We start from the raw sequence: 72,089 nt of genomic DNA, 5'->3' as shown, positions 1-72,089 counted from the left end.
TCCGTTACCCCTGATTTCTGATCTATTTTCCAGAGTTAAAGGTGCTTGCTGGTTTACCAAGCTTGACCTCAGGGGGGCGTATAATCTTATTCACATTAAGCATGGGGATGAATGGAAGACGGCGTTTAATACTCCGGAGGGACATTTTGAGTACCTGGTGATGCCTTTTGGGCTCACTAATGCCCCTTCTGTCTTCCAGTGCTTCATGAACGATATTTTCCGAGATTTTGTCGATAAATTTTTGATTATCTATCTGGATGATATTTTGATCTTCTCCAAGGATTGGGATTCTCATGTGGAACATATTCGGACTGTGTTCCGGATCTTGAGGGAGAATTCCCTGTATGTCAAAGGATCTAAATGCCTTTTTGGAGTACAGAGGATTTCTTTTTTGGGATTTATTTTGTCCCCGTCAACTATTGAAATGGACCCGGCCAAGGTACAGGCCATTTACGATTGGGTTCAGCCCACTTCTTTGAAGGCCCTCCAGAAGTTTTTGGGTTTTGCTAATTTTTATCGGAAATTTATAGCAAAATTTTCTAGTATTGCCAAGCCATTGACTGATTTGACTAAGAAGGGTGCTGATGTGTTAAATTGGTCTCCGGAGGCTGTTTCTTCCTTTCAGGAGCTGAAGCGAAGATTCACCTCCGCCCCGGTTTTGCGGCAACCTGATGTCTCACTTCTGTTCCAGGTAGAGGTGGATGCTTCTGAGATTGGTGCAGGAGCTGTTTTGTCCCAAAAGGATCCTGTAACATCTAAAATGAATCCCTGTGCTTTCTTTTCCCGAAAGTTCTCTCCATCTGAACGTAACTATGATGTGGGGAATCGGGAACTGTTGGCCATGAAATGGGCATTTGAGGAGTGGAGACATTGGTTGGAGGGAGCTAAGCATCAAGTCGTGGTCCTCACTGACCACAAGAATTTGATTTACCTAGAGTCGGCTAAGCGCTTGAACCCTAGACAGGCTAGGTGGGCCTTGTTTTTTACACGTTTTGATTTTGTGGTTTCTTTTCTTCCTGGAACTAAGAATGTCAAGGCAGACGCCCTCTCTAGGAGCTTCTTTGCTGATTCTCCTGTGGTGACCAAGCCTGCTACCATCTTAGGCGAAGGGGTAGTTCTTTCTGCCATCTCGCCCGATTTGAGAGATGCTCTGGAAGAGTTCCAGGAGGACAAACCTGAGCGTTGTCCCAATGGAAAGTTGTATGTTCCTGACCAGTGGAAGAAGAGAGTGATGTCTGAAGTTCATTGCTCTGCTTTGGCTGGTCATCCAGGTATTTTTGGTACTAGAGATCTGGTGAGTCGCTCTTTTTGGTGGCCCTCCTTATCTCGTGATGTCAGGAATTTTGTGCAGTCCTGTGGGACGTGCTCCCGGTCTAAATCGTGTTCTCACTCTAGTGGGTTGTTGATGCCTTTGCCTGTCCCCAAGAGGCCATGGACCCATATTTCAATGGATTTCATCTCTGATATGCCTGTCTCTCAAAGGATGACTGTTATTTGGGTGATTTGTGATAGGTTCTCTAAGATGGTTCATCTTGTACCACTCCCTAAGTTGCCATCTTCCTCTGAGTTGGTGCCCCTGTTTTTGCAACAGGTGGTTCGCTTGCACGGGATTCCTGAGAACATTGTATCTGACAGAGGAGTTCAGTTTGTGTCTAGATTTTGGAGAACTTTCTGTTCCAAGCTGGGAATTCAGTTGTCCTTCTCCTCTGCTTTTCACCCTCAGACCAATGGGCAGACAGAGAGAACAAACCAGACCTTGGAGTCATATTTGAGATGTTTTATTTCTGCTGATCAGGATGATTGGGTTTCATTTTTGCCCTTGGCCGAATTTGCTTTAAATAATAGAGCTAGTTCTGCCACTTTGATGTCACCTTTTTTTTGTAACTTTGGGTTTCATCCTCGATTTTCTTCAGGGCAAGTGGAGCCCTCTGCCTGCCCAGGTGTTGACACTGTGGTGGAGAGAATACTCCAGATCTGGGACCAAGTGGTGGATAAGTTATCTCTCTCCCAGGAAAAGGCCCAGCGGTTTTCCAACCGACATAGGACCATTGGTCCCCAGTTTAAGGTTGGTGATATGGTGTGGTTATCATCAAAAAATATTGCTATGAAGGTGGCTTCTCCTAAGTTTAAGCCTAGATTTATTGGACCTTACAAGATTTTGGAGATTATTAATCCGGTCTCTTTTCGTTTGGCTCTTCTTGTCACATTTAAAATCCATAATGTGTTGCATAAATCTTTGCTGAAGAGGTTTGTTGAACCTGTTCTTCCGGGGGTGGCACCTCCAGACCCTGTATTGGTTGAAGGTAACATGGAATATGAGGTAGAGAAAGTACTGGATTCCCGTCTGGCTAGACGGAGACTCCAGTATTTGGTTAAATGGAAGGGTTATGGTCAGGAGGATAATTCCTGGGTCTCTGCCTCTGATATTCATGCCAAAAGATTGGTGCGTGCCTTTCCTCGGGCTCACCCGGATCGCCCTGGTGGCATGGATGAGGGTTCGGTGACCCCTCCTCAAGGGGGAGGTACTGTTGTGAGTTCATTTTCCCCTTCACTACTGAGGCCCGATGAACTCCCTCTTCTGGTAAAGAAAGGTAGTGAGCCTGATTATCAAACACCTGAGCCTAATGATGATGACTGGCTGAGTGGAGTTACTGACTGGATATAAGGCTGCCGACGCCCTTCTGCCCTGCGGGTGATTTCTCTGTGGGATCCTTGGAGACCAGTCTGAATTCCTGCTCTTCTAAAGCTAAGTTTTCTGCTCGGCTTTTTGCATTTGTGCTTTGACTTTGTTTTGCTTTGTTTTTCTGGATTTCTGCCATTCCCTGCTGGGGTGAGCTGAATTCCTTTAGCTCTGTCTTCTGAAAATACCTGAGTGCTGATTTAGTTTTTGAAGCCTAGCTGCTTCAGGGTCTTTTTCCATATCAGCTTGTTGGCTTATGTTTTTGATAGGGTTTTGGCAGATTGCAGACAGCATCCTTCCTTTCCTGTTCTGTTTAGTTAGCTTGGGCCCCATTGTTTGCTCAGCCTATCTTTCTATCTGTGTGAGTGTTTTTTCATCTTGCTTCACCGTCATTATATGTTGGGGGCTGTCTTTTACTTTAGGGTCTGCTCTGGGGCAGTTTAGATTTCCTTTTCTGTCTTTAGGCTATTTAGCTCTCCGGCTGTGATCGAGAGGTCTAGGGCACCGTAGGAACCCCCCACGGCTACTGCTAGTTGTGTTGATAGGTTCAGGGGTCTGCAATCTGATAGTTGCCAACTTCTCTGGTTTTCTGGACGTAGCTTCTATTTTTGTGTCTGCCTCCTACGGTGACTCAATCATAACACCTAACTCTCTCGAGGACGCCATGACCCAGGCCTTCCGGATGGACCGCAGGCTGCAGGCCAGAGGGGTGATGCAGGTGGAGACTCCATTGTTCCCCAGTGGAAAAGAGACTGCCCCTGAGCTCATGGATGTAGGCGCCCTCTCCCTGAAGGATACGGAGAGGAAACGCCGGAAGGACAAGCAGTTATGCTTTTACTGCGGTAAAACGGGACATTGGAAAAGGGAGTGTCCTGATTGCCCGTCTTCAACCCGGTCGGCGGGAAACGACTAGGTCTGGGTAGTCAACGGGGAGACTACTCAGACCCTCAGGTACCCTTTTCCTCTTTTACTAAAGTGTTACTGCCTGTGGAACTGCTTGTGGACGGTAGTTCTTTTTCCTCTACAGCCTTTGTGGACTGCGGGTCATCGATTAATCTCATTGACTCCCAATTGGTCACCCACTACAAGATAAGGACAGTTAGACTCAAGGTTCCGATCAAGGTGATGGCCATTGACTCCTCTCCCCTCACTAAGGAGGGAATTCTCTTTATGTCTGACTTGTTTTCGCTCAGAGTGGGCGCTACTCATGAGGAAAACCTAAGTTGTTTTGTGCTGGACAATCTACCTGCAGGGTTGGTGTTGGGCATGCCCTGGTTACAATGCCATAACCCAGTTATTAACTGGAAAATGGGGGAGATTGTTCAATGGGGGTTTAATGATTTTAAGTTATGTGATAAATCCGCACTGCTGGTTGAACCTGTTAAATCTGTGTCTGTATCATCTGTCGAGCTGGAAGGTATTCCGGAATGCCTGAAGGACTTCGAAGATGTATTCTCTGAAAGCGAGGCCGAGACGTTACCGCCACATACACCCTTTGACTGCGCTATTGAGCTGGTCCCGGGGGCTAAATTACCAAAAGACCGTCTGTTTAATTTGTCCGGTCCTGAGTGCTTGGCTATGAAGGAGTACATTGCTGAAAGTCTGCGCAAAGGACACATACGTCCTTCAGTCTCACCTGTGGCGGCAGGTTTCTTTTTTGTAAAGAAAAAAGATGGCGGGTTACGTCCCTGTCTCGGCTTCCGGAAGCTTAATCAGATTACTGTACGGAATACGTACCCCCTTCCGTTGATTCCCGATTTATGTAACCAATAGTGTTGAGCATTCCGATACCGCAAGTATCGGGTATCGGCCGATACTTGCTGTATCGGAATTCCGATACCGACTTCCGATATTTTTTCAATATCGGAAGTCGGCATCGGAATCGGAAGTTCAAAGTTGATTGACAGCCTGACGTCATCATGATGCGCGGTGTGTGCGCATCATGATGCGCCGTCATTTCGGGCCTTCCGGGGGTCTCTGCCGGCCTGCCGGGGGGCTGTGTGGACTGCCCGGGGTCTGTACCGGCCTGCCGGGGGGCTGTGCCGGCCTGCCGGTGGTCTGTGCACCCTGTGGGGGTCTGTACCGGCCTGCCGGGGGCTGTGCCGGCCTGCCGGTGGTCTGTGCACCCTGTGGGGGTCTGTACCGGCCTGCCGGGGGGCTGTGCCGGCCTGCCGGGGGGCTGTGCTGATGTCCGGGGGTCTGTGCAAGCATCGTCCGATGGGACTACAAGTCCCATCTGGCGATGCCTGCTACCATGACAGTGATTGACACATTAGCCAATGATGGGACAGTAGTAGTCCCATCATCCGGCTAATGTGTTAAATGTTAAAAAAAAAAAATAAAAAAATACTACATACATACTACATGCATGCTACATACATACTACATGCTACATACATACTACATACATACCACATACATACTACATACATACTACATACATACTACATACATACCACATACATACCACATATATACATACATACTACATACATAACACATATATACTACATGCATGCTACATACATACTACATGCTACATATATACTACATACATACTACATACATACTACATATATACTACATGCATGCTACATACATACTACATGCTACATACATACTACATATATACTACATGCATACTACATACATACTACATGCATGCTACATACATACTACATGCTACATACATACCACATACATACTACATACATACTACATACATACTACATGCATGCTACATACATACTACATGCTACATACATACTACATATATACTACATGCATGCTACATACATACTACATATATACTACATGCATGCTACATACATACTACATGCTACATACATACTACATATATACTACATGCATGCTACATACATACTACATGCTACATACATACTACATATATACTACATGCATGCTACATACATACTACATGCTACATACATACTACATATATACTACATACATACTACATACATACTACATGCATGCTACATACATACTACATGCTACATACATACCACATACATACATACTACATGCTACATACATACTACATATATACTACATGCATGCTACATACATACTACATGCTACATACATACTACATATATACTACATACATGCTACATACATACTACATGCATGCTACATACATACTACATGCTACATACATACCACATATATACTACATACATACTACATACAATACATTCATACAATACATACATAGACATACAGTACATATAACATAGAGTAACATACTTACCAATACTTGTCACATTGTTCCCCGAAGCCATTGTCTTTTACGGAATAAATATTAACATAACAAACCACAAAAATACTCACCCACGATCCGAAGCAGTCCACGAGTGTGTCCCACGACGATCTTGGCTAGAGAACTGCAGCATCAGCTGTTGCTGCCGTTCTCTACGGGCTGCAGGAATCCAATGACGGAAGGTAGGTATCCTTCCGCACTGTATTCCTCCGCCACTTAAAAAAAAAAAGTCCCTAGTCTCACTTTATGCCATTGCTGTGTGGGAATTTCCCACGCAGCAATGGCATAAAGTGAGACTAGGGACTTTTTTTTTTTTAAGTGGCGGAGGAATACAGTGCGGAAGGATACCTACCTTCCGTCATTGGATTCTTGCAGCCCGTATAGAACGGCAGCAACAGCTGATGCTGCAGTTCTCTACCCAAGATCGTCGTGGGACACACTCGTGGACTGCTTCGGATCGTGGGTGAGTATTTTTGTGGTTTGTTATGTTAATATTTATTCCGTAAAAGACAATGGCTTCGGGGAACAATGTGACAAGTATTGGTAAGTATGTTACTCTATGTTATATGTACTGTATGTCTATGTATGTATTGTATGAATGTATTGTATGTAGTATGTATGTAGTATATATGTGGTATGTATGTAGCATGTAGTATGTATGTAGTATGTATTTAGCATGCATGTAGCATGCAGTATGTATGTAGCATGCATGTAGTATATATGTAGTATGTATGTAGCATGTAGTATGTATGTAGTATGTATGTGGTATGTATGTAGCATGTAGCATGTATGTAGCATGCATGTAGTATGTATGTAGTATGCATGTAGTATATATGTAGTATGTATGTAGCATGTAGTATGTATGTAGTATGTATGTAGCATATATGTAGTATGTATGTAGCATGTAGTATATATGTAGTATATATGTAGCATGTAGTATGTATGTAGTATGTATGTGGTATGTATGTAGCATGTAGTATGTATGTAGCATGCAGTATGTATGTAGTATATATGTAGTATGTATGTAGCATGTAGTATATATGTAGTATGCATGTTGCATGCATGTAGTATATATGTAGTATGTATGTTGCATGTAGTATATATGTAGTATGTATGTTGCATGTAGTATATATGTAGTATGCATGTTGCATGCATGTAGTATATATGTAGTATGTATGTTACATGTAGTATATATGTAGTATGAATGTAGCATGTATGTAGTATGTAGTATGAATGTAGCATGTATGTAGTATGCATGTTGTATGTATGTAGCATGTATGTAGCATGTAATTTTTTTTTTTTTTTTTTTTTTACATTCAACACATTAGCCGGATGATGGGACTACTACTGTCCCATCATTGGCTAATGTGTCAATCACTGTCATGGTAGCAGGCATCGCCCGATGGGACTTGTAGTCCCATCGGACGATGCCTGCACAGACCCCCGAAGCCTGCACAGCCCCCCGGCAGGCCGGCACAGCCCCCCGGCAGGCCGGCACAGCCCCCCGGAGCCTGCACAGCCCCCCGGCAGGCCGGCACAGCCCCCCGGCAGGCCGGCACAGCCCACCGGAGCCTGCAAAGCCCCCCGGCAGGCCGGCACAGACCACCGGAGCCTGCACAGACCCCCTGGCAGGCCGGCACAGCCCCCCGAAAGGCCCGTACAGACCCCAGAGAGGCTGTACAAGGGAAAAACAGGATTTTTCTTATTCCGATACCAGAAGTCCCATAGACTTGAATGGGACTTCCGGTATCGGAATCGGCGATACCGATACTTTTTTTTAAGATCGGCCGATCCATTCCGATCCGATACTTTGAAGTATCGGACGGTATCGCTCAACTCTAGTAACCAACTATCAGGGGCAAAGTGGTTTTCTAAACTGGATCTTCGGGGGGCATACAGTTTGATAAGGGTCCGAGAGGGGGATGAATGGACAACCACGTTCCTCGCGACCGAGGGACTATTTGAAAATTTTAATGAAAAACTAACTTTAAACTCCAGCAGACAAAATCCAGGATGCAAAATTTTAAAAAGTTTTTCCTTGCATTAGCAAAGATTTTTATTATTAAAGTCCATCATAAAATAAATCCACACTTCTGGACAGTAGAAAAATAGCCTCTCAGACTACGCGTCACAGACCATGTAGAAGGCGTTAATTCGCCGAAACGCGTAGTCTGAGAGGCTAACCCCCCTTCCCCTAATCTATTTTTCTACTGTCCAGAAGTGTGGATTTATTTTATGATGGACTTTAATAATAAAAATCTTGGCTAATGCAAGGAAAAACTTTTTAAAATTTTGCATCCTGGATTTTGTCCGCTGGAGTTTAAAGTTAGTTTTTCATTTGAATTTTTCGTGTCTGACTCCTGCTCTGGTCTCCGTGCAGACTTTCTCCTGGATTGATATTGGTTCTCACACACTGGGGTGTACGGGTAAGCTGGCTTTGAAAATCTGGAGTTTTTTTGTATTTGAAAATTTTGTCATGCCGTTTGGTCTTACCAACGCCCCCGCCATATTTCAGAATTTCATCAACGTGGTATTCTCGGATCTCATTGGTCGTTTTGTCGTTATCTACTTAGATGATATTTTGATATACTCCTCCGACAAGCATACTCATTTGGAACATGTACGAACTGTTCTCCAAAGACTGAGAGAAAATCATCTGTATGCCAAATTGGAGAAATGTGTATTCTGTGTGCAAGAATTGTCTTTTTTGGGATTAATTGTATCCGGTGAGGGTTTTCGCATGGACCCCAAGAAGGTGCAGGCCATTGCGGATTGGGTGCAACCCCGAGATCTTAAGGGTCTTCAGCGCTTCTTGGGGTTCGCCAATTATTACCGCAAATTTATCCGGGGGTTTTCGCAAGTGGTCAAACCTCTCACGGATCTAACATGCAAAGGTGTGGATGTGACGCCTCTGAGGTGGGGGTGGGGGCGGTGTTGTCTCAAGGGCCTGCCACTCTAACCATACTCAGGCCATGTGCCTTCTTTTCCAGGAAGTTCTCTGCTGCTGAAAGAAATTATGATGTAGGCAATAGAGAGCTTTTTGCGGTCAAGTTGGCGTTTGAGGAATGGAGGCACTTTTTGGAGGGGGCCAGTCACCCGGTTACTGTGATCACTGATCACAAAAATTTGTCTTACATCGAGTCTGCTAAAAGATTAACGCCCAGACAGGCCCGTTGGTCACTTTTTTTTTCTCGTTTCCAGTTTACTATTACATTCCGTCCAGGCTCAAAGAATGTCAAGGCTGACGCCTTATCTCGTAGTTTTCACCCGTGTCTGTCCCTGAGCCACCGTCCTCCATTCTGCACCCTGGGGTGGTGCTAGCAGGGATCTCGTCTGAATTGGAACGGGAAATTGAGGGGGCCCAGTCGCTGGCTCCTGCGGCCAAGCCAGGGGGCAAGTTGTTTGTCCCAGAGCAACTTCGCCTTAAACACTTGCAAGAGTTCCACGAATCCAAGTTGTGTGCTCACCCTGGTATATCAGCCACGCGACTGGCGGTGGCTAGGATCTTCTGTGGCCTACTCTGGGTTCTGATATAAAGAAATTCATTTCTGGTTGTGGGGTCTGCGCTCGTTCTTAAAGCTCCCATAGCCGGCCGGCAGGGGAGCTGATGCCCTTGGAAGTTCCCGAAAGACCGTGGACCCATCTGTCCATGGATTTTATTACCAATCTTCCCTCTTCCAGGGGTAATACGGTGGTATGGGTAGTGGTGTACAGATTTTCAAAGCAGGCTCATTTTGTACCCCTGTCCGCATTACCTTCTGCTGAGACCTTATCCAGATTGTTTGTGCAGCATGTGGTCCGCTTGCATGGGGTACCCCTGAATGTGGTGTCTGATCGTGGTGTGCAGTTTGTGGCTAAGTTTTGGCGTGCTTTCTGCAAAAAATTAGGGATATCGCTGTCCTTTTCGTCTGCATACCATCCTGAGAATAATGGTCAGACGGAATGCACTAATCAGTCTCTGGAACAGATCCTCAGATGTCTGACTTCTGCTAGACAGAATGACTGGTGTGATATACTGCCGTTGGCTGAATTTGACTTCAATAGTCGGGTGAGTCAATCCACTGGTATGTCCCCTTTCTTGATCAACTATGGGTTCAGTCCTCATTTTGGTGAGTTTTCTCGTCTGGATTCGGGGTGCCCCGGGGCTGAGGACTCTGTTCAGCGGTTAAAAGATACATGGGCAGAAGTCCAGCGGCGTATATCTAGGTCTCAAGGCAGGTATAAGTTTTTCGCAGACAGGAAACGAACACCTGGTCCCATGTTTCAGGTGGGAGAGAAAGTTTGGCTCTCCACGCGAAACATTAAGTTAAAGATTCCATCAGCCAAGTTAGGCCCCAAATTCATTGGCCCGTACAAGATTGTGGAAAAAATCAACCCAGTAGCGTACAGGCTTTGCCTTCCACCCTCTTTCAAGATCCCTAATGTCTTCCATAGATCTCTACTGAAGCCGTTTCAAGCAGTCCGGGGAGAATCCGAGTCCGCTGCTCCTCCGGTTTCGGTTGAGGGACATGTGGAATATGAGATTGGTCACATCGTAGATTCTAGGTTGGTACGGCAGTCAGTACAGTACCTAGTTCATTGGAAAGGGTATGGGCCAGAGGACAGGTCCTGGGTGCCGGCCCGGTTGATGCATGCGGATCGTCTGGTTCGGGCTTTCCATGCTAGGTACCCGGGCAAGCCTGGGGGTCCAGAGGCCCCCCGTTGAGAGGGGGTACTGTCATGATACCAGTGCTGGGTGACCGGCACTTCTGGGGTTAATGTTCTGATCTCAGTGCAGACTCTCACCTGCACACCTGGGACCTATTATGGTGGCCTCTCATTGGTTCTGGGGAGGCTTCTTATAGCCTCAGGAAGCTCCCATCCCCCATCAGTTATACTTTCGCCCTTGGTATTGTGTGGTGACCCCTGAGTGTGTTTGTGCTGTGTTCTGGTTGCTTGATTCTCTGTGTATGACTTGGTCTGTTCTCTGGATATTGCTTTGGATTCTGCCTGGTACCTTCTACGTCTGTTTGGTTTTGATCTCTGCTTGGCCCTGACTATCCATTCTGTCTCATCCCTGGTACTGTACTGATATCTTGTGTATGACCTTTGGCTTTGTCTGACCTTCCATCTGTTTATCCCTCCTGTACCTCGCTTGCCTGTACTGTGCATGACCCCCGCTTTGCCTGACTCTGAGTTTTCTACCTTCTCTGAAAGCAGGACGCTAAGCCCTGCCCCCTTGCAGTCACATGACTGTTCACATGACCATAGGTCCTATGCCGGCTTGCTAAACTTCTACATTCAGGTCCTGTGCATATTTATTTTCCAGCTGTTCTTGTCCCCAGGGGTCCCTACGGTGCGGGTGAGTCCCTGCTTAGCGGAGGCTGTACGCCGGCGCTGTCAGGACCCTGACATAGGGGAGGAGGATGCTTCTCAGGGGGCAAGAAAAAATATTGGCGTGGCAAGGTCAGGTACAGGGTTTGTGCGTGACTGGAGGGATGTGGATTTGCCAGAAAGTGCTCCTCCACCCAGCACTCGCAGTGCATCATTGACACCTGGAACATTGGCCCACATGTCTAATTATGCCTTGCAGATCCTAAAAAGGGACCCCCACATTGCCAAAATGATGAACGATGATGACTACTGGTTGGCCAGCATCCTGCATCCATGCTATAAAGGCAAATTCCAAAACATCATGCCACAGGAGAACCTAGAGCTAATATCGGCTAACAAACAAGCAACTCTGGTAAACCGTTTGTTTGAGGCATTCCAAGCACACAGCGGCGGTGATGTTTTTCCAGTGAGCCGTAGGGGGCAACATGGAAGTGGTGTTCGTGGTGCACACAGCCGAAGTGGCGTTGGACACAGGGGTTTCATGACCATGTTGTGGACTGATTTTTCAAGTACCGCTAACACGACTGGTAATACTGCATCGATCGAAAGTGACAGGAGACAGCAGTTGTCAAGTATGGTAACAAACTACTTCTCCTCCCATATCGATGTTCTCCCTCACCGGTCATTTCCCTTTGACTATTGGGCCAGTAAACTTGACACCTGGCCTGAATTGACACAATATGCCTTACAGGAGCTCGCTTGCCCTGCTGCTAGTGTGTTATCTGAACGAGTCTTCAGTGCTGCTGGATCAATCCTGACAAAAAAAAGGACCCGTCTGTCGACCCAAAATGTTGATGATCTTACCTTCATTAAAATGAACCATGCATGGGTTTCAAAGGATTTTATCCCACCCTCCCCTGCTGACATGTAGGTTGCCAGAAAAATGGCTTGCTTTTGTCCTCCTCTTCCTCGGACTTCTCCAATTACTCCATTTGCCGCTGCGGAATGTCCAACATCAACATATGCCAATTTTTCCACCTCCCTAACTGGGCTGCCTCCCCACACAGGGCCGGGGTCACCACCTTGCGCACGCACCCGTGCGAGTGCCAATGCCCTGGACAGGTGGGTGGGCACACTGTTTGGCAAACGGCACTGGCACAAGGTCCCTCATAGTGCAATCAAGTGTCTCTGACGGTGGGGGTGCACACCCGCCATCAGACACACCGGCGTACTATGAGGGGCCCTGTGCCAGTACTGCCGCTGATGAGTGGGCACCCCCTGCTTGCTCAGGGCACCAGCACTTGCAATACTTACCTCTCCCTGCTCCACCACTGTGTAGTCTGGCCTGTTAAATACTTCACTGGGACTGCCAATACAAATTTGGTGAAATGCCAGATGATGGTTAAGACATAGCTATGCCCTGTCCTGCTGGGCTCTATCTTCAGATGATCAATGGCTTCCATTTGTTATGGACGTCGACTCACAATGAGATGCAGTGGTGGTTTATCATCAGCTTTCACGGTTTTCCGACTCACAGACGTGTGACATTCCTGCCAACATTTTTAAATGTGTCCTCTCATGCCAATCCAATAGAATCACCTACGGCCTGTGGCTTGTGTCTTTTGCACTCCAAAGTTACCTGACAGATCATGATAGGCAGTGAGGACAATGTCTACATCTGTCCCTGTGATCACAATTGGATGGAGATGAGTAACGGTGATGGGTTCCACGGTACTGCGATACAGCAAACCTTTCTTCACAAGAACTGTTTTCACTGTCTCTACAGACAAAGTAATTGAGGGTCAGCATCGCCTCTGAGAATTCTCCCAGGAGTTTTTACTGTGATTAGTAATTCCAAAATTTCTGCAATCACTCGACTTTCCGTCTGTACTTGTATCCATCTCGTTTCATCTTGCGGAGAGTCTGGACTGTCTTACTGAGACTGAAATATATATGAAGATTGAAAAATACCCCAACAGTGTATACTGGTGTACGCTTCGAATACATAACCCTTTTTCTACTTTTTAGATTCTTGTCTAATCCATACTGAGGCTGTGAGTGTCTTTGTCGGACTCCGGAAATATACACGCAGATTTTTAATGTTTAAACTATGGTATATATACCTGCTTTCCAGTGATACTATACCCTTTCTCAACTTTCTACAATCACGTCGAATTCAAACTGGGCCTGAGACCATCTGAGTCTGCCTCCTGATATATAGACAAAGCTTTTTAATGTTTAAACTATGCTATATATACCTGGTATCTGGTGATACTGTACCCTTTCTGCCAGGAAGACCTCCTCCACCCACCACTCCAAGTGTATCATTGACACCTGGAACATTGTCCCACATGTGTGATTATTTCTTGCGGATCTTCTTGTTATATTGTGGTGTGATCCATCCTGAGCGTGTGAGAATCTGTGGGTTACTCATGCAATTTATATGTAGATTTTAAAATTACCCCAACACTAGAGTATACAGCTCTATGCTTGTGATACATTACCCATTTACTGCTTTTTATATTCTGGTCTAATCCAAACTGACCAAGTGAGAGTTATTTTCTGACTGTGGAAATAAATACTGAGATTGACAACAATGACCCCTACACTGTGTACAGCTGTACTCTTTCAGATCCATTACCGTTTTACGGCTTTTTATATTGTGTTGTAATCCATACTGAGCCTGAGAGCATTTGTGTCTGCCTCCTGAAATATCTGCAGAGATTTAGAATGTTTAAACTATGCTATATATACCTGCTATCTGATGATACTGTACACTTTTTCTACTTTTTATATTCTTGTCTAATCCATACTGAGCCTGTGAGCATCTTTGTGTGACTGATGGTATATATAGGGAGATTGACAATCATCCTTTGACTGTATAGAGCTGTACGCTTCTGATACAGTACCATATATCTGATGTTATTTTGGGTTGATTTTCTGCAACATTTTGAAGTTTGGTGGAAGAGGCCTCGGAAGTGGGCGTGGGGGGGCCAGCTGGTGCTGATGGTGGTAGTGCATCTGCTGGTAGTGGCAAAAGCACAATAGCAGCTAAGGCAGGAGGTGTTGAGCCTGTGTCATGGTCTGGCTCCGGAAAGCCTGGAAGGCTACCTTTTCTGGGAGTAGGTTAACCGCTTTTAAAGCCGGAGCATCAGGAACTGGTTTTGGCTTACATTGCCAAAACAGACTCCAGCAAACATGCCCTCCTCTTCTGAAGTTTCAAAAAATGCAAGCACAGAGTCATCAAGTGCTGGCTCCTGGTCAGGAAGAACCCCTTTCCTTGTGTCCTTCACCCCCACCAAAAGTGAATGATGCAGCAGGCCACACTTCACATTAGTCCATGTAGCTCTTTCTATCATACCATGCCTGGGTTATCAAGTCAAATCGTGAATTCCCCAGTCCAAGATGAATCTGACATGGAGTGTGGGTGGCCAGCCAGGGCAGTGGGGTTAATCGGTACCGGGCCGGAGTCTCACAGGGATGTGTCACGTTCGTGGTGATGACCCGTTCCGTGGCCCTGGGCATCCATGCAAAGGGGTGAATAACGTTTATAGGTGAATGATATGTGATGCCACCTGTGGTTTCTGATCAGAATGACCCGCGCTGCAGTGTCGCTTCTCTGGGACAGATGTTGTGGTGCAGCTAAGATGTAGAAGCCCTGCACAGGTAGGGCCGTAGTCACAGGGCAGATGAAATAGTTGGTAGATGGTGTGCAGTGCAGGATGTAGCAGAGCCGTGCGCCAGGGGCAGGTGAAAGATGACAGACACAGTCGTGCAGTTCCTTTACCTGTACTTGGTAAGTGCCGTCCAGGACCCAGAGTACAGATGGAGAAGGAGTTGGTCAGCCTGGAAGCAAATTTGGAATTTTCTCTCTGCAGATAGGTAGTGTGGCCTCCGTTCTAGCGCTTATCTGAGGTACTCGCAGTACTGAGTTCACTGAAGTTCCCCCTGTTAACTCTCTTTTGGAACTTTCTCGTATGGCAGGCAGTCATAGCCTTTTCCTTCTGGCTCACACACGTCGCTGCTGGGGCCTCCGAGCCTTAGTTGGGAACAGAGCATTTACAGCTGCTACTTCCTCCGGTTTCTGCTGCAGGACCGTCAGTGTCCCTACAAACTCGGAGACCGGAATCCCGACCATGCCCTCCAGCTAGGAGTGAGCCTTAACTCTGCTCATCCTCCAGCTCCCCTTCTCACGTCCACACACTTCCCCTTCCCTTCACAGACTGCCCTAACTTCCTTCCTCCCGACCACAGAGAGCAGCTCCTCAGCAGTCAGGTTCAGAGGTCTCCCTGCTGGCCTGGAGAGGGAACTGTGTTGTGTGTTGGTTTAAGTGCTAGAGAGATCCTTCGTTGCTCCCAAGCATGACATCACACTCCCTAGGAGGAAGGTAATGCCACTGTGGCGACCGTACTCCTGGGGGCGCCACAAGTGCACTAATACCCAGCCACTGCTAGATGATTCTGCTGGTACATTGACCCAGACCACTACATTCCCCTCGCACTCTACACAGCCAGAATCTGACTCTGATGAAACTCAGGTTCCCCTTCCCGCATACTATACCACCTTACACGGTGACAAAGAGGAAGGTGCAGATGAAAGTGCAGGTTCCTTGAGCAGGTGGGGGGGCATACTCATGGGCGACGCACTGGCATAGGGCCCCTCATAGTACGCAAAAGTATCTCTGTCGGTGGGAGGACCCACCCGCTTGCTCAGGATCACAGCACTTGCAAAGTTGAAATACTTACCTCTCCCTGCTCCACCACCGTGACGTCTTCCGCGTTTCCTGACAGTGATATTCTGGTCACAGAGCGTGATGACATCACGTCTGTACGCCCTCTGCCTAAACTGTCCAAGTGCAGTGAGATGGAAGATGGAGATGACGAGGAGTCCAGACTAGTACAGGGATTCCCTAGTGTGGAGACTTATTTAATTGTTTTCAATGTTGGGACAGCTATTTTTGGGGAGCACTTTACTCTGGAGAATGATATATGAGGCCCACCATACACTGGAGCATTCCAAAGGTGGACATCAGACACTGCAGCAGCATTTACAGGGGCCATTATGCACTGGAGCATTAGAAATGGGGCCCATTATATATGGAGCATTATTTGGGCCCATAAGACATTGGAGCTTCATCCATGGGGACCAACGTATACTGTAGCATTATGTGGAGCTCATCATATACTGTTTCAAACATTATATGGGACCAATGATTCTGTATGGAGAAATATATGGGCCTCATTACTCTGTATAGCGCACTATGCGGTGGCCATAATTCTGTATGGAGTAATATACTGTCCGTTTTTGGAGCTATTGGAGAATTTAAAATGGATATCTGTCAAGAGATGTAAGAAGTGAAGCATTTTTCATTTTACTATACCGCTATTTCTCTGCCGTATCAGAGGATCATGAATTGTGGCATGTGTTAAAGGAGCCCATTGACACTCTTTGGCCCTGGGCCCACGAAAATCTGGAGCCAGCCCTACCCCCCCCACAACTTTAGCCAAATAACCCCCAGTTTTCAATGCCTAACTATTATTATAAAGTAAATTAAGGTTTACAAGCTTTAGTAATAAGAATTGATGTTTTTGGCATTAAAATGGGCACTGTAGGTGTGTTTCCTGTCCTCCACTCACTGCCGACTTTTCTTCCCCATTGAATTGCATTGGGTTTCTTGTTTCAGTCGGCCTTCGACTTTTCACGATAATTGGCCGATTTCGTTCGACCCGACGACCCGACTTTGAGAAAGTCGGGTTTCATGAAACCCGACTCAACCCGAAAAAGGGAAAGTCGCTCATCTCTACTCGACACTGATGAGGGGCAACACCCCGAAACAGCTGTCTGTGGATGGATACCTGGCCTTAGTACTTCCCTTGTCATATCTGTAAACTCGCAAAGAGCTGGATATTGACTTAAAGAGCCACTTAATATGGTGGTTTCTGAAAGGAGCCACTCCTTGGCTGGGTCCTTCTCTGGAGGAAGATATGGCTAGTCCCATGTTTGAGACTCTTAAATGAGGCTCCACGGACTTTATTTGCATATTCGTATTTCCCGGGGAGCAATGCACCTAGGATTTCACTGTGATTGAGCGTCTTTGCCGGCTGCCGCAGTATTTTCTTTGACTGGTCTCCCTGAGGTCAGTGATTGTTTTGTGATGTTGGTCTACTAGGCATTGCTCCCAACTAGCCAGTATCCTACTCCACACTGATGAGGGGCAACACTCCGAAACAGTTGTCTGTGGATGGATACCTGGCCTTGGTATTTCCCTTGTCATATCTGTAAACTCGTAAAGAGCTGGATATTGACTTAAAGGGCCACTTAATATGGTGGTAATGGTGGTTTCCGGAAGGAGCCACTCCTTGGCTGGGTCTTTCTCTGGAGGAAGATCTGGCTAGTCCCGTGTTTGAGACTCTTAAATGAGGCTCCACGGACATTATTTGTAAAATACTTAATAACATTTCACACATGTTTACATCAGCACAATTTTGGAAATAAAATTTTTCTTTGTTAGGAACTTATAAGGGTAAAAAGTTTACCAGTGAATTCTCATTTATACAACAAAATTTACAAAACCATTTTTTTAGGGACCACATCACATTTGAAGTCACTTTGAGTTGTCAATATGCCAGAAAATACCCAAAAGTGACACCATTCTAAAACTGCACCCCTCAAGGTGCTCAAAACCACATTCAAGAAGTTTATTAACCCTTTACGTGCTTCACAGAGACTGAAGCAATGTGGAAGGAAAAAATTAACATTTAACTTTTTTTTTACAAACATTTTAATTCAGAATCAATTTTTTTATTTTCACAAGTGTAAAAAGGGAAAATGAACCACAAAATTTGCTGTGCAAATTCTCCTGAATACGCCGATACCCCATATGTGGGGGTAGACCACTGTTTGGGAGCATGGCAGGGCTTGGAACGGAAGGAGCGCCGTTTGACTTTTTCAATGCAGAATTGGCTGGAATTGAGATCGGACGCCATGTAGCATTTTAGAAACTAGATCCCTTAAGGAACTTATCTAGATGTGTGGTGAGCACTTTAAACCCCCAAGCGCTTCACTGAAGTTTATAAGGTAGAGTCGTGAAAATAAAAAATCATATTTTTTCCACAAGAATGATTTTTTTGCCCACAAATTTTTATTTTCACAAGGGTAACAGGAGAAATTGGACCCACAAAGTTGTTGTGCAATTTGTCCTGAGTACACCGATACCCTATATGTGGGCGTAAACCACTGCTTGTTCGCATGGCAGAGCTCATAAGGGAGGGAGCGCCGTTTGATTTTTTCAATGCAGAATTGGTTGGAATTGAGATTGGACACCATGTCGCATTTGTAGAGCCCCTGATGTGCCTAAACAGTGGAATCCCTCCACAAGTTACCCCATTTTGGAAACTAGACCCTCCAAAGAGCTTATCTACTTTAGATGTGTGGTGAGCATTTTGAACCCCCAAGTACTTCACAGAAGTTTATAACGCAGAATTGAGATCTGACGCCATGTAGCATTTTAGAAACTAGATCCCTTAAGGAACTTATCTAGATGTGTGGTGAGCACTTTGAACCTCCAAGTGCTTCACTGAAGTTTATAAGGTAGAGCTGTGAAAATAAAAAATCATTTTTTTCCTCAAAAATGATCTCTTTAGCCCACTATTTTTTATTTTCACAAGGGTAACAGGAGAAATTGGACCCACAAAGTTGTGCAATTTGTCCTGAGTATGCTGTTACCCCATATGTGGGGGGAACTACTGTTTGGGCGAATGGCAGAGCTCGGAAGGAAAGGAGTGCCATTTTGGAATGCAGACTTTGATGGAATGGTCTGCGGGCATCAAGTTGCGTTTGCAGACCCCTGATGTACTAGACAGTAAAAAAAAAACCCACAAGTGACTTTGATGGAATGGTCTGCGGGCATCATGTTGCTTTTGCAGAGCCCCTGTGTTAGGCGTTGGGTTCTTGCCTCTGCACAGGAGGAATCCCGAGCCTTGCCTTCTGCGGTCTCCCATTCAGTCCCAACCACAGAAGAGGCTGCTCAGCAAAGGTGTCGATCCCAGCGTCTTGCTCAAGCTAGTGCTGTCAGGTTGGTTGCCCTGCCACCTCTGGTTCAGCTTTAGCAATCCGCAATAGTCAGGAGTGAGCAGCTCCAGAGGCCAAGTCCTTTTTGCAGCCTAGTGAGTATGCCCGTGTAATGACCTCTCATTGGAGATCGGAGGTCACATGCTCAGGTCCTCAAGCAGCTCGGATTGGACCATCAGGAAGGTCCCTGAAGGACGCTGCTATAAATGGTTTGCGTGGCCACTCGGCCATGCACTAGTATAGACTCTAATTGTATTTTGCGTGAGTTATGATGGATGCATGAAACTGGTGACTGACTCATTATGATTCCCTTCCCTTGGATACGCATGTTATAGGGCTATTAGAGTAAAAGTCAGCGCCTACTAGTGGCTTCGTCTGCGCCACTGTGCTTCCACGTCTCAGCACCTCACTCAGCGCCATATGGTGCCGTCCATCTCTGGGCACCTTCAGTACTGCATTAAGCAGCTGCATCCACCAGTGCGCCGCCGTGTGTAAGTCTAGAGCTTTCCTCCCTTGTCCTGGTGGTTAGTGGCATCCGTCAGAGTGGTGCAGTTCGCACGTAGTGCGCTTTATCTATTCTTTTGTTCCTTCCTGGCACCACAGTTGCGGTGCTGAGCACTCGTGTGTCTAGAGGGACTCTAACCCAGTGTCTCAGGGGTAGAGTCCTGTGACTGTACACTTGCGCTTCTATTGCCGACCTCTGTGAGAATAAACAGGCAGCATTTGTGTTTGGCGGTCAGGCGGCTCTGTGAGGTAACAGAGTCCACCTCTGTTCACATTAGGTGGAGTCAACACTGTGTGTTCCTCTATTGTACCGCCATATAACGTCCGCCATACCCGAGCAGCAGTTACCATCTCTGCACGGTGGACCCCGGACTGTGAACGCACCTAAATACCTTCTATATTATTTGGTGCGTTCCACCAGCCCGTAACACCCTGATGTGCTAAACAATAGAAACCCCCCACAGGTGACCCCATTTTGGAAACTATATGCCCAAGGAGCTTATCTAGATGTGTGGTGACTCGTGAGCACTTCACAGAAGCTTATAACGCAGAGCCGTGAAAATGAAAAATCATTTCTTTTTCCCCAAAAATTATTTTTAGCCCCCAATTTTTTTATTTTTTTAAGGGTAACAGGAGAAATTAGACCCCCAAAGTTGGTGTGCAGTTTGTCCTGATTACGCTGATGCCCCATTTGTTGGGGTAAACCACTGTTTGGGCACATGGGGCTCGGAAGGGAAGGAGCACTGTTTGACTTTTTGAACGCAAAATTGGCTGGAATCAATGGTGCCTAAATAGTGGAAATCCCTCAATTTTAACTCCAACCCTAACCCCAACACACCCTTAACCCTAATCCAAACCCTAAACATAACCCTAACCACAACCCTAACCCCAACACACCCCTAGCCCTAATCCCAACCCTAACCATAACCCTAACTACAACCCTAATCCCCACCCTAACCACAACCCTAACCTTAACCACAAACCTAACCCCAACACACTCCTAACCTTAATACCAGCCTTAACTCTAATCCCCACCCTAATCCTAATCCCAACCTAACCCTAGTCCTAATCCTTAACCGCAATCCTAACCCTAATTCAAACCCCAATTCCAACCCTAACCCTAATTCTACCCCTAACTGTAATCCTAATCCTAACCCTAATGGAAAAATGAAAATAAATATTTTCTTTATTTCATTATTTTTCTCTACCTATGGGGTGATAAAGGGAGGGTTTATTTATTTCTTTGTTATTTTGATCACTGTGATAGGGTCTATCACGGTGACCAATATGAACCAATAGTAAAAATCTTCCTATTGGGTGCCGGCTGGAAGATCTCGGCGGGTGCAATCTGCATGCGCCCGCCATTTTCTTCCCAGAAGAAGATGGCGGTGCCCAAGGAGAGGAATCATGTGGGCCGAGGACCACCGGGAGGTACCGGGGGGCATCGGGGACCCTATTTTTCTCTCCTCTCATGTGCAATCACATAAGAAGAGAGAGAAATTAAATGGCACATCAGACTTTTTTTATTTTTTTGCGGTCACCGTTATATGGCTAATAACGGCAATCGCAAAATCAGGGTCAGTAAAAACTGACCCGAGTCATGTTCTCTGGGGTCTCGGCTACCCCCGACAGCCGAGACCCAAGAGAAAATCTGACTCTGGGGGGGCTATACACTTTTTCCACAGCGCCGTGAATTCACGGTGCTGTGGTTTAAGTACCCTTAACTACCGCCGTTAAAAGGCGTATCGGCAGTCGTTAAATGGTTAATGAAGAAGTGTAATAAAATACTACAATAAAGCCAAGTTAAGAAGTCCATATATCTGAGCTAAAGTACTGACTGCAGTTTCAGAACTGACAATGGGTCCATTGACCTGGACACAAAATCACTATGAGGCTGTTGAAGTTTAGTCAGTAAACCAGCAATCTGTCTGTAAATCATGATTCATACTCGGACCATATTTCATGGATTTCTGAATTTGGCATAAGGGTAACAATATCTGGCTCATCTCTACACCGATGACGCGCATATCTACCTATCTGGACCTGACCTCACCTCCTTACTGACCAAAATCCCACAATGTCTGTCTAATATTTCAGCCTTCTTTTATGCTCGCTTTCTCAAACTGAACATGAACAAAACAGAATTCATCATCTTTCCCCCATCTCATGCTTCCCCTCCACCAGACCTATCCATCAATGTCAATGGCTGCTCGCTTTCCCCAGTCCCGCACGCTCGGTGCCTTGGGGTGATCCTCGACTCTGCCCTCTCCTTCAAACCACATATCCAAGCCCTTGCCTCCTCTTGCCGCCTCAAATTGAAAAATATTTCCCGGATCAGAACATTCCTCAACCATGAAACCACAAAAACACTAGTGCACGCTCTTATCATCTCCCGCCTTGACTACTGCAACTCCTACTCTCTGGCTTCCCCTTTAGCACTCTGGCACCACTCCAGTCTATCCTACACTCTGCTTCCCGACTAATCCACCTGTCTCCCCGCTATTCCCCAGCCTTCCCCCTCTGGCAGGCGCTCCACTGGCTTCCTATTGCCCAGTGGCTCCAGTTCAAAACCCTAACCATGACATACAAAGCCATCCACAACCTGTCTCCTCCATATATCTGTGACATGGTCTGCAGTACCTACCCGCATGCAACCTTCGATCCTCTCAAGATCTCCTTCTCTACTCCCCCCTTATCTCTTCTTCCCACAACCGCATACAAGACTTCTCCCATGCTTCCCCCATACTTTGGAGCTCTCTGCCGCAACACATCAGACTCTCACCAACAACGGAAACCTTCCAGAAGAGCCTGAAGACCCACCTGTTCCGACAAGCCTATAACCTGCAATGATCCTCAGTCTACTGAACCACCGCACGACCCGCTCTACCTTCTCCTAGTGTATCCTCACCCATCCCTGTAGACTGTGAACCCTTGCGAGCAGGGTTCTCTCTCCTTCTGTACTTTTGTGTCCCTTGTCTTACACATGTTTATTGTACTTGTCTATATTTTCCCCCTTTTCACATGTAAAGCGCCATGGAATAAATGGCGCTATATGAATGCTTACTAATAATAATAATCTACAAACTGGAGCCTTTAAGCTGATAGCTAGTCTCTAGTATGGGTGCCTCTGTATTATCATAAAAGGTCAGTTAGTATGATAGGATACCTAAAAAAACAAAGAATTTTGATCTAAAAGTGAATATTGAAAAATATAAAATATGTTTTTAAGAGTCTGATATAGAGATAATAGATCATGTTTCATGCATTGATGTTTACGATAACAAGTACACTACTCATCGGTTTCTAAAAATGTTTACTTCAGTGTTTATATCTAAGCTTGAGAAAATTTCTCTGTAGTCTTTATCATGCAAATAAGAAAATAAACAGCTTAGAACTCGGAAAATCATTTATTATGTTGTCTAGCTCACATGATGCATCTTTTCCGGCTGCCTGCAACAACTGTAGAATAGCTGAATTGTGTGTTAAGGATAACTGACACCTACAGTATGTACAAAACACAGACAATCACTATAGGAGAAATTATTTTTCCTTTACTAACCCAACTATTACTATTTTGCTATTACTTATCCTTTCTTCAATAATATACAAAAATGGTTGTTACTAGTGTTGAGCTTTCCGATACCGCAAGTATCGGGTATCGGCCGATATTTGCCGTATTGGAATTCCGATACCGAGTACCGATACTTTTTTCGTATCGGATACCGGAATCGGAAGTCCAAAATGCAATGAGCCACTTTTGTGGCTCTGATTGGCTGCCGAAATGACATCATCATGATGCGCTGTCTGTGCGCATCATGATGCGCCGTCAGTTCGGGCCTTCGGGGGGGCTGTGCCGACTGTCCGGGGGTCTGTGCCGGCCTGCCGGTGGTCTGTGCAGGCTCCGGGGGGCTGTGCCGGCCTGCCGGTGGTCTGTGCAGGCTCCGGTGGTCTGTGGCGGCCTGTCGGGGAGCTGTGCAGGCCTGCCGGTGGTCTGTGCAGGCTCCGGGGGGCTGTGCCGGCCTGCCGGTGGTCTGTGCAGGCTCCGGGGGTCTGTGCAGGCATCGTCCGATGGGACTACAAGTCCCATCGGGCGATGCCTACTACCATGACAGTGATTGACACATTAGCCAATGATGGGACAGTAGTAGTCCCATCATCCGGCTAATGTGTTGAATGTAAAAAAAAAAAAAAAAAAAAAAAAAAATTTACATGCTACATACATGCTACATACATGCTACATACATACAACATGCATACTACATATATACTACATGTAACATACATACTACATGCAACATGCATACTACATACATGCTACATACTACATGCATGCTACATACATGCTACATACTACATACATGCTACATACATACATAATACATATATACTACATGCATGCAACATACATACAACATGCATGCAACATGCATACTACATATATACTATGTATACTACATGTAACATACATACTACATATATACTACATGCTACATACATGCTACATACTACATACATGCTACATACTACATACATAATACATATATACTACATGCATGCAACATACATACAACATATATACTACATGCATACTACATATATACTATATATACTACATGTAACATACATACTACATATATACTACATGCTACATACATGCAACATACATACTACATACATGCTACATACATACTACATACATAATACATATATACTACATGCATGCAACATACATACAACATATATACTACATGCATGCAACATGCATACTACATATATACTATATATACTACATGTAACATACATACTACATATATACTACATGCTACATACATGCAACATACACACTACATGCTACATACATGCAACATACATACTACATGCATGCTACATACATACACACTACATGCTACATACATGCAACATACATACTACATACATGCTACATACTACATACATGCAACATACATACTACATATATACTACATGCATGCAACATACATACAACATATATACTACATGCATGCAACATGCATACTACATATATACTATGTATACTACATGTAACATACATACTACATATATACTACATGCTACATACATGCAACATACACACTACATGCTACATACATGCAACATACACACTACATACATGCTACATACATACACACTACATGCTACATACATGCAACATACATACTACATACATGCTACATACTACATACATGCTACATACATACTACATATATACTACATGCATGCAACATACATACAACATATATACTACATGCATGCAACATGCATACTACATATATACTATGTATACTACATGTAACATACATACTACATATATACTACATGCTACATACATGCAACATACACACTACATGCTACATACATGCAACATACACACTACATACATGCTACATACATACACACTACATGCTACATACATGCAACATACATACTACATACATGCTACATACTACATACATGCTACATACATACTACATATATACCACATGCATGCAACATGCATACTACATATATACTGCATATATACTACATGCATGCAACATACATATATACTACATACAATACATACATATAGACATACAGTACATATAACATAGAGTACATACTCACCGTCACTTGTCACTTTGATCCCCGAAGCCATTGTCCCCTTGAGAAATAAATATCAAAATAAAAAAACACCAATATACTTACCCCGATCCGCAGAAGTCCACGAGGGTCCCACGTCCATCTTGGGAATTCCCACGCAGCAATAGCATAAAGTGAGACTAGGGACTTTTTTTTTTTTAAAGTGGTGGAGGAATACAGTGCGGAAGGATACCTACCTTCCGTCATTGTATTCCTGGAGCTGGTAGAGAACGGTAGCATCAGCTGATGCTGCTGTTCTCCACGCAAGATGGACGTGGGACCCTCGTGGACTTCTGCGGATCGGGGTAAGTATATTGGTGTTTTTTTATTTTGATATTTATTCCTCAAGGGGACAATGGCTTCGGGGATCAAAGTGACAAGTGACGGGGAGTATGTACTCTATGTTATATGTACTGTATGTCTATATGTATGTATTGTATGTAGTATATATGTATGTTGCATGCATGTAGTATATATGCAGTATATATGTAGTATGCATGTTGCATGCATGTGGTATATATGTAGTATGTATGTAGCATGTATGTAGTATGTAGCATGTATATAGTATGTATGTTGCATGTATGTAGCATGTAGTGTGTATGTATGTAGCATGTATGTAGTGTGTATGTTGCATGTATGTAGCATGTAGTGTGTATGTTGCATGTATGTAGCATGTAGTATATATGTAGTATGTATGTTACATGTAGTATACATAGTATATATGTAGTATGCATGTTGCATGCATGTAGTATATATGTTGTATGTATGTTGCATGCATGTAGTATATATGTAGTATGTATGTTGCATGTATGTAGCATGTAGTATATATGTAGTAAGTATGTTACATGTAGTATATATGTAGTATGCATGTTGCATGCATGTAGTATATATGTTGTATGTATGTTGCATGCCTGTAGTATATATGTATTATGTATGTAGTATGTAGCATGTATGTAGTATGTAGCATGTATGTAGCATGTAGTATATATGTAGTATGTATGTTACATGTAGTATATGTAGTATATATGTAGTATGCATGTTGCATGCATGTAGTATATATGTTGTATGTATGTTGCATGCATGCAGTATATATGTATTATGTATGTAGTATGTATGTAGTATGTAGCACGTATGTAGCATGTATGTAGTATGTAGCATGTATGTAGTATGCATGTTGCATGTAGTATATATGTAGTATGTATGTTACATGTAGTATATATGTAGTATGCATGTTGTATGTATGTAGCATGTAAATTTTTTTTTTTTTTTTTTTTTTACATTCAACACATTAGCCGGATGATGGGACTACTACTGTCCCATCATTGGCTAATGTGTCAATCACTGTCATGGTAGCAGGCATCGCCCGATGGGACTTGTAGTCCCATCGGACGATGCCTGCACAGACCCCCGGAGCCTGCACAGCCCACCGGCAGGCCGGCACAGCCCCCCGGCAGGCCGGCACAGACCACTGGAGCCTGCACAGCTCCCCGGCAGGCCGGCACAGACCACCGGAGCCTGCACAGACCACCGGCAGGCCGGCACAGCCCCCCGGCAGGCCGGCACAGACCACTGGAGCCTGCACAGCTCCCCGGCAGGCCGGCACAGACCACCGGAGCCTGCACAGACCACCGGCAGGCCGGCACAGCCCCCCCGGCAGGCTGGCACAGCTCCCCGGTAGGCCGGCACAGACCCCCGGAGCCTGCACAGACCACCGGCAGGCCGACACAGCCCCCCCCCCGGCAGGCCGGCACAGACCTCCGGAGCCTGCACAGACCACCGGCAGGCCGGCACAGCCCCCCGGCAGGCCTGCACAGACCACCGGAGCCTGCACAGACCACCGGCAGGCCTGCACAGACCACCGGAGCCTGCACAGACCCCCCGGCAGGCCGGCACAGCCCCCCGAAAGGCCCGTACAGACCCCAGAGAGGCTGTACAAGGAAAAAATAGGGTTTTTCTTATTCCGAAACCGGAAGTCCCATAGACTTGAATGGGACTTCCGGTATCGGAATCAGCGATACCCGATATTTTTTTTAGATCGGCCGATACCATCCGATACGATACTTTTAAGTATCGGACGGTATCGCTCAACACTAGTTGTTACACAAAGATAGAGGAAATGCTGTTGTTTACTAATGGGAGCTCACTTGATCATAGTAAAGTGGTCCAGAGTCACCCATTTAATTGAAACTATCTATATACATATCAGTGTCATAGACTTTGAATTAAGATGAAGTTTGTCCAATCGTGCCTGGGCAACTTTCCTGTTTCGCAGTCTAAGTTGTGTAAGGTTGCATACCAGTCCCAGTTGAACTCTACTGCAGACCCTGCTTGCTGCACTCTAATGCAGACCCTGCCTGCTTCCCTCTAGTGCAGATCCTGCCTGCTGATACAAACACTGCCTGTTGCACTCTGATACAAAATCCTGTCTGCTGCACTCTGGTGCTAACTCTGTGTGCTGCACTCTGATGCAAACTGTCTGCTGCATTCCTATACAAACCCTGCCAGATGCTCCCTCCAGTCTGTCCTCTAGGTCCAGCTGCTGCGCGTCCATTGGTCTGTCCTGGAGTGGCACCTGGCGTTCATCGGGAGCCAAGTCTAACGTCACCAACAGAGGCTCTAGTGAACAGTCAGGTGTTCGCTTAGTCACGCCCCTCCAGGCTTTCCACGGTCCGTGGCTCAGTGGTTCCACAAACTACGTCCGTGACACTAATTACAGGTTATTTTTGTAAAATATGAGTTGCCCGGGATTGAACCTGTACTAGTGAACGAGCGATGCTACCTCTGAGTGGTTCATATAGGGGCATGTAAAGGTTTGGGCACCCCTGGACAAAAGAAAATTACTTTTATTGTGAACTGTTGTGCAAGTTGAAGAGAAAATGATCTCTAAAAGGCCTAAAGTTAGCGATGACACAGTTCATTTGTATTTTAGGCAAAAGCAATATATTTTTCATCTTTTACTTTTTCAACTGTTCACAATCACAGTAATTTTGACCAAGGGTGCCCAAACTTTTACATGCCTCTGTAGGTGTGAACTTTTTATGAATCTGATAGAAATAATATTGTATCTGGCTCCACTGGATGTTGTATTTTAAAACTATCTTCTCCGATAAAAAGTTTCTTCTTTCCTCCATACAACGGCACATGGTTTGCCTTTGGTCCAATAATGTTGAGACGTAGGGACTTTACTATATTCATGTGGCTTATTGGACATGAAAAGTTGAATAGAAAATTGTCTCAAATCAAGTTCATGCAAGATCTTTCCAAGTTTCGATGTTGGGAATTATCGGCTCTGTGGTAGATGCTAGTTCACACACAGGATTCAGTAAAGAAATGAGAAAAAAAAATCCAAATCCTATTGAACTGTTCAATAGGATTTGGATTCTTTTTCTCATTTCTTTACTTTAAAAAATTGAAGCACCTCTATGACATATGTCAGTGGTTTATATGTGACTATTCACCTTTGCCTTCAGAACATAAAAAGTTAACACTGAAGGGTTAAATCAAATGTTTTGCATTAAACTGATTTTGTAAACATATTTCTTATCTTTGCATAGACATTATTATAATAATTAATTTAGACATTTTGGAAACACCCGTCATAAAAGTCAAAAAGCTGTTCTGCAGAAAGGCCCAGCAGTGACACAGAAGGATCACATTCCTGAGCCAGATGTTAAGCACGGAGATATTTGGTGGTACAGATGGCTGGGAAAATGTACGGACAGTGCTGGGAATAATTTGCATCAATGAAATACTTGTTTTCAGCTTTCACGTGGGAGAATAGCTCAAGAATGTAAAATATTTAATGCTCTGTGCCCCTAATTTACCTTATCAAATCCAGGAGTGCCATATCAAATGTAAATAAAAAAAAGGTTTCCAAACCCTGTACAACATTTGCAGTCCTTAAGAAATATACCTGTTGTTTTTCTATTGTGGCATGCCTCCTCAAATAAATAAATAATTGAAGCAAGGTTTCTAGTGATTGACCACTTACTTTATTTAGGCTTGGATAAAAAAAAGCTCTTCACAATTAGTAATCCCAGTATAAAGCCTTTGTATATCTTCACACACTATTTACTTGCATGCTTCATTTGCAAGAGATGAAAGAAAGTATTTGCATTTCCAGGTAAGTCAGAGAAGACAGATTGTAGAAAAAAAGCAACGTACATGAAGAAGAAATTTTTACAGGATTGAGCTGATATATGAGTTAAAAGGGTTGTCCACTACCGTCTCAAATGCTGTATTCCACCTTATAAAATAATACCAGCCTATAATAACCTCGGGTTCCAATGCTGTTTCAGCAAAGATGGCACTGTCTCTACCAGGGCTCACATGACATTGTAATATCATGTGAGCCTTGTGGCCATATAGCAACCGATTCACTCTCACTTCCCTTCTATGTAACTAATATTTGGAGGAAGTCAGAGAGCAGCAGCAGCTCTCACTTTTTCTGAGTGTCAGTTTCATCCAAAGTCAGTGTGAGTTTAGCAGCCGTTGATTGGCTGCAGGGCTCACGTGACATTGTTATGTCATGTGAGCCCTGCAGCCATATAGCAACCGCTTCACTCTCACTTCCTTCGTATGTAACTGACATTTGGAGGAAGTCAGAGAGCAGCAACAGCTCTCACTTTTTCTGAGTGTCAGTTTCATCCAAAGGAAGTGTGAGTTTATCAGGCATTGATATGTCACACGAGCCCTTGGAGAGCCAGTGCTTTCATGCCATCATCACTATAATGGCCCCAGTATCACAGGTGACTATAGGCTGTTGTTATTTTATAAGGAGGAATATAGCAATTGAGAAGTAGCTGTTCAAGTAGCGGCCAACCCCTTTAATGAAGATGGCAGTATCCTGGATTCACAAAGACATCACATCCAGCCTATACTACAGAGGGGAAAAATTTGAAACTTGGATTAGTCTGCAAACTGAACTGAATCAAGAAGTGAAGATTTCGTACCAAAACTGCAATTTTTCACCACTAGCATATGTAAAAATTATTCTTTTCCATGTAAAGGCTATCCACTCTTAAGCTTAGCATTTTTTTGAAACTGTAGTGCTTTTTACATATGTGGTAAAAAGAATGAAATGTGTAAGGAAAGCTTTGGTTAGGTGACTGTATGTTCAAAAAATCTATAGTGTTCCATCGTCCTTTTGCAGGATGTCCTACATTACTCACCACTGCACACAACAGTTTGGGGACTATTGAGCATTGGCAATGTCACTGACAATTACTTCCCTTGTGCTCTTATATTATGGAGGCTCAGGAGAATGGAGCCCTCTAACGGCTCACATATTGCTGATGGCTCCACTCTTCATCAATACATTAATGATTAACACAATGCTCAATAATACCTCTTGAAGCATTAACAATACATGTTAGTATTACTAAAGTATAAATATAGAATACCGCCGTTTCCAGATCCTACGTATTAGACATTATAATCTTTATTATGGTGGCATTATCACAGCTGCAGTTATAACAGTAGGGAAACTGATTACATAAGTAATTTGTATGTGCCAGTGAGCAAAGCAGCAGGCTTTGTTGTTAAACCAGTATTAATAGAAGCTATTTAAATTGTGTCTCTTAAGAAGCTGATTTCCTGCTCCATGCTCATCAATTTGTAATTCAGGCACCATTACAAGCAATGGACATGTACAATTGGATGTATCAAACTAAGCACATTATCTACTTTCTTGATACATTCTAATTCCAAAGCAGAAACAGGTTCAATGATTCTGTTTGGGCATATCCGACTAATGATCTTTTATAATTGGATTTTAAATGTTTTGCAAATAACTTGTAAAAATGTTGAAAGAAGTTATAATGGAAGGAAATTTGATTACCGCAATTAAAATAATATTTGCTGTGAATAATGTATTCATTCCAATTGTGCTTTCTGTTTTAGGAAAGTATCTTTTGTAATAGAGGTCTCTGATCTTTCTTAGCTTTTGAGTCTTATTCATATTCCTCGCTGTTTAAGGAAGATGTCAAACTATGGCACTGAAATTTGGTGATGCTTATTATTTGCTTTCTTCCATGTAGCATGCATGATTGTTTGGTCTCCTCCATTAGAGAACTGTAATGATCAATGGTTGGCAGAAGGTACGCTAAATTACACTTTCTGCTTTCACACAGATTTAAACTTTTGTTAGCACCCAATTTGTAATTAATCATTTTGTTTTTATATTGTACTAGAATATCTATCTATTTAAATGTTTTATACTTTGTACATTCTAGAATATCTATCCATTTAAATGTTTTATACTTTGTACATTCTTACAACGTATAACGTCAGCATAACTCTTGTGGTCTTTGTTGAGGTCTTTCCCCTAAAACAGTGATGATCCCCAACATTTTCTACCTCGAGAGCCATATTCAGCTCTGAGAGCGAATTGTGAGCCACAAACAGAGGCCCCCCCCCAAATAGTGACATCCAGCTCTTTCGTTTCCCACAGTAGTGACACCCAGAGCCCGTATTGTTGGTATAATGACAGCCAAAGCTTCCTCTCAAACTTTGCAGCAAGGCAGTATACTTACCTCTAGGGCTTTTCATCTTACCTCATTCGGTATTTTTGCATCAAGCACCGTCTCTCACCGTGCTTTCGCAGCCAACTTCAGTTAGCAGTTAGTTTATCTCTCCAACCTGGAGGCCAGGGCTAGTATATGCGCTTCCAGATCTGCTCTTCTGTGCAGGGCAACTCACAAAAATCACCATCTGGAGACCTGCTCTTCATAAATGTTTGATAGACCAGGGACTAATACACTAAGGTAGAAGACAGTCACCAGCCACACATCACGGGCTCCCGACCACAGATTGGAGATTCCATACAACAAGCCTCCCCCACTGATAATCGCCCCCTCACAATTACTGTAATCACACATTCACAATCAGTCAGCTAGTTGGGGGACTTTCACCTTTCAGAGGAGCAGGAAGGGCTTAAATACGATGGCATTACAGTTGACTCTAGAACCTTCTTTTTGAAAATATTTTTGATTGTAATATGCTTCAATTTGATCTGCCTGAAGAGATGTCGAAACATTATCCTGCTTGTTTAGTTAACCTCAATATTGATCAGTTTTAATTTGAAACAATTGATGTACCCAGATGTTACAGTATATTGTTTGAATTGACACTTTCCAATAATATATTTTACTTTGTTGTTATCTACTGCAATTTCTAGTCCTTGTTAGCTGATACACAAGGACAAGCAAAACAGCTATACATATAATATCAAGTCTCATAGCTGTATATAGGATAGTTGTCTAAGACTGTCAAAAGAAGAAACTCCACAGTATATATTTGAAACAAAAAAATTGGAGTGCTGACTTCAATAAATCATAAACATCAACAAATTTTATTAATAAAAATTGACACGTATAACACACAATACATAATACAAGGCAAGATTCCACATAGACACTCCTGGGGATAGTTATCATGGGAAAGCTATGCAGCAATTGGAACTATGCCAAAAATTGCAGTTCCACCCATCTGGGAAACAAAATTAGAGCAGTGGCTGAGAAAAGTGCATATAGGAAACATAAAGTGCATAGTGCAAATGTTCTAATCAAAGCCATTTAAGCAAGCTTACCCATGTTAGTAATTGCAAGTGCTGAAAAGTCCCCAAAGAGAGACCTTTATACGCATATGTGAACAGAAAAATAAAGTTTTAAAAAATCTGAAAAAATAAAACTATATAAAAGTTTTTCCCATTAAAAATCAAGAAACTATATCTTTTTTTAAGTACACTTTTTTGGTATCACATAAAAGTCCCGCAGAAAACAAGCCTTTATACGCGTATGTGAACAAATAAAAAAGTTATGGCTCTTGGAAGGCGGGGAAGAAAAATGAAAAAAAAAAAAAATAGAAAATTGCCTATGGGTGAAGGGGTTAAGTATTCCATTGCTTTAAACATATGAGATTGCTATATTTTCCCCTCAATATGAAGTATCGCGTTTGTATGATAGTCAATTTAAACTTTGATTTAACTAAAAATCGCAGTGCACCCTAACTGACTGTAGCATTGTTTGGATTCTGAGCTATTATCTTATTGGAGTTCAACAGAAAGGAGTTAAAGTGAAGAGCCATGGAAATAAGTGTTCTAGATGCTTGTTTACGGGCAATGCACATCATTGTAAATAATTATTAGCTTTCACAAAAAGCCTGAAGCAGGAATAGTTCCATATAGATGGATGTACACGTTTCCTGCACTAATAATCATCATTAGTGCAGCGGGAAACATAAAGAATGCTCCTGATGGTAAGTATGTAAGCACAGATAAAACGATGGTCAGCTGATAAACATTTATAATCTCTATAATCTCTAGAGAGTATATATTATATATGACTTCTAGACAGTATTGGTAAACTAATGTATGTGCTCTGTTCATATTTACTTACGGGTATTTATCACTATTCATTCTGTATTGCAATGATACGTAATACTATACCACAAGTAATTACTATCGGTATTTATTACTCTTTATTCTGTACTGCCATTATACATAATAATACTATACCATTGTAAATGTATGGCTTGCTCACTGTTATATACATGATATACAACAGTAGAATATCAAAGGAATAAAAAATAGGATTTTTGTACCACACTTTAAAGCAAATGAAGAAAAGCGGACCACAAATGTCTTAGTAATTCAGAAAATAAGCTACTTAAAACATAGTATTCAACACTAAAATTGAAACAGCAAGAAGGAAAAGTTATGGAATAATGGAAATCACAGGATCATAGAATCATAGAATCGTAGAGTTGGAAGGGACCTCCTGGGCCATCTGGTCCAACCCCCTGCTCAAAGCAGGATTCGCTAAATCATCCCAGTCAGATGTCTGTCCAGCCTCTGTTTGAAGTCGTCCATTGAAGGAGAACTCACCACTTCTCGTGGCAGCTTGTTCCACTCATTGATCACTCTAACTGTCAAAACGTTTTTTCTAATATCTAATCTGTTTCTCCTCCCATTCAGTTTCATCCCATTGCTTCTAGTCTTTCCTTGTGCAAATGAGAATAAAAATGATCCTTCTACAATTTGACAGCCCTTTATATATTTGTAGACAGCTATTAAGTCTCCTCTCAGTCTTCTCTTTTGCAAACTAAACATTCCCAAATCCTGCAACCTTTCCTCATAAGACAGGGTTTGCAGACCGGTCACCATTCTGGTCGCTCTTTTCTGAACTTGCTCCAGTTTGTTGATGTCTTTTTTAAAATGTGGTGCCCAAAACTGGACACAATATTCCAGATGAGGTCTGACCAAAGAGGAGTAGAGGGCAATAATGACTTCACGTGATCTAGACTGTATGTTTCTGTTAATACATCCTAGAATTGTATTTTCCTTTTTTGCTGCTGCATCACACTGTTGCCTCATATTCAGTCTGTGATCTATTAGTATACCCAAGTCTTTTTCACATGTGCTGTCACTTAGCCCTATTCCTCCCATTCTGTATATGTTTTTTTCATTTTTATTGCCCAGATGTAGTACTTTGCATTTCTCCCTGTTAAAAACCATTCTGTTAGTTGCTGCCCACTTCTCCAGTTTATTTATATATTTTTGAATCCTCTCTCTCTCTTCTCTAGTATTAGCTATCCCTCCTAGCTTTGTGTCATCAGCAAATTTAATCAGTTTACCCTCAATTCCTTCATCTAAATCGCTGATAAAGATGTTGAACAATACAGGGCCCAGGACAGAGCCCTGTGGTACCCCACTTGAGACATTCTTCCAACTGGATGTGCAGCCATTTACGACCACTCTTTGGGTCCGATCACTAAGCCAGTTATGAATCCACCTAACAGTTGCCTTGTCCATTCCATACTTAGTCATTTTTTCAATAAGGATTGTATGAGATACTTTGTCAAATGCTTTGCTGAAGTCAAGATATGCTATATCTACAGCATTTCCTTGATCCACCCAATCAGTGATTCCGTCATAGAAGGAAATTAAGTTAGTCTGACATGACTTATTAGTTACAAACCCATGCTGACTCTGTTTAATCACTTCATTCTTATCCAGGTACAGACATACATGTTGTTTAATAATTTGTTCAAAGATCTTTCCTGGTATAGAAGTCAGACTCACCGGCCTATAGTTGCCTGGGTCCACCTTCTTCCCCTTTTTGAAGATAGGAACAACATTTGCTCTTCTCCAGTCTTCTGGGACTTCTCCTGTTCTCCATGAATTTTCAAAGATTATGGAGAGGGGTTCAAAAATTTCTTCTGCTATCTCCTTCAGTACTCTGGGGTGTAATTCATCTGGACCTGGAGACTTGAATTCATTTAGGTTAGCTAAGTGTTTCCTCACTATCTTTCTGTTTATAGATATACTGGATTCTTCTATTCCCTTAATAGGACAGTGAAGAACAGTTGATGTTACATTTCCTTTCTGAGAGAAAACAAATGCAAAATAGGAATTTAAAAGTTCGGCCTTCTCAACATCCTGTCTTACTATTTCATCATTTCATCCTGTAAAAATCCTATAGCATCTTTGACTTTTCTTTTACTTTTGACATATCCCCAAAATCCGTTATTATTGCTTTTGAAATCTCTTGCAAGCCTCAATTCATTGTCAGCTTAATAATCTGATCTGTGCCCTGCAGGTTCTGCAGACATCATTATATTCTTCTTTAGATATGCCTCCCTCTTTCTATTTTATAAACATTTCTTTCTTCCTTTTTAGCATGTGCTTAAGTTCTGTGTTCATCCATCTTGGTTTCCTTAAATGCTTCCTATTCTTCCCTCTTTTCGGAATTGTTAACAATTGTGCTTTGAGAATTTCATTTTTCAATATTTCCCATCCTTCCTGGACATTTTTGTCTTTAAGGATATCCAGCCATTGCATCCCTCCAATTCTCTTTCTGAATCCCTTAAAATCTGCCTTTCTGAAATCTAACCTTGAAGTCTGAGTCTTCACAGGTCTTCCTCCTCTAGTTATCCAAAATTCTAAAATAGCGTGGTCGCTACCTCCTAGGGTCCCAGCCTCTTTTACCTCCTCAACCATTTCCTCCCTGTTTATAAGGATTAGATCCAAAGTTGCAGTTCCCCTTCTTTTCTCCCCTACCTTTTGGAAGATAAAGTTGACAGCAAGAGAGGATAAGAATTTCCTTGACCTGTTAATTTTGCCTGAGAGTGATTCCCAACAAATGTCTGGATAGTTGAAATCTCCCATGACAACTATGTCATATTTTTTGAAGAACTTGGCCATTTGATGCATAAAGAGTTCATCCATATCTTCAGCTTGCACAGGAGGCCTGTAGTAAATGCCTACAATGGTGTCCTTTCCATTGTTCTGTCCTTGTATTCTTACCCAAACAGTTTCCACAGAACTCCCAGTCTCTGAAGCTTCAATCTCTGTGCAGATATACTCATTTCTAACATACAATGCGACACCCCCTCCTCATTTATCAAGTCTATTTCTTGCAAATAAGTTGTATCCTTCTAGCCTTGTATTCCAATCATGTGTATCATCCCACCAAGTTTCAGTGATTCCAATGACATCATATTTCTTTTCCTGCATTAGGAGTTCCAATTCTCCTTGTTTGTTGCCCATGCTTTGTGCATTAGTATAGAAACATTTTAGTTTGTGATTGTTTTCTTTCTCCAATATTTTTATTTAGATTCTTTTGTCTTTGTTCTTCCTTTCCACTTCTAATAGCAGAGTTCTCAATAGCATTTGTCTGGTGCATGGCTTTTTCTGGTCTTTTGCTTCCCTTCCCACGTTGTTCTAGTTTAAAGCTCTCCTTACAAGTGTAGCAAGGCGACTTCCAAATACTTGTTTTCCAGTCTTCGTAAGGTGCACCCCTTCTCTAGCAAGTAGTCCATCGTATAGGTAATTCACTCTGTGATCCAGAAATCCAAATCGTTGCTGACGGCACCATCGACGTAGCCAGTTGTTCACCTGCAGAATCTTATTCCACCTCCTTGTTCCATGGCCATCCACTGGGAGGATGGAAGAGAAGACCAACTGTGCTCCCAGTTCTTTCACTTTCTTGCCTAAGTTTTCAAAGTCTCTGCAGATGGTTTCCAGGTCGTTTCTTGTGGTGTCATTTGTCCCCACATGTAGTAGCAGGAATGGGTAGTCATCTGTAGGTCTGAAGAGCCCTGATATCCTGTCAGACACATCCTTAATTTTTTCACCTGGAAGAGAGCACATTTCTCTTGAAGTTATATCCGGTCTGCAGATAGCGGCCTCTGTTCCTCTCAACAGGGAATCCCCCATGACCACCACTCTCCGTTTCTTCTACACAACATTTTTCTTTCTCCATCCAGGAGGACTCTGAAGGCATACAAGGTTGCTGTTTGTGTGCAAAGTCTGATCCTGATGTATTTCTTCATCGTTCTCCTGTGTAAGAGCCTGGTACTGGTTCCTGAGGAGTATGGGTGCTGACTGCCTCCTGATCCTCCTGCTTCTCTGGGTCACATGTTTCCATTCCTCTGTTTCTTCAGGTGCACTTCGAATTTCTTCTCTTTCTGTAACATGAAGAGATAATTCTGCTCTGTCTAAGAACTCTTCAAACTTCCTTAATGATCTTCAACGTAGCTAACCTCTCTTCGAGATTTTGCAACTTTTCCTCCAACAGGGACACAAGCTTGCATTTGTGGCATGTGAAGTTTGGCTTTTCCACTGGTAAGTCTGTGAACCTATAGCAAGAAATGCAGCTCACCAAATGGCTCCTGGCCTCTTCCATATTGAGATTTCTTGAAAACGATGAAAGATGAGCCAAAGTTTTCCGATTTCCTCTTTTCAGCTGCAACGGCCAAAACCCAGTGATCGTTGAGCTCGCGGAGACTCTTCACTTATCCCTGAAGGCACTGGGAATATGCAAATGATCTCCTCATCTGCCGATCTCCTGATCGACAGATATATAAATGTTATGCAATTAAAAAAGTAAAAAAAATGTTCAAAACATCTCAATTCATTCAGTATCACGTATGGTCACCACAAGGAGAAAAACACACACATTCTATCAATGGGGTTATTGATGGCTGTTTGAGGAATTTTCTGCCATGATGAATGCGTGATAAGGTTTACACTAGATTGTGAACTGACCAATGGCAGCGTTAAAACTAGACCATAGTGTAAATATTAGACTACCATAGCGTAAATATTAGACTACCGTAGATAAATTATAGGACTTGGGAAAGTATGAAGGGTGTATAACATATTTGGGTACAAAAAAAGGTTGCATACTATCGTGCTAAAGCATATCAAAGTGAAATATATGAAATATGAATAGCAATATGGCTTTTGAATATAAGGAAAAAATGAATGAGACTCTTTGCACAAAATTTGGCCAAATAATGTCTGCCCATCAACCAACGTCAAGGTGGTCTCAAAACTGATTGGTCCCTATCCAGTGTGAATACCTCCCTTAGGCTGATGTCTGAATTCCTGGGTGAATGTGGACACCTCTCTGTAAAGCCTGCATTTATGGGTTGGTAGGAACCGTAATTAAAATCACAACATGGTGAAGGACGGAATGCATCAGGCTTGTTTAGTGTTCTTTTGCATACTTCTGATACTGAATTTTATGGTGAGGAATGCAGGAGAGGTTCTTCTTCAGATGTCTCTTCCATGAAGGTCATATTTGTGCAGGTGTCTCTGGACAGTAGAATAATGTACAGCAACTCTAAAGTCTGCTAAATCTTTTTGAAAGTCTTTTACAGTCAAGCGGGGGTTTCAATTTTTCTCTCTAGCAATCCTGCATGCAGCTCTCACTGAAATTTTGCTAGGTCTTACAGACCTTATCTTGACCTCCACTGTTCCTGTTAACTGCCATTTCTCAATTACATTTCAAACTGAGGAAAGGGCAAGGTGAAAATGCATTGCTATCTTCTTATAGCCTTCTCCTGCTTTGTGGGCCTACACCATATTCAGAGTGCTAGGCAGCTGCTTTGAAGAACCCATGGCTGCTGTTCTTTGCACAAGGTTAGAAGGGTCTGGGTTTTTATAAAGCTCGGAAATTTGCATCACCTAGCCTTTCCTAACTTTGATAGTAAACAAACCATAACCCTAACAGACTAATTAAGGTCTTAAACCTTTCTTAAAAGTTATATGAGCAAATTTAGCAAAAGATCAATTAAAATATGACCTTTAATGAACAACAACTGTAAAAAGGTGCCAAAAGGATTGGGACCTATTAAAGAGTGCTCATGTGCGAAAAAGTGCAATAGTGAAAAAATGGACACAACTATTTAAAATTTATATGCGAAATACAGCAACGGAACCTCAGTTCAACTTTCAAATGTACTGTCATTCTGTATCAACATATGCAGCATAGTTTAGTTGAAGGCCATGTCTAAAACACATATAGACATGATTTTGGTGTCACCATATCCTGTCGTCCCTATTTGGGCTGCGTCTAAAGGGCCTGTCACACTAAGCGATATTGCTAGCAATATCGCTATAACGTCACTGGTTTTTATGATGTTATAGCGATATTGCTAGCGATATCGCTATGTGTGATACTTACCTCCGACCGCTCCCCCGCTGGTTATCGCTGATCGCGCGAGAACGTCCTGGGCTGCTTCTCGTCATCTTCTTCCTGCTGTGACGACGAGCGACGCGTGGACGCGGGCGAGAGGACGTCAGGATCACCTCGTCTGACAGGTAAGTAGCGACCCCCGACCCCTGCGATGTCGCTGTTTCATGTTATATACCAGGCAAAGCTATTGGACATATTATTGTTGGTAAGGCCTGAGGAACAACAAGGTATGGTGACACCAAAATCATGTCTATATGTGTTTTTGCATATCAATTTTAATTAGTTGTTTCCATTTTTTCACAATTGCATTTTTTTGCACAAGAGCACTTTCTAAAAGGTCCCAATCTTTTTGGCACATTTTTACAGTTATTGTTCATTAAAGGTTACGTGGTTATGTTTTAATTGATCTTTTTCTAAATTGGTGTAAAAATTAAGGTAAATTTCCTAGCTGATCAGTATGTCAAAGTTATCTGAGCACACAAATCTCCAAGAGTGACCAAACATTTGCATTGGCCCATTTTCCTTTTTGTAATTTTAAAATGGTAACAATGACAATTTGTTGTTGTTCCCTAACATACAAAAGAAATGTGTCATCTTTAACTTTAGGCCTTTTAGAGATAATTTTTTCTTCAACTTGCTTAACTGTTCACAATAACAGCAATTTTGTCTAGGGGTGCCCAAACTCTTAAATGCCACTGTACAGATAACAGTACTTATGTATGGGCCACTGCTTATGAGTCATTTACTGATGCGCAATTAGTTTAGTATTCTATTATCAGATTACAAATAGAACATAAAGGAATAATTATCCAGTGTAAATCCAAACAAAGACAAGGTTATGTGACATGCTCTTTGAGAGAACTTATTTTCCATGAATATCTGACCTTTGTGTAATCTGCCTTTATTCATTTAAAGCTCTTATAGTTAATCCTGTAAAAGTATTGTTGTGTATGTCAGTAAAATATAAAAGTCCCAATTCATCAAGGTGTTAAAGCCAAAGAGGAGTCATAAGCAGCCTTCAAATGTTGCCAAATTTGTAACTTTTGGTGTTTTCAGGACTGTTTATGGCAAAATGAGTGGAGCTGAGGGGGAGCTGGAGCACGGCAGTACCCACCTGAGAAGCTCATCAAAAGTAATCCAAAATAGAAGGAAAAGACCCCCAATATGACTCAAATATTAAAAATGAAAATCTCTATTGAATTGTGCAGAACAATATCTAAAAATAGTAAAAATATACTGTCATGGGGAGGTGGGGAGAGGCATTGGCGGAGCAGCGGGTCACAGAGGCAGGAGCCGGCTGCTGCAGCTAACTCCTGTGCCCGCTGCTAAAGAGAAATGAATATTCACTGCATTCCATACCCATGGGCATGGAGGGCTATGAATATTCATCTATTTTTAGCATCCTGGTATCACTGGCCCTCATCCCTGTCCTGGTATGCATCTCCCCATCCTTATCCTGGTATGTATGGCCCCATTCCAGGACTGGGATGGGGGCCAATCATACCAGTTTAAAGATGGGGCCCTGCAAACCAGGATAGGGATGGGGCTATGCATACAAGGATGAGATGGGGGCCCTGCATACCAGGATATGGATGAGGATGATCATTCTTGCCAGGATAGGGATGAGGGGGCCATGCATACAAGGCTAGTCATGAGGAGGCATGCATACGAGGATGGGGATGAGGGCAATCCATACCAGGATAGGGATTAGGGGCCCATGCATACCAGGATAGGGATAAGGGGGCCATGCATACCAGGGTAGGGACAAGGAAGCCATGCATACCAGGATGGGGATGAGGGCCATGCATACCAAGATAGGGATGAGGGGCCCATGCATACCAAGATAGGGGTTAGGGGCTCATGCATACCAGGATAGGGACAAGGGAGTCATGTATACCAGGATAGAGATGATGGGGCCATGCATACCAGGGTAGGGATGAGGGGGCCATGTGTATCAGGATTGGAATGAGGGGACCATATATACCAAGATAAGGGATATTAAGCACAGAATTGACCACTTTTTTGCTTCAATTTCTTTTCTAACTTCCTCCTCTAAAACCTATGTGCATCTTATGGTCTGATGTATCTTATAGTCTGAAAAATACGGTACATATTTGAGGATAATGAATCACGAAACAACAGTACACCGGATGAATAACAGCATTCCATAGATACAGTCTAGCTTTAAATTATCAATCATATCTGAGTAATTGTATACATAGTTGTAACTGTAATGGAAAGTGTCATGTATTTTTCCCTATTATCACAACTTCTGGACCATTCCAGAATCTTCTCTTCACATACTGAACTACTGAACTCTGCTATGCCAGCTGTGAGGGTCTGACCCCCCCTTCCTTCCCTTTGCCTGTCATGCCTGTGAATTTCTGCTCACTCACAGCCTGACACTGTCCACCCCCCTTGCTTCCCCCCTGCACACACACTCAGTGTAACCTGAGACACCACTGAGGGATTTCCCTCCTCACAGCAGGGAGTTTCTTTTTCTTTCCATCATGTGAGGACTTTCTATAGACAAAAATGGGAATCTAATCATTTGGCCATAAAGCGATGTGAGGTTGTTATAGAAAAATAAAAACTACATATCTGGGACGTGCGTCATCTAAGCTTCATAGCCCGTGTTTTTCCCGGTTCCAGCACTAACAGAACTGGAGAAATGGATTTCTCCTGAACCAAGTGGAATAACTAGTCCGAGTTTGGAATAAATGGAAAGCTAATTTCAATATAAGATGAATGAGGGTTCTGCCGATATTCTGCTAGGTTCTCAAGCCCAGTTATGATCGTTATAAGTTTGCAGAACCAGATCTGTAACTCTGAGCTGTGGGAGGGGGCCGAAAAACCAACCCCTTTACTGATGTCACAAGCCCAGAGGTATAAGGTACCTGCACACAGGACAACCCTCATTCTAGCCTGGGAAACTGCTGCATCCAGACCCCTCAATGCATTGTGACGTTTGGCTCCTCCTACCAGCATGGTTCTGCCTGAAATGATCTAAGTAACATGTGAGTGCCTCTTTTCTTCTGTTAACCCCTTAGTGACAGAGCCAAATCTTAAAAATCTGACCAGTGTCACTTTATGTGGTAATAACTCTGGAACGCTTCGACAAATTACAGTGATTTTGAGATTGTTTTTCCGTGACACATTATACTTTATAATCATGGTAAGCTTAGGTTTATATGTAGCATGATAGGAATGAAAAAGTGTATTTTTACCAACTAAATGTCGCTGACTTCTGAAGAGGTCGCTATAGCCGGCAGACTCTAAGGCCGATATTTGCTCATGAATTGCCATGGCAAACATCAGGACCACACAATCATGACCTCAGGATGTTGATGGGGATAAAGAGGGAGAAGCCACACTCTTTCAGCCATTTATATGATATAGTCACTATTGACAGCAGCATCTAAGGGGTTAAATAGAAAAAGACGGTGACAACAATTATCATGGCTGATGCAGCAAGTTGTCAGCTATCATCTACAGCCAACAGCTGCTGGATTGTCATCTGCATGGGGATGTTATTCTCTTATATCTCAGGTCAGTTAAAAGACGTATTGACGGTCATTAAGGGGTTAATACTCTTTTGTATTTGTAATCGGATTGTACATATTTTAATTGTCTCATATTGTAAAATCTTTTTATATCTTCTGTAAACACTGCCTGTCTTTTGGGAGTAAAATATAAAATTATTAGTTCCGTCTCCATGCTCTATACCGAACTTTCACGTGCCTATAAGCTAATTGCACTACTAATTTGGTTTGGCTTCGTATCCCTTTATTAACTTGAAATATTAATAGAGAAAATCGGAAGCTGGTGGCAGCAAAGTGTGTTTTGGCTAAGGGGGTAGCACTGGCAGTGATGGAGCGGGTTTTATAACCTGATTGTGTGGCTGCGGCCAAAGCAATTATAATTCCCTCGCTGCAGTGTGCCTAACAGCCAGTGCACAATAAGTAGCCTGTCTGGCGACTAATTATCCTAGGTGCAGTTCCCTAACTGACCTGAGGGTCAGGGGGGTGCCGGAGAGCTGCGAGTTCCAAAGTGGAACTGAAAAGTGGGCTATACATAAATCCCTGCAGTTCGTGACATATAGCGGAGAGTAGTGGGATAACTCCAATAAGCCCCTGTGGTAAATTGTTAGGGCAACACTAGCTTTCTGTTTTCATCACATTCTGACAGTGGTGGGATAACTAGGATAAGCCCCCCTGCACATGTGATATCCATGTGCATCCAAAGGTCAACATACCCCTATCCCTGACATTTGGTGGCCGCAGTGGGATCATAGAGCTTTAGTGATCTGGTTTGAGCAATCATTCCTCTCACTAAATACTTGCACAGTTTTTCCGAGGACCCTGCAGCAAAAGTTTTTGTCCTGAGACAATTGTGTGTACTTGCGATTACCCCCTCCCTTCTCTTTGTTTTTCTATCCTTTTATTTGGCAATAATGGCTATGAAGGGAGAATCTTATTATAAGCAGCTTAAGAAGGACACCCTTAGGGCCCTGTGCATGGCAAACCAGATTGGCAACGCAGACAAAACCAAAGACCAGTTGGTCGCGGCTATGGTGCAATGGGAGCAGAGCCCGGGTGCAGAAGGCAGCACCGGTGCCAATGGTGCAGCCGCAGAGGTCCAGCTGGTGCAGGTCAGCCCTACCTGCAGCCCGGTAGTCGTGGACCCCTATCTGCAAATGGCCCTACAAAACTGCCCCGCCGGCGATACGGACAGTCTCATGCAGCTGATCCAGCAAGCGGCTGAGAGAGCCGAGCGGCAAGCCCAGCAAGAGGCCGAGCAGCGGGAGGCTTAGTGAGCCGAGCAAGAAGCCCAAGCACACAAAGACCATGAACAGCAGTTGGCCCGGCTAAGGATACCCTCCACAGTGCAATCATATAATCCCTTTAAAAACATGAAACTTTAATAAATTGAGGTAAAAAACACACCCCCTAGTGCAATAACACAATTAGCAAACTCTATACAATAATAACTTGCGATAGCCCTACACTAGCCTGCTATCCCTTCCTGACAGTGGAGGTTGGCACCCTAAAAGATACGATTTGTCGCCCCCACTCGGCGGCGGCTGTTCCAGACTCGCCCTAAATGACCCTTACAAACGACAGGTGGGAAAACAATAAGCAAATAAAAGAGATGAAAGTATATATAAAAGACAGGCTATTACATGTAAACATAGAGAAACCTCTTGTATAACCAATCGATAGCAGCAAGTCTTGTCTTTTTGGGTATTAATAGACCACAGAAAATATAGATTCCATAAGCTAACAGTAGATAGTGGCAATCTTGTCTTTGTGGGTATTAATAGACTACAGAAAACATAGATTCCATATGCATTATCAAATAAAGCTAAAAAAAAAAAAATCTCTCTGCAGTAAAATCAGACAAGCTCAGTCAAGAGGTAAAAAATAGCGTGGTTCAATAAAGGAACATGAGAATTATATCAATATTGGTTCCCATAGAAGGCAATGGATGACATCTATTGCCAGAAAAAAAAAAGTCAAAGAAACAGCTGGGGGTTAACCCAGACTTAGCTTCCAGCCTCAACGCGTTTCCCCATCCACACGGTTCATCAGGAGGCACCATAAGGAACCAGCCAATTCATGGATGTGAGGTGTCCAGATAGAGAGGCAAACCGTTTGACAAGACTTGCTACTATCTATTGGTTATACAAGACGTTTCTCTATGTTTACATGTAATAGCCTGTCTTTTATATATTGTACATTAGTAGCCTGTGTATTATATTAAGCACTATCTTTCATCTCTTTTATTTGCTTATTGTTTTCCCACCTGTAGTTTATAAGGGTCATTTAGGGCGAGTCTGGGACAGCCACCACGGATTGAGGGCGCCAAATTGTATCTTTTAGGGTGCCAACCTCCACTGTCAGGAATGGATAGCAGGCTAGTGTAGGGCTATCGTAGGTTATTATTGTATAGAGCTTGTTAATTGTGTTATTGCACTAGGGGGGTGTTTTTCACCTAAATTTATTAAAGTTTCATGTTTTTAAAGGGATTATATGATTGCACTTTTGATATTTCTTCCCTGGTCCTGTGGACATTTTTTTGATACCCTCCACAGCCTAGAGCGGTGAGCCAAGTAGCGCTCAGATACCGAAGCCCCGGCCGGAGCATTTTCCCGTGATGGAAAAGGACGGGGACTTGAATACTTTTCTGCAGGCTTTTGAGTAAGCCTGCAGACAGTACCAGCTGCCTAGGGAGCATTGGGCCAGGTACTTGACCCCAGGGCTAAAAGGCAAAGCTCTGGAGGTGTTTGCTTCTCTCCTGCCAGAATGAGATAACAACTATGATGCCATCAAGCAGGCCCTGATCGCCAAATACCGACTGACCCCTGAGGTATACTGAAAGAAGGTCCGGAACCTCCAACGTGGCCCACATGACAGTTATAGTGATGTGGTGCAAGGACTCAGGACCCACTTTGATCAGTGGATCCACAGACTGTCAGTGAGCACCTTTGAACTGCTGAAAGACCTGATGATCAAAGACCAGTTCTTACATCTTTGCCCAGCTGAGGGCTGACAGTTCATACTGCACCGAGAGCCAACGGATGCAGACAAAGCAGCGCAGATTGCCAACATCTATGAGGCCAACTGGAGACACAGAAGCCAGTCACCACCAGCTGGAGAGGGGGTAAGCCTGCAACCAACCCCAGTGCCCCTGCAAGCCAACACACCAGAGGCCCTGTCCCATTTGCCAACGCCAGGCCTACATCAGACACTCGCCAGTGTTTTCTCTGCAAACGGACTTGACATATCAGTGCCACCTGTCTGGAGAGGCAGAAGAACCCCCAGCCAAGGCCTCTGGGTCCAATGCCTCTGTTCTTTTGGTGGGTGGGGTGCTTGGGAGGATTGATGACAACGTGCAGCACGTCCGTGTGGGGAGAAGTGTTGAGACAGTCGGGCCTTTGTTTTGCTGATCCCCAAGTGTCCAGCAAGTGGAATCTCATGGGCAATCCGTAACAATTCAGCCCTAAATCGATAGGGAACGACCAGCTGTCTTTCCCTCAACCACTCCTTTTGGGATTCTTCGGGTACTATCTCCCGGTACAACCTTCCTTGTTCCCAGAACACCCTCTCGTTATCAGACGCGGAGGTGGGCGTCTCAGCGAGGTGTCTCAATTTCTCCACTCGCATCTGAGCACTGAGCGGCCTGGAACTCCTGGGTGGAGGTAGCCAGAAGTGACGTCAAGGTCCCCTCCTCACTGGGACCCTCTGGGACCTGCTTTGGGTCCACTTCTGGTTTTGTCACTACTGTAGTGGAGAAGTGTCCAGGAAGCAGTGCGTTCCAAGCACTCTGACTGTGAATGACAGCGGCTACGTATGCTGGCTCCTCGGGGATTTCTACAGACCCATCAGCCGGCGCTGCTATGGGCTCTACCTCCCCATCCACCCCCATCATCTCAGGAGCAGTGCTACTTATGGGCCAGTTACCTTCCTCGGTGGCACTAGTCAGTGGCATGGCATCACCTTCCTCACGGTTCCCATGCACCTCCCCATTTCCTGTAGCACTGACATCTGCTACGGGTTCCTCAGCCGTCTCACTCCACAGAGCAACGGGGCTGAGCACTCCTGTACCTGTGGACACATCAACCTTTGCAGAAAAATGGTTATCAGGTTCAGTTGGCACATTTACATCATCATCAGCATCATTCCTAGGGAAAAAATGGTTATCAGATGCATCATTATTTGATAAAGCATGGTCAGGTAACACATTCCATTCCCCATCATCAACATCAACAGGGTTAACGTTACCCTTATTATCAGATTGGGGAGGGGTGTCAGGGACGTAGTATACCACCATCCTCCCCATATCAGTCCCCAATAAAATATCAGTGGACAGGTTTTCGGACACCCCCACTTCCCTCACCCCACTCCCAGCACCTCTATCAAGAAAAATCCAGGCCATCGGCAAGGGGCAGCGGACGCTCCCAATCTCGGTGACAGTTAGGGTTTTCCCATCAATCATCTCTTTAGGGCCACCAGTCCTGCAGTCCTGGTCGGATGAGGGTTCGTTCGGCCTCGGTGTCCATGAGGCCTCTAGTGAGGCTGGTTCTATTGGCCTAAGATGGGGATAGACATTCCCCAATACTGCCACTCCTGTGTCACTTGTCAAAGAGTGGGGAAGGCGGGGCCTGCTCTTAAGGCTCCCCTGATCCCTTTGCCAGTGATAGAGGAGCCTTTCCAGAGAATCGCTGTGGACATTGAGTGCCCGATAGCCGTCCCCAGCAGCTCTGGGAAGCAATACATTCTCACCATGGTAGACTACGCTACCTTTTTACCCAGAGGCAGTAGTTCTGTCCTCAACCAGGGTGGATAAGGTAGCGGATGCACTGGTAACCATCTTTGCAAGGGTAAGATTAACCAGGGAGATGCTTACCGATCAAGGGACCCAATTCATGTCTCGCCTAATGGAGGCTCTCTGTAAGAAAATGCAGGTGATGCGGCTGGTATTGAGTGCGCATCACCCACAGACCAATGGCTTGTGTGATTGCTTCAGTGGTACCCTCAAACAGATGCTCCGCATGCTGGTTGAGATCCAAGGGCGTGACTGGGAGCGGTACGTCTCACACCTGCTATTCGCTTACAGAGAAGTTACGCAGACCTCGACGGGGTTCTCCCCCTTCGAGCTCCTGTATGGCAGGCGAGACCGGGGACCCCTTAGGTTGGTAAGAGAATCTTGGGAAGATGAGCCAAACCCCTCTGAAGTGTCCATCGTGGATTATGTCATGCGCTTCCATGACAAGATGCAGACATTGACGCAGTTGGGGCATGACAATATGGTGCAGGCTCAGGCTGACCAGAAGCACTGGTACGACCAGAACGCACGGGAGTGGACCTACCAGGTGGGTCAAAAGGTGTGAGTGCTGGTCCCTGTACCAAAGTATAAGGTTCAGGCAGCCTGAGAAGGCCCGTACGTCATACACCAACAGCTCAACCTGGTCACCTACATGGTCACGCTTGACCATGCTCAGGGTACGTGCAAGGCCTTTCTCGTCAACATGATGAAAGCTCATTATGAACGTGAAGTCTGCACCCTACCGGTCTGCAACCTGCCCGATGACGGGGAGGAAGACCCCCTCCTGGAAATGCTGGCCAAGGCAAGGCCGGTGGGCCCATCGAGGACATGGAGGTAAGTGAGTTGTTAACCGTACCCCAGTGGTCGCAGTTGTTGGCCACACTGGAACTCTTCCAGGCCGTGTTCTCCAACCGACCCGGATGGACTGATTTAGTGGTCCACGAGGTGGACACCGGGAATCATGCCCCACTACGGCGAAGACCTTATCGGATTTCTGAGGAGGTGCAGCAGGTTATGTGCCAAGAGATCGATGAGATGTTACAGCTGGGGGTGATTCAACGGTCCAAGAGTGCATGGGCCTCACCTGTAGTTCTCGTTCCCAAAAAGGATCGGACCACCCGGTTCTGCGTGGACTACAGGGGGCTCAACGTCATCACAACCTCTGATGCACACCCAATGCCGCACATCAAGGATCTGCTTGAGCGGTTGGCGAATGCAAAATACATATCCATCATGGATTTGAGTCAGGGATACTGGCAGATTCTCCTGAGCCCTGCGGTGCAGGAGAGATCCACCTTTATCACACCCTTTGGACTGTACAAGTCCACTGTTATGCCCTTTGGCATGAAAAATGCCCCTGCCACTTTCCAGCGGATGGTCAACCACCTGCTTCAGGGACTGGAGAAGTGCGCCGTTGCGTACCTGGACGACATTGCCGTCTTCAGTTCCACCTGGGAGGACCACCTTCAGCATCTCCAGGAGGTGCTCAAGTGTAATCACCAGGCAGGTCTGACCATCAAGCTGGGAAAGTGCCAAGTGGGCATGAGCGAGGTCCACTACCTGGGACATCGGGTAGGCGGGGGTTCCATGAGTCCAGAGCCGGAGAAAGTGGACACAATCATGTCCTGGCCCACCCCAGTACCAAGAAACAGGCAATGTCCTTCTTGGGCACTTCCGGGTACTATAGGTGGTTCGTACAGGACTGTAGTGCCCTTGCAAGATCCTTGACGGACCTCACCAAGTGGAAGCTACCCCAAACAGATGACTGGAAAGACGGCTGTGAGGCGGCCTTCTGAGCTTCGAAAATAGCCCTGTGCAACTCTCCAGTGTTAAAAGCAGATGACAGCAGTCGCCCATTACTGGTACAGACCGACGCCAGCGAGTTTGGTCTCGGTGCTGTGTTCAGCCAGGTCGACTCGGGGAACCAAGAGCACACCGTGTTGTACCTGACCCGGAAACTTCTGCCGAGGGAAGTGGCATACTCCACTATCGAGAAGGAGTGCCTGGCCATAGTCTGGGCACTGCAACGTTTGCAGCCCTACCTGTACGGGCGCACCTTCATGGTGGTAACTGACCACAATCCTCTGAGCTGGCTGCATACAGTGTCCGGTACCAACGGAAGGTTGCTATGCTGGAGCCTTGCCCTCTAGCAGTACGACTTCACCGTACAACACAAAAAGGGCAGCGAGCATGGAAATGCCGATGGGTTGTCCTGCCGGTGCGTAACCGCTGAGGTGTGCATAGATGAGTACCGACGGGTCCTGCCTCCTTAGCGCACTCTAAAAGGGTGAGGTGTAATGATAATGTAAAGTGTCATGTATTTTTTCTTATTATCACAACTTCCGGACCATTCCAGAATCTTCTCTTCACATACTGTGGGAGGGGGCCGAAAAACCAGCCCCTTTAGTGATGTCACAAGCCCAGAGGTATAAGGTACCTTCATGCAGGACAGCCCTCATTCTAGCCTGGGAAACTGCTGCATCCAGACTCCTCAATGCATGGTGATGTTTGGCTCCTCCTACCAGCATGGTTCTGCCTGAAATGATCTAACAAAACCTACAAAAGACAAAGTGAATAAACCCTGCTATAATTAAATAAGTAAAAAGCAAAAGTGCATTTAAATCATACAGAGTTCTTAGTAATACTGTATTTGATCAAACATAGCATAAAAGCCATCCCACCATCAACAAGGTGACTCTGTGGTCGGGGCGGTCCAACACTGTATAGTATTACACAACACTATGGTGGCAACAAATTAATGAGCTCACCATTAAAGAAGCGAACCAAAAAATAAAATTAAAAATTATCATTTATTACAAAATCATGTTATAATGACAACAAGACCACATATCTATTAGAGTAAAAAAATACCCCAATCTAGGAGACTACAGCATAACTTAAACACAATATTCCACAGGCAATAAATACAGATACCCCAAGGACACGTCTCCCTGTCAGCATAAGGATCCTATATTCATTTATCATATAACAAATGTGATTAGTGCTCTAGGCATCCATCCAAAATTTATTGATCCATTTGCTTACAAGTTAGGCTGCCCTAAAAGGATCCGCATTCAATGTAAAGCAACACATTTAATCCTCCCTTTATTTAGGGCTTAATTGAATGTAGCATAGAACATCATATCTTTTATCAAGTAAAAAGCCCCCAATAAAGAAGGCCTATTTATAACGTATAGTATACAGCTCATATATAGCATCCAAATTACATCCACAATGGAGGACCTGAAACTAGTAACTTTGTCTCATTAATCAATGTGCTTCCCTATACACAACATAAATGATGCTCCTGGAAGAAGCAGCAGGGCAAAACGCACGTCGGGGCGCAAGGGACAGCGGCAGGATTGAAAAAACGCACCATCAGGTATAATCAAAGCATCCTCTTTTGGGCTTTTCCTTGCAGGAGTTTATAGTTACAATGGGGCCATCATTTATGTTTTGTACAGGGAAGCGCATTGATTAATGAGACAAAGTTACTAGTTTCAGGTCCTCCATTGTGGATGTAATTTGGATGCTATATATGAGCTGTATACTATACGTTATAAATAGGCCTTCTTTATTGGGGGCTTTTTACTTGATAAAAGATATGATGTGCTATGCTACATTCAATTAAGCCCTAAATAAAGGGAGGATTAAATGTGTTGCTTTACATTGAATGCGGATCCTTTTAGGGCAGCCTAACTTGTAAGCAAATGGATCAATAAATTTTGGATGGATGCCTAGAGCACTAATCACATTTGTTATATGATAAATGAATATAGAATCCTTATGCTGACAGGGAGATGTGTCCTTGGGGTATCTGTATTTATTGCCTGTGGAATATTGTGTTTAAGTTATGCTGTAGTCTCCTAGATTGGGGTATTTTTTACTCTAATAGATATGTGGTCTTGTTGTCATTATAACATGATTTTGTAATAAATGATAATTTTTAATCTTATTTTTTGGTTCGCTTCTTTAACCCCTTCCTGACATCAGACGTACTATCCCGTCCATGGGACCCGGGCTCCTATGCCCATGGACGGGATAGTACGTCTACCGCGATCAGCGGCGCCCACGTGGTGAGCGCCGCTGATCGCGGCCGGGTGTCAGCTGATTATCACAGCTGACACCCGGCACAATGTGTCAGGGGCGGTCACGGACTGCCCCCGAGAAGTTAACCCCTTGCACACCACGATCAAACATGATCGCGGTGTACCGGGGGTTAAAGGGAAGCATCGGCAGGGAGGGGGCTCCCTCCGTGCTTCCCTGAGCCCCCCACGGCAGCGCAATGTGCAGCGCTGCTGCGGGGGGCTCCTTTCCTGCAGGCCCTCGAATCCAAGATGGCGACGGGGGCCTTCGGGGGTCTGCAGGAAGCTGGCTTCCTCAGTGCCTGCAAAGCGCAGGCATGAGGAAGCCTTCGGCACTGCCTGTGACAGATCGCTGATCTGTCACAGTGATCTGTGACAGATCAGCAATCTGTCACAGGACAGTGATGTCCCACCTGGGACTATTTAATAAAGTAAAAAAAAAAATAAAAAAGTGTTAAAATAATTTAAAAAAAAATCGCCAAATAAATTAGAAAAAAAAAAAATATTCCCCCAAATAAATCCATTTTTTTTAAATAAAAAAAAAACAAAACAATAAAAGTACACATATTAGGTATCGCCGCGTCCGTAACGACCCGCCCTATAAAACTGTCCCATTATTTAACCCCTTTAGCGAACTCCTTAAAAAATAAAAATAAAAAACGAAGCAAAAAATAATGATTTATTATCATACCGCCAAACAAAAAGTGTAATAACGCGCGATCAAAAAGATGCATATAAATATCCATGGTACCGCTAAAAACGTCATCTTGTCCCGCAAAAAACGAGCTGCCACACAGCATCATCAGCGAAAAAATAAAAAAGTTATAGCTCACAGAATAAAGCGATGCAAAAATAATTATTTTTTATATAAAATAGTTTTCATTGCATAAAACCGACAAAACAAAAAAAAGACCTAAATGAGGTATCTCTGTAACCGTACTGACCCGAAGAATAAAACCACTTTATCAATTTTACCGCACGCGGAACGGTGTGAACGCACCCCTCCAAAAGAAATTCATGAAACGCTGGTTTTTGTTCATTTTGCGTCCCAAAAATTGGAATAAAAAGCGATCAAAAAATGTCACGTGCCCGAAAATGGTACTAATAAAAACGTCAACTCGTCCCGCAAAAAATAAGGCCTCACATGACTTGGTGGGTCAAAATACAGAAAAATTATAGCTCTCAATATGTGGTGATGCAAAAACAATTTTTACAATAAAAAGCGTCTTTTAGCGTGCGACAGCTGCCAAACATAAAAACCGCCATAAATAGTAAATCAAACCCCCCGTTATCACCCCCTTAGTTAGGGAAAAATAATGAAATAAAAAAATGTATTTATTTCCATTTTTCGATTAGGGTTAGGGTTAGGGCTAGGGTTAGGGCTAGGGTTAGGGTTAGGGTAGAGTTAGGGCTAGGGTTAGGGTTAGGGTTAAGGCTAGGGTTAGGGTTAGGGTTAGGGCTGAGATTAGGGTTAGGGGTGTGTTGGGGTTCGGGTTGGAGTTAGAATTGGGGGTTTCCACTGTTTGGGCACATCAGGGGCTCTCCAAATGCAACATGGCATCTGATCTCAATTCCAGCCAATTCTGAGTTGAAAAAGTCAAATGGTGCTCCTTCCCTTCCAAGCTCTGCCATGCGCCCAAACAGTGCTTTACCCCCACATATGGGGTATCAGCCTACTCAGGACAAATTGCAAAACAATTTTTGGGGTCCAATTTCTCCTGTTACCCTTAGGAAAATAAAAAATTGGGGGCAAAAATATCATTTTTGTGGAAAAAAATGATTTTTTTTATTTTCACGTCCAAGCGTTATAAACTTCTGTGAAGCACTTGGGGGTTCAAAGTGCTCACCACACACCTAGGTAAGTTCCGTTGGGGGTCTAGTGTCCAAAATGGGGTCACTTGTGGGGAGTTTCAATAGCTTAGGTACATCAGGGGCTCTCCAAACGCACATGACACCCGCAGACCATTCCATCAAAGTCTGCATTCCAAAACATCACTGCTTCCCTTCCGAGCCCCAACATGTGTCCATACAGTAGTTTTCTCCCACATATGGGGTGTCAACGTACTCATGACAAATTGGACAACAACTTTTTGGGGTCCAAGTTCTCCTGTTACCCTTGGGAAAATGAAAAAATGGGGGACTAATTGATCATGTTTGTGGATAAAATACGATTTTTTTATTTTCATGCCTGGGCATTATAAACTTCTGTGAAGCCCTTGGGGGTTCAAAGTGCTCACCACACATCTAGATAAGTTCCTTAGGGGGTCTCGTTTCCAAAATGGGGTCATTTGTGGGGGGTTTCCACTGTTTGAGTACATTAGGGGCTCTCCAAAGGCAACATGACACCAGCAGAACATTCCCTCAAAGTCTGCATTCCAAGACGTCACTGCTTCCCTTCCGAGCCCCGACGTGTGTCCATACAGTAGTTTTCTCCCACATATGGGGCGTCAATGTACTCAGGACAAATTGGACAACAACTTTTGGGGTTCAATTTCTCCTGTTACCCTTGGGAAAATAAAAAAATTGGGGACTAATTGATCATGTTTGTGGAAAAAATACGAATTTTTTATTTTCATGCCCGGGCATTATAAACTTCTGTGAAGCCCTTGGGGGTTCAAAGTGCTCACCTCACATCTAGATAAGTTCCTTAGGGGGTCTAGTTTTCAAAATGGGGTCATTTGTGGGGGGTTTCCACTGTTTAGGTACATTAGGGGCTCTCCAAAGGCAACATGACACCCGCAGACCATTCCATCAAAGTCTGCATTCCAAAACGTCACTACTTCCCTTCCGAGCCCCGACGTGTGCCCATACAGTAGTTTTCTCCCACATATGGGGTATCAGCATACTCAGGACAAATTGGACAACAACTTTTGGGGTCCAATTTCTCCTGTTACCCTTGGGAAAATAAAAAAATGGTGACTAAAATATCATGTTTGTGGAAAAAATATGAATTTTTTATTTTCATGCCCGGGCGTGAAGCACTGGGGGGTTCAAAGTGCTCACCACACATCTAGACAAGTTCCTTGGGGGGTCTAGTTTACAAAATGGTGTCATTTGTGGGGGGTTTCCACTGTTTAGGTACATCAGGGGTTTTCCAATCGCGACATGGTGTCCGATCTCAATTCCAGCCAAAAACGTCAAATGGCGCTGCTTCCCTTCCAAGCTCTGCCATGCGCCGAAATAGTGGTTTACCCCCACATGTGGGGTATCAGTGTACTCAGGACAAATTGCACAATAACTTTTAGGGTGCTGTTACCCTTGGAAAAATAAGAATTGAGGGTGAAAAGATCATTTTTGTGGAAAAAATATGATTTTTTAATTGTACAGCTGTATGTTATAAACTTCTATGAAGCACTTGGGGGTTCAAAGTTCTCACCACACATCTAGATAAGTTCCTTAGGGGGTCTAGTTTCCAAAATGGTGTCATTTGTGGGGGGTTTTCACTGTTTTGGTACATCAGGGGTTTTCCAATCGCGACATGGTGTCTGATCTCAATTCCAGCCAAAAACGTCAAATGGCGCTGTTTCCCTTCCGAGCTCTGCCATGCGCCCAAATAGTGGTTTACCCCCACATGTGGGGTATCAGCGTACTCAGGACAAATTGCGCAATAACTTTTAGGGTCCTGTTACCCTTGGGAAAATAAAAATTGGGGTGAAAAGATCATTTTTGTGGAAAAAATATGATTTTTTAATTGTACCGCTGTACGTTATAAACTTCTGTAAAGCCCTTGTGGGTTCCAAGTTCTCACCACATATCTAGATAAGTTCCTTGGGGGGTCTAGTTTCCAAAATGGGGTCACTTGTAGGGGGTTTCCACTGTTTAGGTACATCAGGGACTCTCCAAACGTGACATGGCGTCCGATCTGAATTCCAGCCAATTTTGCATTGAAAAAGTCAAACGGCGCTCCTTCCATTCTGAGCTCTGCCATGCGCCGAAACAGTCGTTTCCCCCCACAAATCAGGTATCAGCGTACTCAGGACAAATTGCACACTAACTTTTGCAGTCCAATTTCTCCTGTTACCCTTGGTAAAATAAAAAAAATTGAACCTGAAGTATTTTTTTTGTGAAAAAAAGTTAGATGTTCATTTTTTTTAAATATTCAAAAAAATTCCTGTGACGCACCTAAAGGGTTAATAAACTTCTTGAATGTCGTTTTGAGCACCTTAAGGGGTGTAGTTTTTAGAATGGTGTCACTTTTGGGTATTTTCTATCATATAGACCCCTCAAAGTGGCTTCAAATGTGATGTGGTCCTAAAAATAAAATGGTGTTGTAAAAATGAGAAATCGCTGGTCAAATTTTAACCCTTATAACTTCCTAACAAAAAAAAATTTTGTTTCCAAAATTGTGCTGATGTAAAGTAAACATGTGGGAAATGTTAGTTATCAAGTTTTTTGTGTGCCGTATCTCTGTGATTTAAGGGCATAAAAATTCAAATTTGGAAAATTGCGAAATTTTCAAAATTTTTGCCAAATTTCCGTTTTTCTCACAAATAAACGCAAGTTATTTGAATGAAATTTTACCACTAACATGAAGTACAATATGTCACGAGAAAACAGTGTCAGAATCACCGGGATCCATGGAAGCGTTCCAGAGTTATGACCTCATAAAGGTACAGTGGTCAGAATTGTAAAAATTGGCTCGGTCATGAACGTGCAAACCACCCTTGGGGGTGAAGGGGTTAATGGTGAGCTCATTCATTTGTTGCCACCATAGTGTTGTGTATCTTGTCTGGAAGTGCCATTTTTTGTATATTTGGACACATTGTTGAAATACTGTATAGTATTAATAACCTTATCGTGTGTCAAAGTTGATGTCTGTGTGAATAAGGGCAGACAAGGACCGGGTCCCAACCAGTGGACACCAGTCATGGGAAGCCTTTAAATACAATTTCCAGCTCAGGAGAGGGAGGCCACACCCCAGCTTGCACAGAATGCAAAAATACAAAGAAAAAACACAAAAATTGAGCTTTGTTTGAGTTGGTACACATACAAAAGACAAAATGAAAAAAACCCTTCTATAATTAAATAAGTAAAAAGCAAAAGTGCATTTAGATCATATGGAGTTCTAAGTAATACTGTATTTGATCAAACATAGCATAAAAGCCGTACCACCATCGACAAGGTGACTCTGTGGTCAGGGCGGTCCTACACTGTCTATTATTAACAACCTTATCATGTGTCAAAGTTGACGTCTGTGTGAATAAGGGCAGACAAGCTGATTGTGTGGCTGCGGCCAAAGCAATTATAATTCCCTCGCTGCAGCGTGCCTAAGAGCCAGTGCACAACAAACAGCCCGTCCGGCGACTAATTATCCTAGGTGCAGTTCTCTGACTGACCTGAGGGTAAGAGGGGCGCCGGAGTGCTGCGAGTTCCAAAGTGGAACTGAAAAGTGGGATAAACATAAATCCCTGCAGTTCGTGACATAAAGCAGAGAGCAGTGGGATAACTTCAATAAGCCCCTGCGGTAAATTGTTAGGGCAAGACTAGCTTGCTGTTTTCATCACATTCTGACAGTGGTGGGATAATTAGGATGAGCCACCCTGCACATGTGATAGCCGTGTATGGCCAAAGGTCAACAAACCCCTATCCCTGACAATAGTCATAATTGATTACCCATAAAATAAAGGCTTATAGACTTGATAAAAAATAAATACAATGATTCTCATAAACCAGATATTCATGTGTCACCTAGTGGTTTAAAAACATATATATGTAATCAATAATAACCAGGAATGCATATACTGTATAAGGGAATCAGTGCAAAAGAAATGCAAGACATCATCTATGTTGGAGAGAACCATGAAGCTGCATAGAATATCTAAGTGTAAAAAATGATATATCCTATAATTTTTTTGTTTTCAAGGGGTCCGTCTACCTGCAGCTCCAGGGAACAGCCATGGGAGCGGCCTTTGCACCCTCTTATGCTAACCTGTTCCTGGGGCTGTGGGAGAGGGACCTCTTCCTATCAGATCGCCAGTCGTCAATGGACCGGGTCCTCTTATGGACCCGTTTCATTGACGACATCTTCATGATCTGGCAGGGTTCCCCCTGTGACCGCCCCACATTTTTTTCTGAGTTAAACAGCAATGATCTCAATATCCGATTCACATTTATATGATTGTGAGAAAGTTGAATTTCTTGACACCTGTTGTGAGTTCATTTTTCCCTTCACCATTGAGGTCTGATGAACTCCCTCCTCTGGTGAAGGAAGGTAGTGAGACTGATTACCAAACACCTGGGCAACTGGATGATGACTGGGTGGCTGGAATTGAGGACTGGATATAAGGATGCCGACGCCCTTCTTCCTGGCTGGTGATTTTCCTGCTGGATTCTTGGAGACCAGTCTGATTCCTGCATCTCAAAGCTAAGTTTTTCTGCTCTGCTTTGTACTCTTCAGTTTTGTTTTTGCTTTGCCTTGTCTTTTGGGAGTTCTGCCATCCCCGGCCGGGGGTGAGCTGAATTGCATTTTTGTCTCTGATCTGTTGATCTTTTGCTCTGTCTTCAGAATATACCTGAGTGCTGATATAGTCTTTTGAAGCCTAGCGACTTCAGGGCCTGTTTTTCCTATCAGTCGGTTGGCTCATTTTGATAGGGTTTTTGCGGATGGCAGACAGCAGCTTTCCTATCCTGTCCTATGTAGTTAGCTTGGGCCCCATCATTTGCTCAACCTATCTTTCTATCTGTGTTAGTGTTTTCATCTTGCTTCACCGTCATTATATGTTGGGGGCTGCCTATTGCTTTGGGGTCTGCTCTGGGGCAGTTTATTTTTTCCCCTTTCTGTCTTTAGGCTATGTAGTTCTCCGGCTGTGATCGAGGGGTCTAGGGCACCGTAGGAACCCCCCACGGCTACTGCTAGTTGTTGTGGATAGGTCCAGGGGTCTGCAATCCGATAGCTGCCAACCTCTCTGGTTTTTCTGGACTTAGCTGGTATTTTGTTTTTTCCTCCTTCGGTGACTCATCATAACAGACACCATTGTCAAGAAGGATACAACTGGCATGCTACAAACAGATATCTATCGCAAACCAATAGCCACTAATGTACTCCTTCATGCCACTTCATGTCATCCTGGACATGTCATTAGGGCGGTTCCGGTGGGACAGTTTCTCCGCTTGCGGAGGATCTGTTCTTCTGAACTAGATTTTGAGAGACAAGCTGAAGAATTGAAGAACCGTTTTTTGGACAGAGGGTACAGACGGCGCTCTATTAAAAGAGCATATCATCGTGCTAAATATAGTTCACAGTCCTCCCTCCTATATAGTGACAGGGGTGGTGCTATTCCATCTAATGAATCACAAGTTAGATTCGTAACTGGTTATAACTCCCAGGCATCTAGGGTGCGGCAAGCCCTCCAGAAGTCTTGGCACATTTTAAAAGTAGATCCTATTTTATCAAAAATTATACCTGAGAGACCGGCATTATCTTTCAGAAGAGCGAGAAATTTGAGAGACCATCTTACTCGCAGCCTCTATGTAGGCGAGCCAAGGACTACTTTTCTTGACAGTAGGGCTATGCGACATGGTAGTTATCCATGTGGCCACTGTGTCGCCTGCCCGAACATGGATCGCGCCACCACCTTCCCTGACTCTAGTGGTAGGATCTACAATATCAAGAAATCGATCACATGTGTAACACGATATGTTATTTATCATGCAACATGCCCATGTGGCCTTATCTATTTGGGCCTCACTACACGTCAGTTGAAGGTGCGTGTGCGTGAACATGTTCTGGGCATTGAGGCGTCAGTCGGCCAGGTAGATGTATCCTTATTAAAGACGATTCCCCGTCATTTCTAACTTTTCCATGAGAGTGACAATAGTTTGATTAGATTCAGGGGCATCGATGCCATCGATGTTAGCATTAGGGGAGGAAAGCTCTCTACCAAGTTAGCACGTCTTGAATCCCGCTGGATTTGGACTTTAAGGACTGTGCACCCTCAGGGGTTAAATGAAAACCTCAGTTTCACCCCCTTTTTGGAATAGGTATTTGCGGAGTTCCCCTTGCTTTATTGCCTATATATTTTATATTTTTTTAATAATATTTTTTATTGTTTCAGTTTGATCCTGTTCGGTTTACGGGCATTTGGATGAATCCGTTGGTGTGGACGTGTATAGCTATGAATGTCTATTAGAATCACTGCACACATACACTTAAGGAGTATTTGCTTGTTAGTGGAATTTATTGAAAACAAGTGCTCTTATAGTGATTGCGACAGAATGACGTTTCGGTCATTCAAGACCTTGATCACATAAGTCGCCGTAGTAGTTCTGAACTAAGGGCTGTCCTGAATTAGGTAATGGTCACTTATGCCTTTAGGTTAGCCAGGGTCAGAGGTCTTAAGTGTATGTGTGCAGTGATTCTAATAGACATTTATGTGGGACTCACGAGCCTCCTTCACTAGCACCATACCCCCGTACCTATCGTGTGCTAGCCATTGAATATCATACTGTATAGCTATGAAGTATCTCCTCTCTACTGGTGATGTCCCGGGAGTCTACACAGCTGCATGTCTATGAACATTCTATATGGCATTATGGACTTGTATTGTTCTTTTGGCCTACTATTATTATTATTATTATTATTTTTTCTGTGCATCTGTGTTTATATGATACTGTAAGGACTATATAGTAGCCCTTGCTGTTTCTTCTCCTCCCCCCCTCTTTTTGGTACATTTTGTTATGTTATTGTTTGCATGGGACGGCTGATTTTTGTGTTCACATGTATGAGCATGTGAACGGATGCACGTGTATGCACATGTAATTCATGTGCGTGCACGCGGGTGTGTATGTGGTGAATATGTGTGTACGTGTGTATATATGTGCATATATGGGGGCTGCATATATTTGTCTTTTCTAACCAATTTGGCATCTGGATTATTGTTATATGTATGTTATAGCAGCGTATATCAGTATTAAGATGCGTGTACATGCACTAGCTCTATTATTGCTGCTTGTAATAATAATAATAATATCCTTTATAATGTCTCTTTTTTCAGTATTGACCTTATATAAATATGCTATACTGGTCGTTTTGTGCTAACAGCTGCCCTCATTGATCTATGCACATTTGCCAGTTTCTAATATGGTGGCGTCTCTTTGAGTGTAATCTTTCTGCGTCTGTGCGACTCCCACTGCACTCCCTGTGCTGACGTCAGGCTTTATGGGCGTCTAGTCCCGCGGTTTCTGGGCGTCACATTCCCCTGTCGTCATGCCGGGGATGGCGTGGGCGTCTCCCTGATATCGGCTTACATCGCCGTTTAGTTCTATTAGCCACATAGCGATTGTATGCGCGTCACCATAGTAATGGATGACGATTTCCGGTTTTGACGTCAGCCCTACTTCCGGTCTCTGCCCGTTATTTAAACAGCGCTTTTTACATTACCTGCTGCGCCCCCTGACGAAGGTGTTCCGAAATACGCGTTGGGGCGGTCACAGGGACCCCAGGTTGCCACCTGCCTCTTGTTATTGTGTCCAGGTAACTTATGATTCATGTGAATATATACCTTTGACTGTTGCCTGGACCTACTATGTTCTTTCTATTGAGTGCAATATATTTTCATTAGATATTTTCCAGTATTGTAATGTGCAGCAGTGGTAACTTCAGTCTCTGTGTCCCTATGTGCTGTTTATGTTTTTATATTTTTATGGCACTTCAGCATGTTGGTTTGTACCTTGCCTGACCACTCTAATAAAGCAGTTTTGCTATGACCATTAGTTGTATTTTGGATTTTGTCCTCCCCCCCTTTTATTATGGGAATAATTGAATTTATTTTTCCAACTGTAAACCTTTATTTTATGGCTAATCAATTATGACTACAGTCATATGTAAAAGTTTGGGCACCCCTATTAATGTTAACCTTTTTTCTTTATAACAATTTTGGTTTTTACAACAGCTATTTCAGTTTCATATATCTAATAACTGATGGACTCAGTTATATTTCTGGATTCAAATGAGGTTTATTGTACTAACAGAAAATGTGCAATCTGCATTTTAGCAAAATTTGACCGGTGCAAAAGTATGGGCACCTCAACATAAAAGTGACATTAATATTTCATAGATCCTCCTTTTGCAAAAATAATAGCCTCTAGTCACTTCCTGTAGCTATTAATGAGTTCCTGGATGAAGGTATTTGTGACCATTCCTGTTTACAAAACAATTCCAGTTCAGTTAAGTTTGATGGTCGCCGAGCATGGACATCCCGCTTCAAATCATCCCACAGATGTTCAATGATATTCAGGTCTGGGGACTGGGATGGCCATTCCAGAACATTGTAATTGTTCCTCTGCATGAATGCCTGAGTAGATTTGGAGCGGTGTTTTGGATCATTGTCTTGCTGAAATATCCATCCCCTGAATAACTTCAACTTCATCACTGATTCTTGCACATTATTGTCAAGAATCTGCTGATACTGAGTTGAATCCATGCGACCCTCAACTTTAACAAGATTCCCAGTGCCGGCATTGGCCACACAGCCCCAAAGCATGATGGAACCTCCACCAAATTTTACTGTGGGTAGCAAGTGTTTTTCTTGGAATGCTGTGTTTTTTAGCCTCCATGCATAACGCCTTTTTGAGTGACCAAACAACTCAATCTTTGTTTCATCAGTCCACAGGACCTTCTTCCAAAATGTAACTGGCTTGTCCAAATGTGCTTTTGCATACCTCAGGCGACTCTGTTTGTGGCGTGCTTGCAGAAACGGCTTCTTTCGCATCACTCTCCCATACAGCTTCTCCTTGTGCAAAGTGCGCTGTATTGTTGACCGATGCACAGTGACACCATCTGCAGCAAGATGATGCTGCAGGTCTTTGGAGGTGGTCTGTGGATTGTCCTTGACTGTTCTCACCATTCTTCTTCTCTGCCTTTCTGATATTTTTCTTGGCCTGCCACTTCTGGGCTTAACAAGAACTGTACCTGTGTTCTTCCATTTCCTTACTATGTTCCTCACAGTGGAAACTGACAGGTTAAATCTCTGAGACAACTTTTTGTATCCTTCCCCTGAAAAGCTATGTTGAATAATCTTTGTTTTCAGATCATTTGAGAGTTGTTTTGAGGAGCCCATGATGCCACTCTTCATAGGAGAATCAAATAGGAGAACTACTTGCAAGTGGCCACCTTAAATACCTTTTCTCATGATTTAATACACCTGGCTATGAAGTTCAAAGCTCAATGAGGCTACAAAACCAATTTAGTGCTTCAGGAAGTCGGGAAAAAGTAGTTAGGAGTGTTCAAATCAAGAAAATGATAAGGGTGCCCATACTTTTGCACCGGTCAAATTTTGTTTAAATGCAGATTGCACATTTTCTGTTAGTACAATAAACCTCATTTGAATCCAGAAATATAACTGAGTCCATCAGTTATTAGATATATGAAACTGAAATAGCTGTTGCAAAAACCAAAATTGTCATAAAGAAAAAAGGTTAACATTAATAGGGGTGCCCAAACTTTAACATATGACTGTATGTGTACAATTACTCAGAAAATGTATAACTAGACTGCGCCTGTGGAATTTTATTATTCATACAGTGTGCTGTTCTTTCATAGAATTGTAAGGGGTGGAAGCGTTGAGTACTCAAAATGGCCGTCGTCCGTTCTTTCCCCGCATTCCTCTTTTACCTGCTTGTCCCTTGAACCTTATCTGAAACCGATGAAGGTTGAATAAAGTAAAGGACTTTTACAGCTAATGGGTGAGTGCCGCATCTCTTTTCTTCTTTTTAATGCTTTATTTATGCTATTCTCCTTGATTACTTTCTCGTCCCGGTACCATATGTTATCAGTATACACTCACTGGCCACTTTATTAGGTACACCTGTCCAACTGTGTGTTAAGACTTAATTTCTAATCAGCCAATCACATGGCGGCAACTCAGTGCATTTAGGAATGTAGACATGGTCAAGACAATCTCCTGCAGTTCAAACCGAGCATCAGTATGGGGAAGAAAGGTGATTTGAGTGCCTTTGAACGTGGCATGATTGTTGGTGCCAGAAGGGCTGGTCTGAGAATTTCAGAAACTGCTGATCTACTGGGATTTTCACGCACAACCATCTCTAGGGTTTACAGAGAATGGTCCGAAAAAGAAAAAAAATCCAGTGAGCGGCAGTTCTGTGGCCGGAAATGCCATGTTGATGCCAGAGGTCAGAGGAGAATGGGCAGACTGGTTCGAGCTGATAGAAAGGCAACAGTGACTCAAATTGCCACCCGTTACAACCAAGGTAGGCAGAAGAGCATCTCTGAACGCACAGTGCGTCGAACTTTGAGGCAGATGGGCTACAGCAGCAGAAGACCACACTGGGTACCACTCCTCTCAGCTAAGAACAGGAAACTGAGGCTACAATTTGCACAAGCTCATCGAAATTGGACAGTAGAAGATTGGAAAAACGTTGCCTGGTCTGATGAGTCTCGATTTCTGCTGCGACATTCGGATGGTAGGGTCAGAATTTGGCGTAAACAACATGAAAGCATGGATCCATCCTGCCTTGTATCAACGGTTCAGGCTGGTGGTGGTGGTGTCATGGTGTGGGGAATTTTTTCTGGGCACTCTTTGGGCCCCTTGGTACCAATTGAGCATCGTTGCAACGCCACAGCCTACCTGAGTATTGTTGCTGACCATGTCCATCCCTTTATGACCACAATGTACCCAACATCTGATGGCTACTTTCAGCAGGATAATGCGCCATGTCATAAAGCTCGAATCATCTCAGATTGGTTTCTTGAACATGACAATGAGTTTACTGTACTCAAATGGCCTCCTCAGTCACCAGATCTCAATCCAATAGAGCATCTTTGGGATGTGGTGGAACGGGAGATTCGCATCAGGGATGTGCAGCCGACAAATCTGCGCCAACTGTGTGATGCCATCATGTCAATATGGTCCAGAATCTCTGAGGAATGCTTCCAGCACCTTGTTGAATCTCTGCTACGAAGAATTGAGGCAGTTCTGAAGGCAAAAGGGGGTCCAACCCCTTACTAGCATGGTGTACCTAATAAAGTGGCCAGTGAGTGTATATATACAATATATATTCATGTATAATGGTATACTCTTTTAATACTGCTACGCTACTATGTGTATTACCGATTTACTAAATGTATATTTAGCAGACAAAAAGGCAGCAACACTTACCTGCACAGATCTTGGAATACAGTCATGGCCAAAAGTTTTGAGAATGACACAAATATTATATTTTCACATGATCTGCTGGCCTCTGGTTTTTATGTGTGTTTGTCAGATGTTTTTATCACATACAGAAATATAATTGCAATCATATTATGAGTAACAAAAGGTTATATTGACAGTTAGAATGAGTTAATGCAGCAAGTCAATATTTGCAGTGTTGACCCTTCTTCTTCAGGACCTCAGCAATTCTCCCTGGCATGCTCTCAATCAACTTCTGGATCAAATCCTGACTGATAGCTGTCCATTCTTGCAAAATCAATGCTTTTATTTTGTCTGAATTTGAAGGTTTTTGTTTGTCCACCCATCTCTTGATGATTGACCACAAGTTCTCAATGGGATTAAGATCTTGGGAGTTTCCAGGCCATGGTCCCAAAATCTCTATGTTTTGTTCCCTGAGCCATTTAGTTATCACCTTTGCTTTATGGCAAGGTGCTCCATCATGTTGAAAAAGGCATTGTTGATCACCAAACTGCTCTTGGACGGTTGGGAGAAGTTGCTCTCGGAGGACATTCTGGTACCATTCTTTATTCATGGCTGTGTTTTTAGGCAAGACTGAGAGAGAGCCCATTCCCTTGGCTGAGAAGCAACCCCACACATGAATGGTTTCAGGATGCTTGACAGTTGGCATGAGACAAGACTGGTGGTAGCGCTCACCTCGTCTTCTCCGAATAAGCCGTTTTCCAGATGTACCAAACAATCGAAAAGGGGATTCATCAGAGAAAATGACTTTACCCCAGTCCTCAGCAGTCCACTCCCTGTATCTCTTGCAGAATATCAGTCTGTCCATGATGTTTTTTCTGGAGAGAAGTGACTTCTTTGCTGCCCTCCTTGAGACCAGGCCTTGCTCCAAGAGTCTCCGCCTCACAGTGCGTGCAGATGCACTCACACCTGCCTGCTGCCATTCCTGAGCAAGCTCTGCACTGTTGGTAGCCCGATCCCGCAGCTGAAACACTTTTAAGAGACGGTCCTGGCGCTTGCTGGTCTTTCTTGGGCGCCCTGGAGCCTTTTTGGCAACAAGGGAACCTCTCTCCTTGAAGTTCTTGATGATGCGATAGATTGCTGACTGAGTAGCAATCTTTCTAGCTGCGATACTCTTCCCTGTTAGGCCATTTTTGTGCAGTGCAATGATGACTGCATGTGTTTCTTTAGAAATAACCATGGTTAACAGAAGAGAAACAATGATGCCAAGCACCAGCCTCCTTTTAAAGTGTCCAGTGGTGTCATTCTTACTTAATCATGACAGATTGATCTCCAGCCCTGTCCTCATCAACACCCACACCTGTGTTAATGGAGCAATCACTGAAACGATGTTAGCTGGTCCTTTTAAGGCAGGGCTGCAATGATGTTGAAATGTGTTTTGGGGGATAAAGTTCATTTTCTAGGCAAATATTGACTTTGCAAGTAATTGCTGTTAAGCTGATCACTCTTTATAACATTCTGGAGTATATGCAAATTGCCATTAGAAAAAATGAAGCAGTAGACTTTGTAAAAATTAATATTTGTGTCATTCTCAAAACTTTTGGCCATGACTGTACATGCACTACAGGGTGCAGCCAGCCCATAAAGCAGGATGTTAGCAATGCAGAGGCAAAATACTAGATTAACAGCCACTCTCCACCTAACCCATTTCTGAAGGGGGTGACTGTTCAGTATACAAATGCACAATAAAGGCCCGCATAGGGCATTGTTCACACAAAGGTACTGCACAGTGTTTGGTTCACAGCCTATTAGTCATGCCCCTACTTTTTGATTAAGCGGGCTGGCCAGCACACTCTCAATGCATCCCAGTGTGAACACCCCTCATGCGAGACCAGACGTATTTGGACTTAGCTGCACCCCGAAAAACATAGTGCAAAAAAATACAAAAATAGTGAGGTATTAGCTGATGTTTTGGCCAAAATACGTGACCTCGTAACCTGCACCAAGGGTCTCCACGCTTATGAGTCCCACACTAAACTAATTAGCAAAGCCACTAAAGAAGACTAAAGGTCTCCAAAAATCCGATTTAAATAGCAGACAAAAAGGCAGCAACACTTACCTTCCCAGATCTTGGAACAAATGCACTGCAGGGTGCAGCCAGCCCATAAAGCAGGATGTTAGCAACACATGTGCAAAATACCAGATTAACAGCCACTCTCCACCTACCCATTCCTGGAGGGGGTGACTGCCTGAGTAATAGTTAGAAGGGCCTGGTGCCCGAATTGTCCACAAGGGTTATAGGCCCTTGATGCCGCAACAGTTACGTAACATTAAGGAAGCAGTGAAGCCCAGCCATTCAGGGTCCTTAGGACAAAAGAACAGTATTAAGCATCAGTGTTGCAGCAGTTTGGAGGAGAAGGAAGAAAGCGGTCCGGGAAGAGTACAAGGCACAGATTGTCCAATATGTGGCAGGTAATTGCATGGGCTGATGCCCTCCAATCCTGGGTGAAACGGATGAGGGAGTCCCCAAAAACAGTGGGTCAGGACAAGGAGGACCCTGTGGTAGTGCCAAAGGTGTTATTACCCCATAATGTACTGGAGGACGTGGAAAGTAGTTCAGAGAAAGATGAAAATACATGTATTGTGCAACCTGTGATTGATGCTGTGAAATACTTGGATGTGCTGAGAAATGAAAACTGTAAAGTTGTTCAGTTTCAAGTTAAAATGGACATGTGAACTCGTCTGCAGACAGCCTTCATTGGCGCAAAAGAGAACCTGATGATGCTGGACCTGAAGACACAGGTATGGTGACTAATGGAGATAATTTTTATGTGATGGCCCTCCCTCACAGAATCATAGAATCATACAATGTTAGAGCTGGAAGGAACCTCAAGGGTCATCGTGTCCAACCCCCTGCTCAATGCAAGATTCCCTAAACCATCTCAGACACATGTCTGTCCAGATTCTGTTTGAAGACTTCCCCATTGAAGAAGAACTCACCACTTCTTGTGGCAGCCTGTTCCACTCATTGATCACCTTCACTGTTAAAAAGTGACCTTTGGGAAGCAAAATTAAAAAATTAACAGCAAGTGAATAATTGTTCTATTTATTTTTACGGCATTTCTCATGCGGTATAAGTGATAAGGTGACTTTATTCTTTGGGTCCGTGCAATTACAGTGATACCAGATTTAGAAGAGTATAGTTTCCAAAATAGCATTGCTTGTGGGGGATTTCCACTGTTTATGCATATCAGGGACTCTGCAACCGTGACATGGTGTTAGCTATCTATTTCAGACAATTTTGCATGCCGAAAGTCAAATGGCGTTCCTTACCTTGTAAGTGTTGCCGTGTGCCTAAACAGTAGCTTTCTGCCACATATAAGGTATCAGCGTACTAAATAAAAATTTGGGGCTAAAGGTTCTCACTAGACATCTAGATACATTCCTTAAGGGGTGTAGTTTCCAAAATAGGGACATTTGTAGGGGGTTTACACTGTTTAACCACATCAGGGGCTCTCCAAACGCGACATGGCATCCGCTCTCGACTCTCACTATTTTGGTTCAAACAGTTAAATGGTGCTCCTCTTTGCACAACATATTTTTAGAGTCCATTTTCTCCTGTTAGACTTGTGAAAATAAATTTTGGGCTAAAGTAACATTTTTGTGAAAAAAAATAAAATGTTCATTGTTTCCTTCCACATTGCATACATTCATTCCTTTGAAGCACCTGAAGGGTTAATAAACTTCTTGAATGTGGTTTTGAGTACTTTGAGGTGTGCAGTTTTTAGAATTGGGTTACTTTGGGTTTTTTTTCTGTCATAGGCAGCCCAAATTCACTTGAAATGTGTCTCTAAAAAATGGTTTTGTTAATTTTGTTGGAAAAATGAGAAATTGCTGATCATCTTTTAACCCTTCTAACTTCCTAGGGAAAAAATGTTTAAAAAATGATGTACATGTAAATCAGACATGTGGTTAATGGTATTTATGAACTATCTTATGTGACTTAACTCTTTGGTTTAATGCCATAAGGTATACAAATTTGAAAATTTGTTAATTTTCTAAATTTTTGCCAAATTTGCTATATTTTTACAAATGCACGCAAGTCATATCAAACAAATTTTACCACTATCATTAAGTGCAATATGTCACAAGAAAACATTCTCAGGATCACTGAGAAGTGTTCCAGAGTTATTACATCATAAACCGACACTGGTCAGATTTAAAAAAATGAGGCTTGGTCATTAATGTACAAAGTGGCTTGGTCCTTTAGGGGTTAAGACAAGTGTGTGTGTTTCATGCCTATATATGTAATAACAGATGGTGGCAGAAAAATTGTCATTTTTGTCAAAAATGAAAAGAAATTGAGTGTTCATGATGCTGATTATCATTATTATAAATGAAGTACAGTTATCTAGTAAACATTTGCATTTGATTGCTCATTTTCAGTAGGAAATTGTTATTTCTATGGCCATCTATAATGTTAGCATAAAACGTATTATAAAAATGAAGATCTAGCCTCTAATTAAGGTCTCTCTTTATAGACCTGCTTCACAGTACCACTTTGTTCTACCTGTGTGTGGCAATGCATAGATCCTGGATATAGCCATGTGTATGAGCAATGAAGCGTTCTATTCATCCGCATACTCCGGTCCCTAGTGTCGGCGGCAGTGCCGGGTATTGATGCGACAGACTCGCGCAAGTTTCTCGCATTACATTACATTATTATAGCTCACAGACTAAAGCGATACAAAAATAATTATTTTTTATATAAAATTGGTTTTATTATATAAAAGCGCCAAAACATAAAAAAAGACATAAATGAGGTATCGCTGTAATCGTACTGACCCGAAGAATAAAACTGCTTTATCAATTTTACCACACGCAGAACAGTGTAAACACCCCCCCAAAAGAAATTCATGAAATGCTGGTTTTTGTTCATTCTGCGTCCCAAAAATCAGAATAAAAAGCGATCAAAAAAGTCACGTGCCTGAAAATAGTACCAATAAAAACGTCAACTCGTCCCGCAAAAAATAAGACCTCACATAATTCTGTGGGTCAAAATACAGAAAAATTATAGCTCTCAAAATGTGGTGATGCAAAAACTATTTTTACAATAAAAAACATCTTTTAGCATATGACAGCTGCCAAACATAAAAAAACCCGCTATAAATAGTAAATCAAACCCCCCATTATCACCCCCTTAGTTAGGGAAAAATAATAAAATGAAAAACAATGTATTTATTTCCATTTTCCCATTAGGGTTAGGGCTAGGGCTAGGGTTAGGGCTAGGGTAAGGGTTAGGTCTAGGGCTGAGATTACGGTTAGGAGTGTGTTGGGGTTAGGGTTGGAGTTAGAATTGGGGGGTTTCCACTGTTTGGGCACATCAGGGGCTCTCCAAACGCAACATGGCGTCTGATCTCAACTCCAGCAAAAAAAAAGTCAAATAGCGCTGCTTCCCTTCCGAGCTCTTCCATGCGCCCAAATAGTGGTTTACCCCCACATATGGGGTATCAGCGTACTCAAGACAAATTGCACAATTGCCTTTGGTGTCCTGTTTCCCTTGGGAAAATAAAAATTGAGGGTGAAAAGATCATTTTTGTGGAAAAAATATGATTATTTAATTGTACCGCTGTACGTTATAAACTTCTGTGAAGTCCTTGTGGGTTCAAAGTCCTCACCACACATCTAGATAAGTTCCTTGGGGGTCTAGTTTCCAAAATGGGGTCATTTGTGGGGAGTTTCCACTGTTTAGGCACATCAGTAGCTCTCCAAACGTGACATGGCGCTCGATCTCAATTCCAGCCAACTTTGCGTTGAAAAAGTCAAACTGCGCTCATTCCCTTTCGAGCTCTGCCATGCGCCGTAACAGTGGTCCACCCCCACATATCACGTATCAGCGTACTCAGGACAAATTGCACAATAACTTTTGCAATCCAATATCTCCTGTTACCCTTGGTAAAATAAAAAAAATTGGACCTGAATTAATTTTTTTTGTGAAAAAAAGTTAAATGTTCATTTTTTTAAACATTCAAAAAATTCCTGTGAAGCACCTGAAGGGTTAACAAACTTCTTGAATGTGGTTTTGAGCTCCTTGATGGATGCAGTTTTTAGAATGGTGACACTTTTGGGTATTTTCTATCATATAGACCCCTCAAAGTGACTTCAAATGTGATGTGGTCCCTAAAAATAAAATGGTGTCATAAAAATGAGAAATCGCTGGTCAACTTTTAACCCTTACAACTTCCTAACAAAAAAAATTTTGGTTCCAAAATTGTGCTGATGCAAAGTAAACATGTGGAAAATGTTACTTATTAAGTTTTTGTTGTGTGCCATATCTCTGTGATTTAAGGGCATAAAAATTCAAAGTTGGAAAATTGCAAAATTTTCACCAAATTTCCATTTTTTTCACAAATAAACGCAAGTTATATGTATGAAATTTTACCACTTACATGAAGTACAATATGTCACGATAAAACTTTGTCAGAATTACCAGGATCCATGGAAGCGTTCCGGAGTTATTACCTCATAAAGGGACAGTGGTCAGAATTGTAAAAATTGGCCCGGGCATTAACGTGCAAACCACCCTTGGGAGTAAAG

This window comes from Dendrobates tinctorius, unplaced genomic scaffold, assembly GCF_039654945.1.
Source record: "Dendrobates tinctorius isolate UK_male_01 unplaced genomic scaffold, ASM3965494v1 ptg000046l, whole genome shotgun sequence".
Classification (NCBI taxonomy): domain Eukaryota; kingdom Metazoa; phylum Chordata; class Amphibia; order Anura; family Dendrobatidae; genus Dendrobates; species Dendrobates tinctorius.
Note: the sequence above shows the minus strand (reverse complement) of the source record.